The following is a 72,089-nucleotide window of genomic DNA, read 5'->3' on the forward strand; positions in this document are numbered from 1 at the left end:
TCTATTAACTAACCTGTACTATATCATAATAAAATAATTTTAAGATAATAGTTAGTTTAATATGTATTTTGCTGATTTATAAAATTTTTGTACATAATAATATATAGTCGTATAAGTTCTGTTTGTGCATAATATTCTATAGCCAGATTAAAATTTTATGTAAGTATAAATATATAATCATCAAAGCATACTATTCCTCCGTTTATTTGGTGTGTTTTACATTTGCTTTAGTTTATCTCTAGCAAATTATTGACATAACATAAAGCAAAAATAAATATTTAAATATAACATAAATATAAAAAAACAACAACAAGTACTAATAGTAGCAATGACATTATCCTAAACAACTACGAAATATATTTTTAGTGACTAAGATTACCTCAAAGTTAAAATTTTATTTTCCACAATATTAGATACTCTGACATAAAAAAAGAATTCTGGTAATTGAAAACTCAATCTCATTCTCTTAACATAATCACACTTATAACCAACTGAACATAGAAGAAAATTTACACAAAATTATGTATTTCATAAAAACCAATATATTGAATTTCGCGCGTAACGCGGGACTGCCCTAGTAATATATAAATACATGTTTTCTCATATGAGTTTATAATTAACATACGTAGTTGACAACAATTAAACTGTGATCAGAGCCGGTTCAGTACTGCTATGGGCTTTAAGGCAAATATTTTTTCTTTCTTTTGCCTTTTAAATTTTATATTTATTTAATTTTAAAATATTTTCAAAACTTAATAAGTAATATTTTTTAATATTTTTTTCTGAAAGTAAAACTATATACATATAAATTATTTTGGGTCATTTTCAATTTTATTTATTAAATTTTAATTTTTTGCAAACTATGTACTTCAATTTGAGGAGATGTAAACTTTTTTCTTGAATGATTTTCATTCCGGCTTTGTTTGTAATATGTAAGAGAGTAACATACAATTGACCATGATTGAAGATCAGTTTTGGCGGATATATGAGAATCTCTTTTAAATTTTGTTCTTGGCTCTTTTTTTCCATGCGTGGATTTGAACAAAAAAATATAAAATATGAACATAAATATTATAAACTGATAACTTAGTTTATTTTACAAAAAAATAACTTAGTTTAATTTTTCAATTAATTTTAAATATGAATAAAAGCATTATAAAATTATAATTTTGTTTTATATAAATATAGCTAAAATATGATGTTTCCATATACTTATGTATGTTTATAAAATATATATATATATATATATTTTATTATATATAAGTAAACCATGCATTTGATTTGTATTTAGTTATGTAACTAATTTTTAAAAAATACTTATATGTCTTCTCATCAAATAAGCTACATGCTACATGTAGAAACTAAAGCAGAGGAATAATTTTTTTAAATTTTATAAAACTTAAAAACTGCATTGAATATTATATGTGTTAGAAAAATTCAATATTTTTTTAATTCTTTTTGCATTTGGGACTATTTGATAACATGTTTATTACTCGTTTCATTTTTGACTCCAATCACTTACTCTCACCATTTAATTTATATTATATGTTTCCCTACATCATCAAATGGGTTTTATGACCACAATATACAAATTCCAGTTAATTATGTCTCCAATTCACTATAAAGACATGATGATTTCGAAATTCTTGTTCGATCTCTCTTATATTCCTTATAATGTTTTTTGCTATTTTTTAATTTGTAATGTTGGCATGTATGTTATGCCGCTTTGAATTTTGTTTAAGAATAAATCTTTTGTATATGTTTTCATGTAAGATGATTTTTGAAAAACCTTTAACATGATTTGTAATTTCACATCATTTTCACTGTGTGTTTGACTCGAATAGCATGTATAGGTTTAATAATTTGAGTCTGATTCATAAATCCTCTATAATTTGAGTATGTTTATATCTATTATGTCTTTTTCAATATATTTTTTTGGTTAAACCCCTGTTCGGTAAGATATTCATCATATTCTTTCTTCCTACTTTGATCACTCATCATTTCCTTTTAATTTTTATGCTAGTTCCCCCTTACATCAAATGAGTTTCTGGTCACCGATGTACAAACTCCAATTGGATCACTTTATTATGTTGTTGCAAAGAATACATTTTCGACTGACAGAAGAGTTTTATTACTAAAATCCTCATGATTTTTTTTTCTTTGTGATTTTGTAGTTGTTTACATATAATATTATATTGATTTAATCTTGAAGGTATTTGTAATAAAAAAAATTCAAGCACAAAAATGTAACAGTTTTGAAGACAAAATTATAAAACAGTAGGTCTTTTCTACCTCCAAGATGTATTAGCACATATATTTCATTCTGTGCTACTCCTCACAGGGAAATAGTGTTATAATACAATCCATACTAAATTGAAAATTTTTGCCATCCAATTTTTTTCAAAGTAAAAAAAACATAATTCCAGTTTACCTAAAACAGAGAGAAGAGTAAGAGATATAAGGAAAAGTATATATTTTATATTTGTATTACTGTAAAAAGAATTAGACGTAGTAAGCAATTAGGGATAATAGCTAAGATTTTATTAGATTAGAGTGTATACAATATTTCTACTAACTTCCAAATTTTATTTTGGTACTTGAGAAGGATAGTCACTCTGTGGGGATGTCCAACAAAGAAAAAGAAGACTGCATACATTTTAACCAAGAAAATCCTTTTAGCTTAGTTTTGAGAAATTTTTCTTCTCGTCCTCTTTCGTACTCCTAACCACTATCCCGTTTGTAGACAACATTATCACTCTCGACTCCAAACATCACACCCAAAACCACCCGAGAAAGTAAAATGTCTGTCAAAAGGACAAATGATAAGTTTTTTTTTTTTGGTAAAAAAAAAATGATAAGTTGTATAAAAAAGAGGATAAAAAGAGCTTTATCACCTCACAAAAATGATTTATTTGTTCATGGTTTGCGTCACGTCCTCATCCGTACTCTGGAATATATCACTGGAAAACTTGTTCATATATACCTGCATGTCCATCTAGTTTTTCATCCTTATCTTGACAGTTGACACTTTCAAAAACGATAATTAGAAATAGTATAAACTATAAAGTAAAGTAAAGCCTCTGGAGCTAACTTCAGCTTCCAGCTTGTCCCATCTTTTCCCATCCTAGAAGATGAATATACTGGCCTCTACGAAACCCCTACATGTGAACATAAATACACATGAGAAGGTACAGTCTTGGGTTTGTTTGTTTAATGTATATTTGTCTAATAACAAAGAGGGAAATAGAAAAGAATTGTACTCGTGACCAGAAAGCATATGTGCATATCTCGATATTTCATTCAGTTGAATAGCACTCTGAAACATCTTAAGAACAGATTTATAATCTTTACGCAAGCTATAGCAGTTCCCAACAGCACACCTGCCATTCGCTAAGACAGTCATTACATGAAAAAGATTTCCAAGCCAAAAGAACTTTCCAGTTACATGTTTTTAAATAATCTAGTGCTTAAAGTTGGTTCCTATTTAAGGTGGGTTGTTAAAAGTTGTGAGTGCTAAAATCTGTACTCAAATGTATGTGGTCGATTCTTTTCTCGAACAAAGCGTAAGAGTTAATGAAGATTCTAGGAAGAATACCATGATTCTGGAGATAGATGGTTATTTAAAATCAGCTCCTGGGACATATAGTTCAACCTCATGTCTTCTTGGTTCTTCAAATCAAAGAAACGAAATCAGTAAAAGGAAAATATTAAGACAGAAAACCTTGCAGGTTTATCTACATTCAAGCTCTGAGTGGTGGGTATCGCAACATGACAATGCATTGAGAGTTAACATCATGGGATAATGTTTATAATGATTACCATGGAACTTCAAAATACTGATAAAATAGCTCCACATAAAGAAAAGTGGAGTACCCATCTATTTCTTCCAAAGTATAAGGAAATTTTTGATGAGCATGAGTAAAGACAGAGCAGTTTAAAAAAGGTAAAGACAAAGTCAGCGTTAAAGCAGTCTTGTAGCTAAACCCATGCTTTTCTAACTCACGCCGAAAACGTATCTCATGTCTTTTTGTTTCAATGCAAATAAAACCAACAAATGCAATTAGGAAAAGGAGGTAATGAACTAATACGATCATTTTAAGCCGAATTGGACTTTCAATATAACACACAGAGATTGTTATATGGGCAATTCTTTCAAATTGACCTTTTTAAGTTTTTTGTCACAAAAATAGACTTCAAAAAATAAAATGACCAAAAAAGATTTTTTTATTTTGAAAATTTTAATATTTTTTTAGTTTTTAAAATTTGAAATCATACCCCCAAAACCGCACCCCTTAACTCTAAACCCTAAACCCTAAATCATAAACCCTAAACCCTAAATTCTAAATCATAAACCCAAAAACACACCCCTTAATAAAACATTTTGGTCATTTTGATCCTTGGGGTCTATATTTGTGATAAAAACTTTTTTAGGTCTATCCTAGGAAATTTTTCTTGTTATATTCTCAAATTAAAGAAAAATAAGGGATAAGTAGGCATACCTGTTCGTCGATAAGGAGCATCTCTAGTCCATAAAGGTTTCACCTTTTGCAATGTTTCTGGCTTCCTAGAAGTGGATCAAGAGCTCTGATTTTGCTTGATCCGGCTGGACCTGGTGAGGCGTCGCTGCAGTAAAAAGCTGAGATTTTCCGGTCGATTTCATGGCCATGGATGTAGCTATTTCAGAGTAGGTTTTGATTTTGTGTGGAGTTAAGGAGTAGAAGCAACGATTTATATAGGAGGAGGATGAATGGGAAGTGGAACGAAACAATCAAGAGGAGCTTAAAGACCTTCGTTGATTGATCAGTAATGTCTGAAGGTTACGTATTAGTTCAGAGAGGAACGGATGAGGGAGAAGAAGTGGAGCAGGTGGGGGGGGGGGGGGGGGGGGGAGATCGACTCATAGACTCGGACGAAAATAGAGGTTGGCAAGGTGGGCTTGTTATAGGCCGAATTAAAATATTAAGACAGCCTACGACAAAGAAACGAAACCCAGTTTTGATCAGTCAAAATAACAGTACTGACGTGGCGGTATAAAAGCTCTTGATTGGTTGATTTTTATAAATGACGTGGACACCCTAGCTAATGAGGATTAGCAACTTTAAGTATTGTAAGACTATATAATATTTATTGATCCTAGCTATCAGATTCGCCTCTTTCCAAAAATTCTAGAGGTAGTTGCTCATTACGTATGTGTGGAGCAGCGGCAAGAAGAAAGTACAGACTTTTCTTCATCTCAGTGCTCCGGTGAAGATGTGAAATGGCAAAGCAAGGACTTTCGCTACTTTCTTGAGAATAGGACTGCACGTGAACAAAGCAATAACCCACACTTTTAAGGGGGGTCATGGTATTGGAGCTGTTAAGTTCCATCCATATAACTTCAACCAGTTTGCTTTGTGGAGAATCCAAGGGAAGGCTTGACTAAGGAACATTCAAGTAACAACGTTGTGCATGAAATACACTTGATATCTTGGTCTAATTCTTGATGTCGAGTTTATCTCCACTTGAAATCAGTTCCGTCTCTACGAAAAATATATATTCTCATGCATTTACTTATATTTTACTGCAACTATAATAAAAAACCTACCAATCATATAATATAAAAGGCAAGCATTATAATATATAAACTTATGACCAATCGGAAAAACTAACATGTTGAATCTATATATACCTAAGCATATTATAATAATTCAGTAACTACAAGCTCGGCTTTGGACTTGAGTTTTGTAAGACCTCAAACAAGCTCTGTTTGATCTGTGTTTAATTGATACACGTCCGACTCACACATGCTCTATCTAACTGAGCAGTCCTGCATTACCTGACAAGGCATACTGGAGACGTCTCCATTCCCACTCTATCGCAAACTAGAACCTTCCTACTCCAAACAAAGGATAACTAAAAGAAAGTAGTGTATCGGACTGAGGCACCGGTCTAGGCTAAAATGACAATTTGGTTTTCAATGTGTGAGGCGATTGACTGTTAGTTTTTGGGCATGCTACCCTTTTTCGTCTGCTCTAGAAGATGAAGACAAATTATGTGAAGACCGGAAAAGAAAGGACATAAAATAAGAATAAATCACCAAAATCATAGTATATTCTATTTGTAGCGAGTAGCTGCATCTATGAAAGGAGAAGAATAAATTAAATGAAAAGAGTACTTTTACCTTATATTTAAAAAATGAAAGAATAAAATAGACGAAGATAATATTATTATTTTTATCCAGACATATTGTTTACATAGAGATTAATTAAAGAGAAAAAGACAAAAATAGCACTAAATCAAGTTTATGTTCCCAAACTAGCACTCAACGTCAAAAGTCACAAAAATAGCACTTAATGTTTTATCAAAAGTCACAAACTTAGGGTTTAGAGTTAAAGGGTGGGATTTAGGATTTAGGGTTTAGAGTTTAGGGTTTAGAGTTTAGGGTTTAGGGTTTAGATTTTAGGGTTTAGGGTTTAGAGTTTAGGGTTTAAGGTTTAGAGTTTAGGGTTTAGGGTTTATGGTTTAGGGTTTAGGGTTTAGAGTTTAGGGTTTAGGGTTTAGAGTTTAGGGTTTAGGGTTTAGAGTTGAGAAATGAGGTTTTGGGGATAAGATTTCAAATTTTGAAAAATAAAAAAATTAAAATTTTCAAAGGATAAACTTAGAAATGTGCTATTTTGGTCATTTTAGTTTTTGAATGCTATTTTTGTGATATAAACTTAGAAAGGTGCTATTTTGGAGATTTGCCCTTAATTAAACATCTCAAATATTTATATCAAAGCGACTATCAAACTGCATTAAAATTTATCTTTCAATTGTTTCGATTAAATTTAATAGCTCAAGTTTTGACTCCCACAATTACAATATAGTGTGCAGATCATTCCACAATTTTTCAAACTACCATAAAATAGCAAAAATTTTAACAATATTAAAAATAATAGTTTTACACATACAAAATTTACCATTATATTTAGTTATAGAAACATAAGTGAACGAGTCTAAAGCTTTCACATATTAGATGAGCTAAAAGTTGGAACTTTTTCAAAATTAGATTCGGTAAAAGCGGAACACAATAAAATGAATTGCTTAAAATAGCTATTTTAGCTATATATATAGATATGTCTGTTGCCAAAACAAAAATACATCACTTTTCCTTTTAGAGTTTAAAACCATTATCAATTCACTTCTGTCATATACGATGAGGAAAACCCCTCAACCCTCGTTTACAGTTTTGACTATCTTCATCATTCTTGTGTTAGGTTTGAATTTATATTTTAAGTTTACTTTAACATATAACATATACTCGTTATAAAATAAACTGATATTGAATATATGATTTTGATATTTTTAAAATATCATCATGGCTACATTATGTAATAGACATCATAATTTATATAGTGTAGAAGTTGTTATTTCAAGTATCTCTTTTATGTAAATTTCATAACATACATAAGAACCGAGTTTGGAGTTTTTTGTATAAATATATATGGTCTTCATAATTTATGAAAAACTATAATATAGAAATGGTTCCACATATTTTCACTTTTTATCATCTATCTTTCAGTTGTTTTTTAAAAACATACAAATTTGGTAACATGTGTTTTTCATAACTATTAATGCCTTTTTAAGTAAATTTATATAATATATTACGTTATATTTGTACACTTTGTAGTAATATGTTACTTTTTCAAAATAAAAAAATAATTAAAAAACATATTTATATGTTACTCTCACTTTATTAGTAGTATTCAGAAATGATTCATAGTATATCTTCACCAAAGAAAAAAATATTCTATTGATTAAATCATATATATGCTCATTTGTTTCTTTACTTCAATATCTATTTTTCTATTGGTAATAATTATTAAAATAAAAAATTCAAAATCAGTCTTTTTATTTTCATAAAAAATGTATATTTGTGTTACAAAAATTATATTCTAGAAAAAGAGAAAATTAGTAATATTTTTTTCATTTTGACTAAAAAATCCGATATTCTATATTCAACAGGAATGATAGCAAATGCACAAGAAAAGAGAAAATATTGTGATGAACAACAACTCCCTGTAAACAAAAATGGGTTGTGTGTTGATTCTGAATGTCAAGCTAAGTGTCGTGAGAAACGCGGAGCTAAAGCGAAAAGTACATGTTTTGGGTCAAAAGACAGAAAACCTATGAATTGCATTTGCGCAATTCCGTGTTAACGTTCTGGTTAAGTATGGTGAATAAATATGATGCTCAAGCTCAGCTCAACCATGATATCTTTGAAGTATTTTTTTACATTTTTACTCTGTTATTCTCTTTAATAGAACAAACACTATAGTATTTTTTATTGGGAGCCTTATAATAAAGTATTGAAGGTGACATATAAATAAAGTATTGATATGTTTGAATCGAATTTATTGCATTATTTACAATAATGAATAACATAAATGTTAATCAAGACACAATGGTTAGTAAAATCAGTGAACTTTTGTCTTTTTATTGTATTTAGTTAATTTTTTTTTTGATAATCCAGGGTTCCCCGCTTCGCGGGTCATTCCCTGGGCCCGGTTAGGCAGCGGGCCAGCTTCACCCGGGAGGTTTTTCCCTGAGTCCGAAGGCCCAATACCCACTTTAGTGACAGGGATGAGCAGTTCGTCTCCGGCTGGCGTCGAACCCGGAAGCATGACAATTGGCCCCCAAGGCTCTAACCAGTAGAGCTGACTCATCCCGTCTTGTATTTAGTTAATTCCAGCCAATTGAACTTAAGATCATGTTTACTTATTTTTTTTCTATTAGGGGTAAATAATATTACTGTCCACAAAAAATAAGAATCTAAATGTGAAATTAATTTTCTGAGATTTAAAAAAATAGAACGATGACAAACCATTCTTTCAAATTTGACCCCAATTAAAACACCGTATGTTCCTCAAGGAAAGTAAGACAAACGATTTTTTTTTTTTTTTTTTCAAAAAACTAACTAACTGAATGTAAAAGTAAAACTACTCTTTGAGTTTAAAGATGAAGATTCCACAAAGAGGATTTACTCAATCAGGGTCTTCTTTTTCTTCTTTTAAAAATAAAACCATCGGCAAGAAAAAAGATTCACAACAAAATATGCCGTAAGATTGGGAATGAATCCTCCAAAAATATGTATACTTGTTATTCAAGGGAAAATCGCCAAATATGACCCATGGCTTGATTTTAAACACAAATGTATATCCCAACTTGAATCAAATGCAAAACTAACCGAAAAAGCTAGTGAAATTACAAGTAGCCTCTTATGACAAAAAAAAAAAAAAAACAAAATGTACTTTTATGAATATAACTCCTGGAAGTCTTCTGGAGGCTTTGTAAGTCTTCTGGGGAGAATACTTCCAGGAAGTCTTCTCGTATCGTAGATCTTAAAAATAATTTAAATTTTTTATTAAAAATATTTTGATAGGAAAAAATTGAAATCATGTAATTATAAACATTTGTAAATGATATAAATTAAGATATAGTAAATTGAAAAGTTTTCAACATAGATGAGTGAATGTAGTGAATCATAGTATTCTTTGGTTTATGGTTTGGTAACATATGTTGTAGTATTGTTTGTATTTTTAGGGTTAGATTTTGGAACCTTAACATTTTTTTGGAAAATTAAAATTCAACATATATGCGTTAATTTTCGTGAATATTACACACTTTCGAAGTTTATTTTAAGTTTAGTGAAGTATTTTTTTTTTCCTATTTAGTTAGTTATTTATGTTAAGGATATAAATTTCGGGTCTAGAAGACTTCCAATCCTGGCGAATAGTATATTTAGAGGTAGAAGACTTCATGTAAGTCGTCTAATAGAAGACTTCCGTGAAAGTCTTCTAAAACGAAAATATTTAACCTAAATGAAATTTTTCGTCTCCATATATAAATAAAAGATATATTAGGCTCCATATACACCGTTAATATCACTTGCACTATTCAATTTTTAATATCCCATACCTACTAATGCTATAGAATCCTAGACTATGATTTTATCCGTTGAAGAAAGAGAAAACTTAACGTCATTTGTTACCGATCAAATTTGATATCCCTAAAATTGTGAGACAAATCAAGATTTGCTCATATCTGAATCAAAAACATAGTCTACACAGATTATGTCTAGTGATTGTGATGACAATTACATACATGAAAATCAATCTCTTCTCTTCTTCTTCTCCATCTTCAAGTATCATCAATGTCTCCAACACCTTCTCTCCGCTGCAAAGACGAGAGTTTGAGTTCAAAACATGATCCTCTGCCATAAGCTTCCGACAAATCTACAACATCTTCGCCCGATGTGCTCCTCCGACATGTTCACTTGAAGACCAATTCGGATGTATTCTTGAGAGTTCGCAAACGTCACCGGATTTGGAGAGTTAAAATAGTTTTGCGAGTGCCACCTGTCAAATATTTTATGAACCCATCGTAAGTTTTGACAAAAATGTCAGATACGTTGTAAGTTTCCATTTATCTATTTCCTTAGTTACTAGGATAGTAATTCATTTTAGGCTGCGATATCTAATTAGTTAGATGTTAACATATATTCCCGTTATCGGTACATGAAAACATGAGATGTTAAATTTTAGTGTCACATGTACATGCTACTAATATAACATAGACTTTACCTTTTCTCTTAACGTTAACAAAAATTATATATACTCCACTGAATTCAGTATATTTGTATGATAATGTTAGTTGACGCTTAATTTTCTTAAAACATTAGCAAAAGTTATATACTATGAGAATTTGGAGTCTGAATTGCTTTATGTGTTAAATGTTTTAGGCGAAGCTAGTGTTTATCGTTGACGGTGAATACAACTCCACACTAGTTACACAATGTTTTGAGTGGCATGATGAGGTAGAAGAAGAGGTTTTTGACAAGATTGTATCTTTATCCGAAAACTCCTCTTTTTGGAAGTTTCGGGCAATATGTAATTGTGTGTTCGTTGAGAGTCTAGAAAGAACAAGAGATGTGGTTTCTTTTTGTTAGAAAGTCTATACGGATGTTTCTTGAGAGTTTACTTGTGTTACCAGTTTTAATTATGTGAAACTAAATTTTAATATCCTCTAAGTTTAGCTGAATACACTTTTGTTTATTTACCATCCTGCTTGTGTTGCATTATTTCTTATATTAAGCATTGATATCTTCTATTATCTCACTCTCTCGTTACTACTAAGGAGAGTCGATTTGTGTTAAATTATTAACATATAATGTGAATACTTAACCGTTAACAGTTATATACTTATACACTAAGAACTATATTAGACTATTTGTTACAATTACTAACTCACACAGTTCTCTCTCCTCTCTAGTGTCATCAACATATATATTAGCCACTAATATTCTAATTAACAGTTAAGAAATTTGTTAGCCACTAATGATAACCACTGAAATCATTTACTATTGATTTATTGAAACTAGTATTTTCATTACATGCTAACATTTAATAGTATCAAGTATTATAATTACTAGATCTTTTATCCGCGCTACGCGCGGATTATATCTTATTAATTTGTTTCTTATTATTTTTAGTTATAAATTAGTTTTTATAAAAAAAAGTTAATTTTTTAAAAACTAATTTCAAAATTTAGGTCTCTCCGATTATAGATTAGTGGGTTAAAAGAACAAAACTGAACTCATTTGTTGTTATGTTTTGTTATAGAAACTTGTGTAATCTAAAGAAAAAAAAATCTATATAATTATATTTATAGTTAACAATACTTTATAAATAGGTAAATTTTGTAGACTAAATTTCTAACTAATGTTCTAAAACTTTTATTAGGTTAAACATTTTTACTTTAATTATCTACTTTATTGTTGTGCATATAATTTTTGCATATTTTGACGTACTTTCAGCGTAAATGTAAGTATGGAACAATAGTTGCAAAAAGGTAAGATTCTTTTTCAATGGTTCTGTCTAGAAATTGGTACATTGAAGATTTTGTTTTTCATTTTGATCAAAAAAGAAAGATTTTGTTTTTCTTCCTTCAGTAGAATCGATGTACATATATTACTTGTTAGTTGTAAACTTGTAATGTAATTTACATGTGCCTTTGATCTTGTGAATCAATTACACATTAGGATTAACAAAAGTATTTTTTTTTAACACACCACATAAAGATTAATCTCTAGAACTAATCATAAACTCTATAAAAACTATGGTACGACACTGCCATGAATTAAAATTATCAACTTGACACAAATGAAGACAATACCAGACTGCTTTAGAATCATACAATCCCGAGATCCATCGCATGATAGAAGGTAAGAAAATATTGGTGACATGAACATAGCAGCAGCTTGAGTTTCGGAGCCCTGATTCAATCAGGTAGTCACCAAGCCTCCCTAAAAGTTAGAACCATATTGCATTGTCCAGAAGTCATTGGTTTGTCACAGAAAAGACCAAAAGTTAGGTGGTCTTCTTGACTAAAACATTACCAAACCCCAATAATGTAAAGCAAAAAGTAGCACTAATTTATTAAAAACAACTGCCTTGGAACAAAAAGGCAAAAGATTTTTACCCAAAAAAGGCAAAAGATTCATCAGAATCAGTCATGTTACCTTCTTCCCTCGAATGACAGCATTTGGCTCTCATTGGATTACCATGTACTTTGTGCTACCGCTGCACAATGCCATTGGAACATGCATATAAGACTGACCTAGGATCCTTCCAATACTGGTGCACAAACACCAAGTGGTTGTAGTATCATATTCTTTTGGAAGCTTGAGAGTTCTGTCATGGCTTACAAAAGGCATAAGTATGCATTCTTTGGTGTTAGCTTAACACAGAGGTGTTTAAACTCTGCAACCTGCACATACCTGAAACAAAGAAAAACAGAAGAGAGTGATCAATATTAGGAACAAATGAATGATAAGTATCTGTTTCTCTAGAGAAAGAAATAAAAAATATGTGCAACTCTTAAGAGATAAGGTGATGAAGGTAAGAATAAACTGATGGTAGCGTTAGAAAATCAAGTAATGAAAACAGCTCTGCATATAGCGTTCGAATATTGTCCACGTCCTTACAAATAACCCACCAATCAGCCTCCGCTTTTCTTCGTTAGCTTTTAGCTGGATAATGTCTGCCTTTGCTTTCTTCAGCCTCACAATTCTCTCTAGCTCTGCCTCTCTGCTTTCTTCTAGCTCTCAATTTCAAAGCATCAGTGACAATCAGAATAATATTCATTCATAAATAAACAAAATACCATACACTTAGCAATATTAATTTAAGTTTGAAAAAATTAATATTAGGATGCTGATTCTGCTAAATCACAATACTTTAGTATCTCATGGTTCTTCGCTTCCACGTAATATCCTATTAACAAAGTCGAATTCTATAAACAAAGATTCCCGATCCCAGTTTGGTGTACATTCTTGGAACATGTCTTCAACCCAACCCAGCAGCATTTCTTTCTTTTTTGTATTCACTGAATCTCTCTTTCCATGAGTTTTATCTTACATAAATGAATCTTTTTTGTACTTAATCCTTTTAACTGCAGAGAACCAAAAAAAGAACAAACAAAACTCACAAAGATTTTTTTAAAAATTGAAGTGAAAACTTTATTGGGGTTTAGGTGTATACTTATACAACTGGTGTCTCCGGCTTGAAACCGTTTATTAGAAACACAATCAGTGAGACTTGTAGAAGCATTTGCTGTTGGAACAAACCAATGGAGTCTGAATTCATGGGAAAAGACAGAAGCTGAAATCATGAAGACAATAACCAGCCAAAGAAACATTCTTTTAATTACATATTTTTTTTGATTTCCAAGTTTCTACAGAGAGGTAACAGTAATGGATGATGTTTTGTTTTGGAGTATAATAAGTTAGGGGTTTTATAAGAAAGTGATTTGAGTTGGTTACGGAAAGAGAGGGAGATAGTCAAGTTGATTATTAAGTGTTAGGGATTGATTAATATCTTTTCATACTCCATTGGTTTCTCACAAAAATATGAAAAGCTCAAGTTAGCAACATACCTTGTATGATCAACATGAAAGAGATCATACTGTTTCAACTGAGTAGTTGTTAAACCTTGCCCACCATGACTGCATAAAACAAAGATAAACCACTAAAATTAGATTCTGAACTTTTAGCTTAGAATATAAGAAGAGAGTACACTGTTTAACCATATAGTACCTTTTCTACAGGATAAACTTTCTTTGATACAAACGTTTCCGCAGCAGTTGGATCCAAATAGATGTAAATCGTTTGAGAGCTTCATCCACATGTCTGACGTTTGAGAGCTTCATCCACATGTCTGATGTAAATCGTTTGAAAGCTTCATCCACATGTCTGCGTTTACTCTTGCTTCCATGTTCCAGCTTTAAGGACTTGAGATATTGAAGTGACTGCACCAGAAAACAATATCAGCCATATGTTGTTTTCATATAGAGAGGCTGATGAAGCAAGTACTGGATCAGAATTCCTATGAGGTTAAAGGGTTCACCAAAACAGGGATCGCTCCTGCTTCAGTAATCATAAGAAATGTGACTTTATACGCTCGAGCTAAAGAAAATAAGCTGAATTATTCCAATCTTTACTATTTAAATTCCAAACATTGAGATATATAATATAGAAGTAATCATGTTCTTTTTTTTTGTACTGGAAACAAAATGGGAGTGAGACCAAGACCTCAGTGGTTCCCTCAAGCTGAGAAAGATAATTGTTTGTCTGCAACAGAGACATTAAGTATCATAACACTATCTACGGTTTTAGAATTTGTATAACCCCATGGGAAATACAATATCTGGACAACCTCTCCTAAGCTCGCGAAGGACACATTCTCCATAGAAGACGCCTTGTAAACCTGCTACTTAGCCTACATACATGGCCATGTTAGAATCTATGAATAAAATTTGGTAAAAGTTTTGAAAACAAAACTAAACATGTATGGAAATGGCAAGACTCTGGCTCTGAATTTACTGATTATATATAGCTTTTGTAAAACAGAGAAATCCATATCAGAACTATATAAACGTAATCATTTTCCTTGATGAGAGCTGACCTGCTTCCGAGCTCTTAACATGTTTGGTCACTGAGAGCTGTGCCAACTACTCTTACTATGAAAAGGAAGAGAATTGTTAGATTATAAGGTTCAATATTTAAGGGCATCGCCATTACCTGATTTGATTGAATTGTGGGTCAACTTACATCTGTGTATACTGTTGGTACAGCCTTCAAAAGGCAGAATAGAGTAAAAATATGGCATGTTAAAGACAAACTTAACTACCATATTACTGTTTGTTCCAGAACAAATCTGACTCATAGTATTAAGCATGTTTTGAGTCTTGACTCCACTGGACTCTGTAAATTTCAAGTCCATTAGAGAGCATGACAAAAATAAATGGGAATATGAATGGATTTTACCGTAATGGTCATTACTTGTCAAGAGGTTTAACGACACCATAATGATAGTCACAAAAGTCAGTCTAACGTAACTTACCTGCAGTGAGACACAACAACTAAAAAAATGGAAGTGCGAGGACTGAAATGATAATGAACGTGAACGCGAGCATGATGAAGTAACCACTGATATTCACACCTTCACCTTCTTCATCCTCACTCTTTCTAGAAAACCAGAGCGAAAAAGATTTCTGGTTAAAGACTTGCCAATCGCATACCAAATATAACGAAAGAAATGAAAACAATCTACAACTACAATGAAACACAGATGGCAATGACGTTAAAGATAAGAAACCCTTTTTTATCAGATCACATAGTCAATCAAATCCGGATTTGTAACCCGCAATCTTTCTTTCTGTATGTTTTTCAACAAAAAAAAATGGAAGAAGAGGAGAAATAGAATCTGATCAAGAAAGGATTGCTTACATGAGGAAGAGAGACGTGAGATAGATCACAATTGTAGATGTGAGAAACGGAAGCGTGAGTAGGTGAAGAGATATTTCAAGAGACATATATAAAGAGAAGGAAGGCAAAAATACAAAAGGGAGAAGAATAGCTTAGTTGTGTTAGTACGTTACTCTCCAAACGAAAATTTACAGAGAAATTCGTCTATGAAACGAAGGAGAAGGGTCGGGACTTTACGCTTTCATACCAAAGAGATTTAGTGACCATGGGCTGATATGGGTTTTTTTAAAGTATAAACAGCCCACTTAGAAGATGTCGCATGAAATATATAAATGTAGTATGATGTGTCAAGTGAAATCATCTGATTGGATGATTTTTTTAGCAGACGTGGACACTCTCTTTGCTCTTGTTATCCTCCTTTTAGTATAGTCTTGATCACATTGTACGATAGATACTAAGTTAATACTTACAGCCTATCGTATACCAGTCATGAATTTGTTATCTTTATCTGATCTTACAATATAACATTAGAAATATATGGTGACAAGATGAGGCTATATATTCGTTATTTTCTCTTAGGATCTTAGCTAATACTTACATACGAACATAGATAAGTACAGATTTGTTCCCCTTCTTTGATGTAACACTAATTATATAGTTACAATCTAACATTGGAAATATAGGGTCACTAGATGAGACTACTTTAGATTTGTGGTACCTTCTCTGATCTACACAATCTTACATTTGTCTTTCTATATTTTCAATAACCTAGACTCCAACATATTGCATACAACCTAACATTTCTAGTAACAAACAGTATAAATATTACGTTTATGTTATACGATTAAAACCTAAGTTAATATTCACAGTCTAACATTAGTGCATACAGATTTGGTTAAACGTTACTTTTATATGTTAACGTGTTCTTCTAATGTGGTGAGTAGACCATACTACTACATTCTAAATTTATAAATATTGCATTATATCTTTCTTCTTCTCATGAATCTAAACTCTATCATAATTATAACAAACTAACATATCAATTAAAGCATATAAATATCTCATTGTTGTTCAGTACAACATGCATCCCAACACCACTACATTTATGAACCTATAATATTTCTAACATAATTATTACAATCTAACTAATTGGTTAACAAACAAAAGTAATATCTCATTATATTTTAGCAAAACAACAGCGTGTGGTTTAAAATCTCCTATTAAAGAGCTATAAGTGAGCAGAGAGCTATATATCTAGCTCATATCCGAGAGATATCAACGCATGTGCTTTCTTAGACGACGTGGCGTGCCGTCAAGGGTAATTTTGGTAGAATGCATTAAAAGGACTACACTGACCAAGGATTTTTCGTGCATAAGAGTATTTATCTAATTTTGGTTTCGATTAGATATATTCACCTAATTGTCTCTAAATAAATTGTACACATTTTTTCTTTTCCTCTCAAATAGTTGCAACAAAAATGAAATGATTCTCACTAAAACTCTCAAACCTCTCTCGAATCGCTTTGAACTTGAAAACATCAAACTTTTATATGAATTTTTTATTTTTTTGTCTAATCTCACTAGTTTATCTTGTTTTTGCGGATTTTTTCATAGTTTTCATCTTCCATTCATTTAAAGGTAAATCTATAAAATTTGGATATCTATTTTTTTTGTTCTATAGAGGTAGATATATCTAATCTTCCACTCATTTTCTTTCTTTGAAACCATTTGAACGTTTTTGGATATGCATGTTTTTCAGATCTGGGTCAGACTCTGGATCCTTCTGGGAGGTCTTCTAAAATATTATGCGCCATGTCTTCTGACTTCATGGAAGACTTCATGAAAGTCTTCTCACGGGGTTTTCTTCCATGTCTCCTCTTTCATAACAGATCTGAGCATTTTGTTAAATCTCTATTTTTGATTTTTTTTCTTCCATTTGGTAACCTCTTGTTACTTAAAGCTCGTACACTTTCCAACATCTTTCTAATCTCTTTGAACTTAAATAAAAACAAACTTTTTTATCAATTTTTCATTTTTTTCTCATGTCTTTCTCACTAATTTATCTTGTTTTTGCATATTTTTTATCACATGATTCTGATTCTCATCTTCCACTCATTTAAAGGTAAATCTATACATTTTGTATATTTTATAAAGGTAAATCTATCTAATGTTCCACTCATTTTTTCTATTTTGAAGCCGTTAAAATGTTTTTTGGATATGCAGGTTTTTCAGATCTGGGTTTGGATATGCAGGTTTTTCAGATCGGGATCTGTCTTTGGAAGACTTCAAACTTCCAGGAAGACTTCAAACTTCCAGGAAGTCTTCTGGTGAATTATATTTTGGAAGACTTACGAGAAGACTTCCCAAAAGTCTATTCTGTGTGTTCTATATAGATAGATCTATCTAATTTCCACTCATTTTCTCTGTTTTAAAGCCATATGAACGTTTTTGGATATGCATGTTTTTCATATCTGAGTCAGATTTTGGAAGTCTTATGATCTGACAGAGTCTTCTAAAACATAATTCCCTAGAAGACTTTTTGGAAGTCATCTGACGGAGTCTTCTCCCATGTCAAGTGAAATCCAAGCTTATCTTTGTGGAGGAATAATCTCTAACTCCATGTGTAATAGTTTTATTTATGGCATGTTTTGTGATTTATGTGTTTACTCTTTTAGTTATGATTTTTTTTTTGTAAATTTGAAGAGATATTAATGAAATTTTTAGTAAATATGTTCATGTTTACGATATTATCTTGCCAAAAATACTTGAATTTATTGAAGTTATTGATACAACTTCAATAGCAAAACAAATAACACAAACATTTAATCAAATTTACTAAAACCAAGGGAGAAGACTTATAAGAAAACTTAGTCAAATTCACAAAATATCAAATATTACATAAGTTCAAACATATAACACTTTCACTAGAAGTGGGAAGTCTTCGGAATTCTTCCGGGAAGTCTTCGGAAGTCTTCCGGGAAGTCTTCGGAAGTCTTCCGGGAAGTCTTCTCAGAAGAGTTAAATTTTAAGCGGAAAAATAAAATATAAGCAGGAAATTAAAATTTAGGCGGAAAACTTAAAATTTAAGTGAAAATTGAAATTTTTAATCACATGAAAATTAGAAAGTATATCTTATGATCTAAGAAAACATATTAAACCATATAACTTGATAATCTTGAAGTTACTTAACACTTTTGAAAGTTTTAAAAAATATCTTAAAGTTAGTTAACAAGTTTACAAAAACTAATGTTGAAGACTTCCGTGAAAGTCTTCTCGAATTAGCTAGAAAAATTAATAAACATGAATGTTACGAACCTCATAACTAAAATCAATTTAGTTATGAATTTTATTCAGGAGCCCCAATATCGATTAATATACATGAATTAACAAGAAAATGTTAAAAACACTTTATAGTTTTAAGAAAATGAAAGTTTATTAAACATTGACTTAGAGATGTGTCTGCCAGAAGACTTCTAAGAAGTCTTCCATTTAAGTCATTTTTGCAATTGAAAATTTACAAAGGAAAACTTCCATAGAAGTCTACTCTACATCATATTTCTTAGGAAGTCTTCCTTTGTAAATATCTGCTTACTTTTGTTTTTGAAAAAATCTCGAAAATACTAGAGAAGACTTACCTTCTAGGGTAAACATGTTAGTTTTGCAATTGACCGAACTGTGTCAAAATTTAAATTTTTCTAGAAGACTTACATGGAAGTCTTCCACAAGAAAAATAAAACTTAGATATTACATTTAACTAGACGACTTACATGTAAGTCGTCTCAGATTACTTGTGCAATTGAAAAATAAAATTTAAATATTTAATTTTAATTAGACGACTTCCATGTAAGTCTTCCGTCAGAAGACTTACGCGGAAGTCTTCTGTGATAACCAAGCTTTGACCAGAATCTCGAAAACAAATTCTGGAAGACTTTCGGGTAAGTCGTCTTCCGGAAGACTTACATGGAAATCGTCTAATTAAAATTATATATTTAATTTTATTTTTCAATTGTAAAAGTAACCCGAGACGACTTTCACCGACCTCTTCCACCGAGAGTTTGGAAGATTTACAGGGAAGTCTTCCGGCGGAAGACTTTCGTGTAAGTCATATAGAGAAAGTCAAACTTCTGACACAATCTGGTCAATTGCAAAACTAACTTGTGTATTCTAGACCACTTACCAGGAAGTCTTCTCTGGTATTTTTGAGATTTTTTTGTTAACAAAAAAAGTTGGAAGACTTTTAGAGAAGTCGTCTCTAAGAACACACATAAAGTCAATTGCAAAACTAACCTCTGTATTGACCAGAAAACTTCCGTATATGTCTTCTACGACCAGAAGACTTACACGGAAGTCTTCTGACGAACAAATCTGGAAAAAAATCAGTTACATACTTTCAACCAGTGAGATAACTTGATTAGTTTCTCCTATCACACAGAACTTCACCAAGAAACAGACCCATTTGTTAATAACCAAGATTCATGAGTTTGAACCTTACAGTGTAAAATCAAAATCTTGGTTTTTTTGATGAATATAGAGAGAAATTCTGTCTTGCAGAACTTTCTTTAATCTCTAGCATAAGACCTTAGAAATTATCTTGTAACTGACATTACATAAGCTGATGGGCCTGAACTGAGACATCTCATTTGGCTTAAGTGTCTTTGGGATAAGACAAATATTTGTATCATTTAGTCCATTGGCCATCGTCCCATCAAAAATGAATTTATTAACCATAAGAGTTAAATCTTCCTTTAAAATATCCCAGAATTTGTGATAGAAGAGAGCTACCATCCCATCTGGTCCTGGGGCCTTCTCTGGATGCATCTCAAAGAGTGCTAATTTAACCTCCCCTTCTGTGACCGGGGCAGTAATATTGTCATTCATCGGCTCAGTAATAGTCGAGGATACCTCAGATAGCGCCTCCTCTATATCTTCTGGATTAGAGGACTCAAAGATTTGCCTAAAGTAGCTAGTAGCAATGGTCACCAACCCTTCCTCATCCTCAATGACATTTCCATTTGCATCAAGAAGCTGAGTGATTCTATTCCTTGCTCTCCTTTGCTTAATAAGTGCATGGAAGAACTTTGTGTTTCTATCTCCTTCCCTGAGCCAGAAAATTCGACTTTTTTGTTTCCAAAACATTTATTCTGCCTTAAGAGCATCAGATTGTTCCTTCAATGCTTCTACAATTTCCTCAGTTGTAGCATCATCATTCACATACAAACCTTCAACTTTTTCTTTAAGCTCTTCCACCAGTCTTGCTGAGTTCACATTGTGTTGTCTCCTTCACTCGCTCAAAGCTTTCCGGCAGCTAGATATATGTTTCATGATATTTGCATTAGGGGGAAGATCAGAAGATTTCCATCCTTCAAGAATGACTTGCCGTAGCTTCTCATTATCCAGCCACCTTTTATCAAACTTGAAGTTTTTAGATCTCCTCATTGGTTTTGTGAGGATGTCTACAAGAATCGGACGATGATCTGATCCCCATAACCTCATGTACTTTACAGTTGAATGAGGAAACTTCTCATGCCAATCCGCATTTCCTACTGCCCTATCTAGACGGCATCTAACAGTAATTCGTCCAGCTCTCTTTCCTACCCATGAGAGCATGTTCCAGTAAATGGAAACTCCAGCATACCACAGTCATTTAACATATGCTTGAAAGGTAAATAAGAGTTGTCAGAGTGTTGTCTTCCGCCTTCCTTTTCATTAGGTCTAGTAATTTCATTAAAATCTCATATCATGAACCAAAGTCAGTTTCTTGTTGTTGAGAAACGCGTAAGACGTTCCCACACTTGTTCTCTTCGTTCAAGTACACGATCCCCATAAACAAACGTCATAAATACTTTTATTCCATCAATGACTGCCTCAATGTCAATCATTATGTTATTCGAAAATAAAACATTAACTTGAAATTCATCCATATAAAAAAGAGTTAAACCTCCGCTGAGACCAAGTGGCTCAACGGTAAATAAATTATCAAATCCAAAGTCGGCCTGGATGTTTTGCAACAACAGCCTCCTATGCTTCTTCTCAGTAAGAAATACAAGTCCCAGGCGATGCTTCTTACACATCTCCGTAAGGCGTCGAACTATGAAGTCGTTCCCAATCCCTTGACAATTCCAACTGAGTGTCCTCATTAATAAAGGTGGGATGGGTTTTTGGACCCCATCGAACCATCATTTTTGGACGACCCAATTGTTATATATAGTAAATCAAAGGATGAAAAATTGTTAAGCAAGCTTCTTGTTTTTTCTTAAATGGAAAATGAAAAACTTAAAAAAAAACGGAAGACAGAACAAGACAGAAGAGCAAATGAAAACATTTTTCTAAAAATAGATTAGATTCAGCTGAAATATATCATGCATGATAGAGTGAAGATGCAACATATACCTTTTCATCTAGGCAAAGGAGGGTGATTCCCATAAATTCATTATTTTCTTGATGTTATGTGAATCCCAAAAGCAGATGAGGCGAACAACAAAAAAGTGAGGCCAAGTCAGAGAGCGTTGGAGGCTGAGTGGCTGACGGCTGTATGGGCAACAACAACAGGTAGACATTTTCCAAGATGGCTTCTGGATTTTCAAGTGAAGATAAACTGAGAGAGGGTGTTTGTGGGGCGTGATTCCCGTCATTAGCCTCTCCTACTTATATGGTTTGAGGTTTTTATCGATTTATCACATGCATGAAGCTTCGATTGTAAATGTAGGGGAGAGAGAGTTAGTGGGAATTAATGATTTCAATGTACACTGAAGATCCATTGTATATATTAAGAGTGAAACATTGAATGAAGAATAAGCAAGAGACGAAATTGAAGAAATAGGGGAGATCAAAAGTTGACAAAACGAAGTTTCTATTGTAATAATGGCGAAGACAGTGATGTTGGATCGTCTAAGATGGAGGCGACTTCAGATCTAATTGAGTGAAACCTTAAACTCATAGTTTGGATGTCTTTGGGTTGTAACGACTAACATCATTAATAAGTAGGCTTGCCAATGGGCTGGAAGAATTATTGAATTCGTTTATGGACCTATGGCGATGATATATATATTGGATAACCCAAACTAAAAGACAAATAAGATATCAAAAACACAGCACAAAATTAATTTATCTAAAGAATATTTATTGTTTCAGTGGAACCCACATAACTGACAATCATAATGTAATAGATGTTTTCTTCAGATCATAATAGTATAGTATGTGTTATGGAAAAAAATTTCAAAGATAATGTGAGTTATGAATCTAGTCGGGTTATGACCGCCACGTAACTGACAATCATAATGTAATAGATGTTTTCTGCAGATCTTGTGGTGAGATACTAACCACAGTGAACAAGTGAGTTTGTACTGACGTGTGAGAAAGGGATAGAATGTGTAAACGATGACTCGCCGACTATATTATATCCGGTAAGGAGGTTATAATGTAGTATATGTTTTTCGTTGTGTTCATTAGTATATACTTTAGTTTGTAATTTTTTTATGTATTAATCATTGTTTCAAATTTGTAAACATTTGTAATTTAAAATGAAATACAGTTACAAATTAATATATTTTTTCTTTCTGTATTATATTCTATTATGGAATATATATATAGTATAGAAACGTAAGACGGCATGTAATATATTTGTTGGTATTCCACATGTTACATTGTTACCAACGCCGCCGATTGATTGCACTATATTCTCCTCCACCACCGTCTCCAACCAGTGTCTCCTATCTTTTAGCACTTCTACAATCGCTAGTAGTTTCATCATCGCCACCTTCTTTTTTTTTAGAAATCTGGTTATTTGGCAAATTCATTCTTAATACTTTCTAATTCGCGAATCTGTTCGGTAATTCATATTTATATAGTATAATTTAATATTACGAAATATTATGTAGTATTTTCATATTTTAATTTTATTTAAAATATTACATTTTATATTTGAGTTTTTTTAGTGGTTAGGGTTTAGGGCTTAGTATATAGGAGATGAGGGTGAATTTGGGAGTAAAGCTTATAATTTAAGGCAAATTAGTTATTTTCATAATTTTTTTGATAATTTAATTAAATTTTACTATACTATATCGTGTTTTAATGATGAAAAAAAAATATATCATTTTTAAATTTATTTATATTTTGGTTTATATACAATTTTCTAATTTATTAATTTTGCATCATTTATTTTTTTAAACTCTAAAATCAGTTCCATACTATTTTGCATTCAATGTTTTACGATGTGGTTGTTGAGAAGATGGACTAAACTCTTAAGTAAATAGAATACACTCTTTATTGAAAACAACTTATATTTTTATCCACCTATTTTATTGCCTATAGTATGTATGTATGCAGTAACTAAGTGAGTGACGTTGCATCTTTGTATAATTTGATAAGAAACAATGTCCTTTCACTCTTAGCCACCATACCTCCAAACATCAACGTCATCACTTCATTCTCTATGTCGTTACTTACTTGGCAATTTAGAAAACTAACCTTTTAATTTTAATCCCAAATGATAAAACCATCTTAATTAACCTCATTTAATTCAACAACATAAACGAATAATCATAATTTCGTTAAGAAATTATTATAAAATCCAAAAGAAAATAAAAATTGATAAAAATAATTTTTTTATGGAGAAGTAGGAAATTTATTAACGTGAATCAATATAGTTAGAATACAATATTGAGTTAATCCAAGAAGGTGGATAATAATAGGAATTGATAAAGAGCTGGTCCCCTTTTTTATCTTTTTATTTTTGTAAATTAAATCGGTCTCTGTTTTGCAAGTAAACGACCAGCAAAATTGCTAGTTCTTCGAGCAAACACATGCGATGATGAAGTGAATTTTGTATTCTAAAGACAAATAACACATAGATAATTATGAACAATATCCCGTCTTTGATGTTGGATAATATTAATCAAAACCACTGAATTTCCTTCAGAATAATATTTGAAAACACTTGTTTCTTAATTTAAGTTTCAAGGTTAGTATTAATTTAACTAGAGTTTTTTTCCGCGCGTAGCGCGGATAATGCCTGTAAATATATATTATTTTGATGTTTAATTACAAAGAAAACTATTTTTTCTCATTTGTGTTTAAAAAAAACTTTATTCGTTATATCATTGAAAGTTGTTTTGTGTTTTGCAGTATATTGGGAATTAGTTTAACTTTTGATACTGTAAATTTTGTGTGTAGTTTATGTAACTAAAAAATATGATTTGCATACATAACTTTAGAAAATTGAATGTCTTTATTGTCACTAGGGGTTTATAACTTTATAACTTGTTTACAACATATTAGCCTATTAGCCTTATTTGGTTACAAAGTTTGTTGTGACAGTGATAGTGTTCCAAAGCATGGAACAAACTATAATACATATTGCTGTGAAGAGAAGTAACCGATTTCGAATATTATTCTTATAACTAATACATTTTTTTACCTTTTGGTTTGTTTATTTTAACTTTTAAAAAAACCTATTTCATTATTGTTGGTTTTTATCTTCCAACCAATTAATCTATTTACTCTTCACAACACGTCTTGCTTCTGTTACGAAAAGGAAAACACTTGCAAGTTAAATAGTCTATTATATATGTGAGGGTTGATTGGTCACTTTTCAACGAACACCAACACACGGGCCAAGTTTTTGTTTTTAAAATAGATTTGAAGCTGAAACCAGATAATTATTTGGGTGACAATTCAATATGGTTCGACCGGATCAAATCTAATTTAATAATCTGGTTAAATATTTTTTAAAGAAATTTAAAAGTAAGGATAGTAAATATGATATATAATTAAAATATAAATACGTATCATATATAAAACATTACATATAAACTATATAAACATAAAAAGTGATACTTTGATAAATACCCTATTTATTATTTAACTTTTGAAACTACATCTTTCTTTTTCTTTTTGAAATCTATTGTTTTTAATATGTGATAACTGGTAAGACATTTTAATCCTAATTTTAGTTACATTTAAAAACTATTAAGAGCTTAATTTTATATTTGAATTTATTATTTTAATGTTTGAAACTGATATGTGTGTGAGATAAATACATATTAGTATTTTAAAAACAATTGGATAAACTTTCTGAAGTATTATTAGGGTTTCTCTAACTTTTTCAGTTCAAAAGTCAATAATTTACACTACAACATTGTAATCAAATTTATATTCCTTATAAAAATATATTCCTTATTCATACAATCTTTTTAACATTTTCCACTAAGTCAATATTTATTATTTAATTTTGTTATAAGTTCAATCTAATATCATATTGGTTTTTATTTGATATTCATGCATCCTCTATAGTGATTGTTGTTGCTCAGATTGTTTAAGCTTTATTACTTGTTTAAATTTAAAGCAGACATTTGATTCTTTTCTTTTAAATATGTTTTTCTTTAGATCATTTCAATAAATACGTAAGATATATAGTTCAAAGACAAAACTGGAAAATAAAGGGAGAAGGAGATGTCAATAATTTGAAATCAAACAATATAATATCTACATGTAGCAATGCAGAAATGGAGAAATATGTTATGTGATTTTAGTGGAAAATGACCTCATTTTTAGTAGAACGTCAATTCGGTATTTGAGGAATAAAAAAAAAACAATAGCTCAACATCAATCCATAATATTTTTGATTTAACAAAGATTCTGAAACTCTGAACAGATGCTTCTTGATATTGTTAAACCTTCTTATTTTCATTTCAACTGCTTCTTGCTTCCTCCCTTCTGCTCCTTGGCAAACAACAAAAAATGTTCAATACAAAACTTATACACATTTTGGAGTTTTTCTTTAGTTGCCCTTTCTTATCCGAGTAGTTGTTCATTAGTGTATAATATCGAAGTGTGTTTTGTTTTGTGACACCAGCAAATGTTATCTAGCTAAATACGTTAATACCCAGAGCTTGCAAACAAATGTCAACCAAGATTGGGGTGGATTGAGATGAAATATGCTTTTATATAGGAATGGTGATAGAACCATAGATATTTTCTATTAAAAAAGACTTTGCGAGAAAGTAGATGAGTCTTCATTTGGCTATCTTAAGCATATATGCTTTGGGTTCCTTCTTAAGCTCCCTCTCTGTTGTTGAAACATGTGGCTCCTTTGCTGAACTCCCGACCGTGTCTTCCTCAGCTCCTGTTGTTTCCGTAAGTGGACGCCACAACTGCCAGTGGCCTGATCAGTTTCAGACAGCTTGTGGCGTTTTGAGCAGATGAAGGACACACATGTAGCTCCTGGCATATCGTCACCTAGGTTGTTGTCCCTGCCCTGTCCAAACGCATTATAAGATATTAGACTGTATGTTAAAAGGAAAAGTACATAGTATGAGAAAGAGTTTGTTAACATGTAATGCCAAAGTTGCAGTAGGGCTAAGCTAGTGGCGATCAAAGAAACATGTGTGTATAAAACTAACTAACCATGAATAGATGGATGATAATAACCAAAGCATCAACGACCTATTCCCAATCTTTCTTAAGATCCAAGATGTTGCTGATTTGATGCACCGCCTTATAAATAACAGAATATTAGATTAAAAAAACGATGTTGTTATGGAGATTATTGTAATGAAAAGTACTTACCTCATAAGCAACAGTTTTCTCAAGCAAGGAAGCATGATCATCCCAAGTGATTTGATGAAGCTTAAAGTAGCAGGACTATGACTAATGAATATCAACACAGAGGATGGACAAAAACTGCAACCCTCCAGGATGAGTATTTTAACATCTCAAAGAGAGTTTCATATGTAGACTTGAGACTCTCCAATCTCTGACCAAGCCCGCCCCTGCTGAGGCAGGCCGTCCCGGGTTCACCTTACACGTGTTGGGTACGTTTCCCAGGCATACCCGAGCCGTACCCGTCCACCCAACGAACCCGGTACGTGAGACGGCACCAAGTTGGCGTACCCGTGCAACCTAGCTTGAGAGTATGTCTCAGATTCCACTCAATGCGATAGGAAACAGTAGATAAAGCCTCATTATTTGTAGAATGAACCTCACCATCGTCACCTAAAGTGCAATCCATCTATTGTATTTGTAGAATATCAATCAAAATACAAAAACAAAAGATCTACTGGTGGATTCTCAACTGCAAGATATTTTCTAATGAGTTCTTGGACTTGCTCTCTGTTAAAATCATATTCTTAGGCTAAAGCAAGCATTTATTTCACACCGTCTTGAAGCTAGAGGCTATAGTTTCCCTATAATCATTTTGAGGGTAAGTAAGAACATGGAAGAAGCAATGTAAAGATAGTTACACTTGATTTAAAGAAAAGAATTTTTCTTTTGAATTAAATTTAACATTCAATTAAAAAAAAATGTAAAGATAGTTTTATTACCTCTTGAAAATCAATAAGAGTATAGTTTCTGAGACCATGATTATGAAAAATTAAAACGGCATCAGTTCAATTACCTTCCTCAGGTAACATAAAACCCACTGAGCTTGCACCAACTCCCTCTTTCAGCATATGTTTAGAAGTGTTAAGGCGATGAACAAAGATGGAACCTTGGAGAAGCGTTGACTGAAAATTGGTAAAAGCATGAAGAAGGGGATCAAGTTTATGAGTGTAACCAGCCTAAAATTGGAAGATATACGGGATGGAATATGATGCAACCTTTTCATCAAGGAGGAGCATGTCTACACCCATCAGGTCACCGATTTTCTTCATATTGCGCACTTCAACGTAGGAGACGCGTCACCACCATCTGAGAACACCCACGGCCTTCAAATCGGAAAGAACATAAGGGATCCCACCATTGTTGTAGGATATATTTGTAAAGGCGATGGTAATGAATCTGGTGAAGCAGTGAGATTTGGAGATGGTTGCATCACTATTTATTGTATAGAAAATTAGGGATTTGCAAAGGAGGTGGGAGAAGAATAATTAAATTCGACCTAACGGGAAAACTTCACCGAGCGAGTTAATGGTGGAACTTAATGAGATGGTGTCAGTGATGAAGAAGGCGTTACATATCGTTCTGGTTTCTATAGTGGAAAGAGAGGAATAGAGACGATGAGAACGGTCAAAGAAGGAAGAAGCTGGAATGGGCTTCGTAAGAGGTTTCGTTCACTTTGATATATTTGATTTGGTAGGCCCGTTGAAACAAATAATTGATATTATAGAGGAGAAGCCCAATAATACCCAAATCCGTGTGTAATGTAGCAAAAAGCAACCTCCCTATTGGAAGATTTTCCAAGCTGACGTGGACGTCCTCCCTGAGGCTCACATTCTTCTTTTATTACTTGTTTGATTATATATGAGAATTGAAAAGGTTTAATTATCAAACAAAATTTAACTAATGTATGAGATCAATTGTCTCTGATAATATGGTAGAGAATATTTTAAAGAGAGGACCGAGAGGCAAGCCCTGAAAATGTTGTAATCATTAATTATCTATATATATAAAGAAGAGTTTTCTTCACTCCTAGGCCATCAACAAAGGATGTCACGTCAGAAAGTCGAAGGCTGTCGTCGTGCCACGTGTCCATGCATTCAAAACACATCACTTTTTTAAATTAATATATCTCTTCGAATTTTCATACATACAAGAATTATGTAACTGACATTTTCATGTACATCAACAAGCGCTTATATGTATATAAAGAGATTCATCGCAGCCACTACATATCCTGACAATACTCTAAGATCTTTTTAAAACAACTTTTAGTTATGGTCAAGAGATAAAACAGACGAAAGGCTGAACTTGCAGGTAAATAGTAGAGTAACATAAGACGTCGTCATCCTTGCTCAGTCACGAGCGCATCTAACATTACCGACGCCGCCTGACATCGGGTTCGTTCTGCTTATGTATCTGTAAAACATCCAAAAGTTGTTTTTTTGGATCATTGAAAAGTATTCGTATTCAGAGATTATATGTTTGTTAGTACTGATTGTATATGATGTTTAGGCATATATATTAAACAAGTATGTTTACAGATACAAAATAGTACTCGATTTCTGTTACATATTGTAATAGTGGATTAGACTATAAAGGAAAAAATGTGCTTATAATATGTTTTAGATTTTAGTTTGAGGGAAAGAAAAATAATAATAATAAATAGATGTAGTATATTATACGAGGATTATTATGATTTTGTAACTAAAACAAATATATAGGAAAATTGCACATTTTGGATGCGACTGCAATTCATATTAACCGGGTTTAGCTTAGAGTGCAATATTATCCTCAAAAAAATATTTAGATAGAAATAATATTTATATTCACAAACTAGATAATTTATGTTTTATAAAAAAAAATTTAAATTTGTGTACATTAATTATTTTACTTAATTTTTTAAAAGTTATGTTTTGAACTTCGGAAATATTATTATCACTATTTTATAAATATATTCTTAATTTTAATATTTAAATATTAGATGTAATAATTTACAAGAAATGTCTTCTTTTACTATCAATTTGAGATGTTAATATATTCATATTTTAGATTTACATAACATTTTAGTACAAATATCGAAAAGTATATATAGTTATTCTATTAACTAACCTGTACTATATCGTAATAAAATAATTTTAAAATAATAGTTAGTTTAATATGTATTTTGCTGATTTATAAAAATTTTGTACATAATAATATATAGTCGTATAAGTTCCGTTTGTGCATAATATTCTATAGCCAGATTAAAATTTTATGTAAGTATAAATATATAATCATCAAAGCATACTATTCCTCCGTTTATTTGGTGTGTTTTACATTTGTTTTAGTTTATCTCTAGCAAATTACTGACATAACATAAAGCAAAAATAAATCTTTAAATATGACATAAATATAAAAAAACAACAACAAGTACTAATAGTAGCAATGACATTATCCTAAACAACTACGAAATATATTTTTAGTGACAAAGATACCTCAAAGTTAAAATTTTATTTTCCACAATATTAGACACTCTGACATAAAAAAAGAATTCCGGTAATTGAAAACTCAATCTCATTCTCTTAACATAATCACACTTACAACCAACTGAACATAGAAGAAAATTTACACAAAATTATGTATTTCATAAAAACCAATACCTTGAATTTCGCGCGTAACGCGGACCTGCCCTAGTAATATATAAATACATGTTTTCTCATATGAGGTTATAATTAACATACGTAGTTGACAACAATTAAACTGTGATCAGAACCGGTTCAGTACTGCTATGGGTTTTAAGGCAAATATTTTTTCTTTCTTTTGCCTTTTAAATTTTATATTTATTTAATTTTAAAATATTTTCAAAACTTAATAAGTAATATTTTTTAATATTTTTTTATGAAAGTAAAACTATATACATATAAATTATTTTGGGTCCTTTTCAATTTTATTTATTAAATTTTAATTTTTTGCAAACTATGTTCTTCAATTTGAGGAGATGTAAACCTTTTCTTGAATGATTTTCATTCCGGCTTTGTTTGTAATATGTAAGAGAGTAACATACAATTGACCATGATTGAAGACCAGTTTTGGCGGATATATGAGAATCTCTTTTAAATTTTGTTCTGGGCTCTTTTTCTCCTTGTGTGGATTTGAACAAAAAAATATAAAATATGAACAAAAATATTATAAACTGATAACTTAGTTTATTTTACAAAAAAATAACTTAGTTTAATTTTTCAATTAATTTTAAATATGAATAAAAGCATTATAAAATTATAATTTTGTTTTATATAAATATAGCTAAAATATGATGTTTCCATATACTTATGTATGTTTATAAAATATATATATTTTCTTATATATAAGTAAACCATGCATTTGATTTGTATTTAGTTATGTAACTAATTTAAAAAAAAATACTTATATGTCTTCTCATCAAATAAGCTACATGCTACATGTAGAAACTAAAGCAGAGGAATATTTTTTTAAAATTTTATAAAACTTAAAAACCGCATTGAATATTATATGTGTTAGAAAAATTCAATATTTTTTTAATTCTTTTTGCATTTGGGACTATTTGATAACATGTTTATTACTCGTTTCATTTGTGACTCCAATCACTTACTCTCACCATTTAATTTATATTATATGTTTCCCTACATCATCAAATGGGTTTTATGACCACAATGTACAAATTCCAGTTAATTATGTCTCCAATTCACTATAAAGACATGATGATTTCGAAATTCTTGTTCAATCTCTCTTATATTCCTTATAATGTTTTTTGCTATTTTTTAATTTGTGATGTTGGCATGTATGTTATGCCGCTTTGAATTTTGTTTAAGAATAAAACTTTTGTATATGTTTTCATGTAAGATGATTTTTGAAAAACCTTTAACATGATTTGTAATTTCACATCATTTTCACTGTGTGTTTGACTCGAATAGCATGTATAGGTTTAATAATTTGAGTCTGATTCATAAATCCTCTATAATTTGAGTATGTTTATATCTATTATGTCTTTTTCAATATATTGTTTTGGTTAAACCCCTCTTGGGTAAGATATTCATCATATTCTTTCTTCCTACTTTGATCACTCATCATTTCCTTTTAATTTTTATGCTAGTTCCCCCTTACATCAAATGAGTTTCTGGTCACCGATGTACAAACTCCAGTTGGATCACTTTATTATGTTGTTGCAAAGAATACATTTTCCAGTGACAGAAGAGTTTTATTACTAAAATCCTCATGATTTTTTCTTCTTTGTGATTTTGTAGTTGTTTACATATAATATTATATTGATTTAATCTTGAAGGTATTTGTAATAAAAAAAATTCAAGCACAAAAATGGTAACAGTTTTGAAGACAAAATTATAAAACAGTAGGTCTTTTCTACCTCCAAGATGTATAAGCACATATATTTCATTCTTTGCTACTCCTCACAGGGAAATAGTGTTATAATACAATCCATACTAAATTGAAAATTTTTGCCATCCAATTTTTTTCAAAGTTAAAAAAACATAATTCCAGTTTACCTAAAACAGAGAGAAGAGTAAGAGATATAAGGAAAAGTATATATTTTATATTTGTATTACTGTAAAAAGAATTAGACGTAGTAAGCAATTAGGGATAATAGCTAAGATTTTATTAGATTAGAGTGTATACAATATTTCTACTAACTTCCAAATTTTATTTTGGTACTTGAGAAGGATAGTCACTCTATGGGGATGTCCAACAAAGAAAAAGAAGACTGCATACATTTTAACCAAGAAAATCCTTTTAGCTTAGTTTTGAGAAATTTTTCTTCTCGTCCTCTTTCGTACTCCTAACCACTCTCCCGTTTGTAGACAACATTATCACTCTCGACTCAAAACATCACACCCAAAACCACCCGAGAAAGTAAAATGTCTGTCAAAAGGACAAATGATAAGTTTTTTTTTTTTGGTAAAAGACAAATGATAAGTTGTATAAAAAAGAGGATAAAAAGAGCTTTATCACCTCACAAAAATGAATTATTTGTTCATGGTTTGCGTCACGTCCTCATCCATGCTCTGGAATATATAACTGGAAAACTTGTTCATATATACCTGCATGTCCATCTAGTTTTTCATCCTTATCTTGACAGTTGACACTTTCAAAAACGATAATTAGAAATAGTATAAACTATAAAGTAAAGTAAAGCCTCTGGAGCTAACTTCAGCTTCCAGCTTGTCCCATCTTTTCCCATCCTAGAAGATGAATATACTGGCCTCTACGAAACCCCTACATGTGAACATAAATACACATGAGAAGGTACAGTCTTGGGTTTGATTGTTTAATGTATATTTGTCTAATAACAAAGAGGGAAATAGAAAAGAATTGTACTCGTGACCAGAAAGCATATGTGCATATCTCGATATTTCATTCAGTTGAATAGCACTCTGAAACATATTAAGAACAGATTTATAATCTTTACGCAAGCTATAGCAGTTCCCAACAGCACACCTGCCATTCGCTAAGACAGTCATTACATGAAAAAGATTTCCAAGCCAAAAGAACTTTCCAGTTACATGTTTTTAAATAATCTAGTGCTTAAAGTTGGTTCCTATTTAAGGTGGGTTTTTAAAAGTTGTGAGTGCTAAAATCTGTACTCAAATGTATGTGGTCGATTCTTTTCTCGAACAAGCGTAAGAGTTAATGAAGATTCTAGGAAGAATACCATGATTCTGGAGATAGACGGTTATTTAAAATCAGCTCCTCGGACATATAGTTCAACCTCATGTCTTCTTGGTTCTTCAAATCAAAGAAACGAAATCAGTAAAAGGAAAATATTAAGACAGAAAACCTTGCAGGTTTATCTACATTCAAGCTCTGAGTGGTGGGTATCGCAACATGACAATGTATTGAGAGTTAACATCATGGGATAATGTTTATAATGATTACCATGGAACTTCAAAATACTGATTAAATAGCTCCACATAAAGAAAAGTGGAGTACCCATCTATTTCTTCCGAAGTATAAGGAAATTTTTTGGTGAGCATGAGTAAAGACAGAGCAGTTTAAAAAAGGTAAAGACAAAGTCAGCGTTAAAGCAGTCTTGTAGCTAAACCCATGCTTTTCTAACTCACGCCGAAAACGTATCTCATGTCTTTTTGTTTCAATGCAAATAAAACCAACAAATGCAATTAGGAAAAGGAGGTAATGAACTAATACGATCATTTTAAGCCGAATTGGACTTTCAATATAACACACAGAGATTGTTATATGGGCAATTCTTTCAAATTGACCTTTTTAATTTTGTTGTCACAGAAATAGACCTCAAAAAATAAAATGACCAAAATAGATTTTTTTATTTTGAAAATATTAATATTTTTTTAGTTTTTAAAATTTGAAATTATACCCCCAAAACCGCACCCCTTAACTCTAAACCCTAAACCCTAAATCATAAACCCTAAACCCTAAATTCTAAATCATTAACCCAAAAACACACCTAGAGATGGCAATTGGGTTGTACCGACCCGCCTTGTCCCGCCCCGCCGCGGTACACGGTCAATGCGGGTCTTGGCGGTACAGGTCCGCGCAGGATGCGGTCTCTAGATGTGCTGCCCAATCTCAACCCGCGACTTGCATAAGCATTGGCGGTACAGGCCCGCGGGATTCCGATCTTCATCAACACATTTTGGTCATTTTTATCCTTGGGGTCTATATTTGTGATAAAAACTTTTTTTGGTCAATCCTAGGGAATTTCTCTTGTTATATTCTCAAATTAAAGAAAAATAAGGGATAAGTAGGCATACCTGTTCGTCGATAAGGAGCATCTCTAGTCCATAAAGGTTTCACCTTTTGCAATGTTTCTGGCTTCCTAGAAGTGGATCAAGAGCTCTGATTTCGCTTGATCCGGCTGGACCTGGTGAGGCGTCGCTGTAGTAAAAAGCTGAGATTTTCCGGTCGATTTCATGGCCATGGATGTAGCTATTTCAGAGTAGGTTTTGATTTTGTGTGGAGTTAAGGAGTAGAAGCAACGATTTATATAGGAGGAGGATGAATGGGAAGTGGAACGAAACAATCAAGAGGAGCTTAAAGACCTTCATTGATTGATCAGTAAGTGGAGCAGGTGTGGGGGCGGGGGGAGGGAGAGATCGACTCATAGACTCGGACGAAAATAGAGGTTGGCAAGGTGGACTTGTTATAGGCCGAATTAAAATATTAAGACAGCCTACGACAAAGAAACGAAACCCAGTTTTGATCAGTCAAAACAACAGTACTAACGTGGCGGTATAAAAGCTCTTGATTGGTTGATTTTTATAAATGACGTGGACACCCTAGCTAATGAGGATTAGCAACTTTAAGTATTGTAAGACTATATAATATTTATTGATCCTATCAGATTCGCCTCTTTCCAAAAATTCTAGAGGTAGTTGCTCATTACGTATGTGTGGAGCAGCGGCAAGAAGAAAGTACAGACTTTTCTTCATCTCAGTGCTCCGGTGAAGATGTGAAATGGCAAAGCAAGGACTTTCGCTACTTTCTTGAGAATAGGACTGCACGTGAACAAAGCAATAACCCACACTTTTAAGGGGGGTCATGGTATTGGAGCTGTTAAGTTCCATCCATATAACTTCAACCTGTTTGCTTTGTGGAGAATCCAAGGGAAGGCTTGACTAAGGAACATTCAAGTAACAACGTTGTGCATGAAATACACTTGATATCTTGGTCTAATTCTTGATGTCGAGTTTATCTCCACTTGAAATCAGTTCCGTCTCTACGAAAAATATATATTCTCATGCATTTACTTATATTTTACTGCAACTATAATAAAAAACCTACCAATCATATAATATAAAAGGCAAGCATCATAATATATAAACTTATGACCAATCGGAAAAACTAACATGTTGAATCTATATATACCTAAGCATATTATAATAATTCAGTAACTACAAGCTCGGCTTTGGACTTGAGTTTTGTAAGACCTCAAACAAGCTCTGTTTGATCTGTGTTTAATTGATACGCGTCCGACTCACACATGCTCTATCTAACTGAGCAGTCCTGCATTACCTGACAAGGCATACTGGAGACGTCTCCATTCCCACTCTATCGCAAACTAGAACCTTCCTACTCCAAACAAAGAATAACTAAAAGAAAGTAGTGTATCGGACTGAGGCACCGGTCTAGGCTAAAATGACAATTTGGTTTTCAATGTGTGAGGCGATTGACTGTTAGTTTTGGGCATGCTACCCTTTTTCGTCTGCTCTAGAAGATGAAGACAAATTATGTGAAGACCGGAAAAGAAAGGACATAAAATAAGAATAAATCACCAAAATCATAGTATATTCTATTTGTAGCGAGTAGCTGCATCTATGAAAGGAGAAGAATAAATTAAATGAAAAGAGTACTTTTACCTTATATTTAAAAAATGAAAGAATAAAATAGACGAAGATAATATTATTATTTTTATCCAGACATATTGTTTACATAGAGATTAATTAAACATCTCAAATATTTATATCAAAGTGACTATCAAACCGCATTAAAATTTATCTTTCAATTGTTTCGATTAAATTTAATAGCTCAAGTTTTGACTCCCACAATTACAATATAGTGTGCAGATCATTCCACAATTTTTCAAACTACCATAAAATAGCAAAATTTTTGACAATATTAAAAATAATAGTTTTACGCATACAAAATTTACCATTAAATTTAGTTATAGAAACATAATTTACCATTAAATTTATTTATAGAAACATAAGTGAACGAGTCTAAAGCTTTCACAGATTAGATGAGCAAAAAGTTGGAACTTTTTCAAAATTAGATTTGGTAAAAGCGGAACACAATAAAATGAATTGCTTAAATTAGCTATTTTAGCTATATATATAGATATGTCTGTTGCCAAAACAAAAATACATCACTTTTCCTTTTAGAGTTTAAAACCATTATCAATTCACTTCTGTCATATACGATGAGGAAAACCCTTCAACCCTCGTTTACAGTTTTAACTATCTTCATCATTCTTGTGTTAGGTTTGAATTTATATTTTAAGTTTACTTTAACATATAACATATACTCGTTATAAAATAAACTGATATTGAATATATGATTTTGATATTTTTAAAATATCATTATGGCTATATTGTGTAATAGACATCATAATTTATATAGTGTAGAAGTTGTTATTTCAAGTATCTCTTTTATGTAAATTTCATAACATACATAAGAACCGAGTTTGGAGTTTTTTGTATAAATATATATGGTCTTCATAATTTATGAAACACTATAATATAGAAATGGTTCCACATATTTTCACTTTTTATCATCTATCTTTCAGTTGTTTTTTAAAAACATACAAATTTGGTAACATGAGTTTTTCATAACTATTAATGCCTTTTTAAGTAAATTTATATAATATATTACATTATATTTGTACATTTTGTAGTAATATGTTACTTTTTCAAAATAAAAAATAATTAAAAACATATTTATATGTTACTCTCACTTTATTAGTAATATTCAGAAATGATTCATAGTATATCTTCACCAAAGAAAAAAATATTCTGTTGATTAAATCATATATATGCTCATTTTTTCCTTACTTCAATATCTATTTTTCTATTGGTAATAATTATTAAAATAAAAAATTCAAAATCAGTCTTTTTATTTTCATAAAAAATGTATATTTGTGTTACAAAAATTATATTCCAGAAAAAGAGAAAATTAGTAATATTTTTTTCATTTTGCTAAAAAATCCGATATTCTATATTCAACAGGAATGATAGCAAATGCACAAGAAAAGAGAAAATATTGTGATGAACAACAACTCCCTGTAAACAAAAATGGGTTGTGTGTTGATTCTGAATGTCAAGCTAAGTGTCATGAGAAACGCGGAGCTAAAGCGAAGAGTACATGTTTTGGGTCAAAAGACAGAAAACCTATGAATTGCATTTGCGCAATTCTGTGTTAACGTTCTGGTTAAGTATGGTGAATAAATATGATGCTCAAGCTCAGCTCAACCATGATATCTTTGAAGTATTTTTTACATTTTTACTCTGTTATTCTCTTTAATAGAACAAACACTATAGTATTTTTTTATTGGGAGCCTTATAATAAAGTATTGAAGGTGACATATAAATAAAGTATTGATATGTTTGAATCGGATTTGTTGCATTATTTACAATAATGAATAACATAAATGTTAATCAAGACACAATGGTTAGTAAAATCAGTGAACTTTTGTCTTTTTATTGTATTTAGTTAATTCCGGCCAATTGAACTTAAGATCATGTTTACTTATTTTTTTCTATTAGGGGTAAATAATATTACTGTCCACAAAAAATAAGAATCTAAATGTGAAATTAATTTTCTGAGATTTAAAAAAATAGAACGATGAAAAACCATTCTTTCAAATTTGACCCCAATTAAAACACCGTATGTTCCTCAAGGAAAGTAAGACAAACGAATTTTTATTTTTTTTGCAAAAAACTAACTAACTGAATGTAAAAGTAAAACTACTCTTTGAGTTTAAAGATGAAGATTGTGGGAACTGAAATTCGCATTGTTGATTTCCGTTTAAATAAGGAAAGTAGGAGAATCCTAATTTCCCAGAGGTCCTGGATATCTGCTAATACCACACGCCCAGCAATTAGAACACGAAACGAGAACAGTAATAAAATAAGAAATCGAAAAAGAGAGCAAGATAGTTCTTATTCCGAATCTGCGTTTGAGAGTTTACAACAAGGTAAGTGTCTGGGCTACGAGAGCTGTCGGCGAGATTCCTAGTTCTAAAACCCTAAGACGACAAAAACCTAATTGAGTCGCAGCTCGAATAACAAAAACGGAAAATTGCCTAAAATCGCTCTAAGTGCTAAGTTTGCTGTCAAAAAAATCCTCCCTCCATGCCTCTCGCCTAGGACCCCTTATATACTGGCTCCAAGGTCGGTTTACGCTTTTCCTCTTGTGCCCTTAAGCCGCTATAGCATAAAAATGGAGATATTCCATTTTGTCCGATCTTCGTAATTATCTTCAAAATTTCGTATTTATCCGCGGAAACTTGACATTTATCTTTCCTTGTGAACCAAGCGTAAACCGACATGCGGTTTACGGGCTGTTAGTTAAGAAATCATAAGTTGGGCCTCGAGTCATGTCTTAGGTCACTTTGGGCCGTCTTTCGACTCGAAACGTTTATTATGGCTTCTTTCGATAAAGAATGAACTTTCCGCGTTTTTTACGGTAAAGTTTGATTGATAACTTAGAAATGGCCGAGAATGTGAGATGGGTTCGCTACGGTATTCGGGAGATAGCATCGAAGGGTAGACGAGAATGCATGGACTGATGTCGTATCGACGTTTCGGAAGAGCTCGGTCGCTACGTAGCGACCTAACTTTGGTTCGAGCTCGGTCGCTACGTAGCGACCGAGCGGAATGGGCATTTGGTTGCTACGTAGCGACTGAGCTTTGGCTCGAACTCGGTCGCTACGTAGTGACCGAGCGGAGCACGTGTTTGGTCGCTGCGTAACGATCCTTCTCGAGCTCTTGTCCGATGATTCGCGTTTCTTCCGCAAAGGTTTTCGTAAAGAAGAATCTATTTCGAAAACGTATTTGTCGAAGAAGTTTTCTACGTTTTTTCTTCTTCGGGGATTTGGACGTTAACTTCATCGTAACCGTTTTTGACCCCAACAGTTAGCCCCCCAGCTCGTTGGGAACGTGGATTTCTAGCGAGGTCCCAATGCGTGGTATGGCGAGTTTGGACGAGATTGGTGTATTTGGGTGAAGTTCGTGTCCAAAAATCTGTAAGTAAATAGTAATTTTCTCATGCCTATAAGAATGAAGGTAATTTCTTCACAATCTTCACACTTACTCATTCTCATAGAGAGGTTTTTCTTGAAAACTTCTTTCTCTTTCTCTCTGTCATTTCCTTCTTGATTTTAAAGAAAAAGAAAAAAAAAACACGAGATGTCGAGTAAGAAGAGGAGTTCGAAGAAAGGGTCTTTGCCCGCGAATGTTTCTGAAGAGTTTCGAGTGCCGAAGATGGAATTCGTTCCTCATTCGGTAGACCCCGCCGAGAACGAGGCATGGTGGGTGGCGTGTTACGGTTTGATCACGCCTCCCATAGAAAAATCGTTTCCGGTCATGAACCATCGCCCGGTGGAGGCAGGTGCGCCGAGTAGGAGCACTAGCAGATTCCTCGAGGTCATGCGGTCATTCTACCATATTTCGGACGCAGTGGAATTCAGGGTTCCTTGTCAAGGAGAGTGCGCTAGTAGTCCCCCGGAGGGCTTCTTTACTTGTTACGAGGCATTCGTAGTGCATTGCCGTTTATGGTTTCCGATCCCCGAGATCATCGTCCGTGTGTTGGGTCATTTCGGGGTGGCGATAAGCCAACTGAATCCTCTTGGCATCCAGCACCTCATAGGGATCCTGGTCCTTAGCTACGAGCATGGTCTTTCTCTCACCGTTGATCACTTCGAAGCGCTTCTTCGATTACAGATCATTAGGGAAACGGACACGTACAGGCTGGTTCCTCGGAACTTCATGTCAGTGGTAAAGGGGTTCACTTCTAACTTCAACTCGTGGAGGAAGTTTTTCTTCTTCGTTCGTGTAGACGCAGCGTCCGTTGAGGAGAGTTGTATCCCACTGTTTCGGAGGTTGCCGAACGATCGTCCCTCTATCAACCCTCTTGCTCCTTACGCCGAAGAGAGTTCGTAAGGCGTTGAGGTTTGTGCATCCTGGTCCTGCTTTGGGCGGAGAAACAAGGAGTGATTCCGAACCTGAAGACCAAGGTTCTAACGCCGGTCCCAACGCCGCTCCCACTATTGTGACGGGGCCGAATTCTTCAAAGGGGAAAGATATTGATCTCGGCGACCTGGAGTTTTCGGTGGACGATTGCATGCTTCCAGGATGGGATCCGAACCTTGCTTTCGGCGATGAAAGTGGTACGAGCGAAGTCCCTATTCCGGACTTCGATGATTTCTTCGCTGGTCTTCCGTCGGGCTATGACGCTCCTCAGGCCACGAGCGAGTCAGGGAGGCCGAAATTTGTTGCGGAAGGATCTCGCATCATTAACGGGGTATAAATTTTAAGAATTCTGACGATCGTTATTATTATTTTTTGCTTATAACGTGTCAATCGGTTTTACAGGGTTTGAACTTCCTTGGATCGCCCATTGAGGCGAGCCATAGAGAGGGCATGATCTATCACTTTAAAGCGGAGAAGGCGGAAAAGGATCTTGCTCGCATGCGAGACGAGATGTTGGCGCGAGACGCTCAACTCGCTCGTGATCATGCCAGGGCTGTTCGCAGGGCAGAACGGAAGGGCAAGAGGGAAATTGTCGAGGTGATGAGGACTCGCGCTTCTCAATTCCAGGTTGAGTACGGGAATCTTAAGGGTGCTTTCAACTCGCTGGGTGACTTCCGTGAGTGTCACGGCACCGTCGGGAGCCTTTGGAAGACGCAGGAAGATGACTACGTTTTCGAGAGGGAGATGGAGTTAATGAAGGGTGGCATGATGGATCATGCTCACGCTGAGGCGACCATTCCTCCGATCGACGGGAAGATCCAGGGATTCTGGGATCCCATCCCAGTTTCCCCTAATACCGTAGAAACTACGACTGATTTTGCCGGTGACGATGAGGAAGTGAACTTTCCCGCGGATGCATTCGGAGCTTCCTTGTCCGGGAGTTTTAACTTTGACCTGTGAGTGTTTTGACGGGAAGGAGTTTTTCCCTTTATCTAGTATTTAGCGGCCGAGTGTGGCCTTTGTTCATATATGTCTGGCCGAGTGTGGCCTTCGAACTTTGTACGGGCCTTTTTTTGGCCGCTTTTATCGGGACCGGCTGTTGGTGGCCTTGAACCCCTACCGCTATGCGGTTTATATAATGGATGTCTGTTTGGGTTACTTTGTTTAGAGTGGGTTTGAAGTGAACATGAGTTGTCGTCTCACATTTATCTTCGTTGAGGCGTTCAATCTGTTAGTTCGTTCGAGACTTGAGTTTTCGTAAAAATTATTTACGATTTTTCGGGAACGTTGAGATATGAACGAAGAGACATGTTTTAGGAATCTTGTATTGTTTAGATATCATGTCTTTGAGATGTTTGAGACCAATGCGATGGGTTTAGGGCAAGACCTAGGTTTACTCTCGGTTTTAAGGTTTGTGTGGTGACTAGCCGGCTATCGGTTTTTCTGTTGCTATTTCTACCTGATTCGTACCGATTTAAAGTCCGCGATAGGTTCTCGGCTTATACGACTTATATGGTACGAATCGAGCATCTTTCCAGAGACAATTTTTAAGCCAACTGGAAGTGCTAGACCAAAATTTCGGATTTTTTTTGTAGCGCACTTTCGTCCTTGTGTTGGACGTTTGAAGATCAAAAGAGTGATATGGTTGCGTTTGTTTAAGACGGCTGATGTGTTCGTCGGGGCCAATCGACGAACGGAGTGTAAGATTTGTAGTGGTCGCATTCGGACAATTTGTTCGTATCATCTCGATTTTTAACTTGGCGACGTCTCGCAGTTATTTCGAAGACTATACGTATATTGCTGAAGTGAGATTGTTTTGCGATTTTGTCTTAAAAAGAGCGATGCATATTTCGTAAAAAATTTCAAAATCTTGATAGAATTCGATTACAATAACACATATTTTCCTATGTGGGAGTATACGAGTATACGCACCCACTCCCCCCCCCCTTTTGGAGAGGGGGATAGCTGAACTCGTCGTTCAACGAGCTGCCTACGTACCCCTTTCGAGGATCAAGCCATCTCGTAGTTCTGTTTTATGCCGCGAGCTTTTTTACTCGGCGGTTGTCGCCGTGCTGACCGCCTTGATCGAGATGATCGTGGCAGGGTCAATGTTCTCTTCCGGATGTTCCGGTTGAATTGTAGTGTCGGCTTCGGCCTCATGTTGAGTTTCGACACCCGAAGCGTCTGCGTCGGCAGACGATGTGAAATCGTCTTTTCTCGAAAAGTTATTGGTCGAAGATTTATCGATCTTCGTGCGTTTGCGATTTGCCGTTGCAGAGGTTGTCATCAGTCTTAACTTGTGTTCTGCGAGAAAGCACAGTCGCGACTGTTTGGGGTCGGGAATTTGACGCCCAGGTGGTACGTCGATGGAACGGCTTGCATAGCGTTGAGCCACGGGGTTCCCATGATCACGTTGTAGATGGCAGGATGATCGACTACCGCGAACTCTACGATTTTTGTGACCTCCTTGGCCATGACAGGTAGCTGAATTGATCCGAGGGTCATCGATACTTCGCCAGAAAAGCCTGTGAGCGGTTTCGGAGTTGGAGTTACTTCTATGAGTTCGATGCTCATCCGATTGAGAGTGTCACGGAAGATTACATTGACCGTGCTCCCCGTGTCAATGAGTACTCTTCCGACTTCCAGATCTCATATGACGAGGTCTATGACGAGCGGATCGCAGTGAGGCTGATCAATCCCGCTGGCTTCCTCCTTTGTGAAGGTGATTGAGCAGTTCTGATCATCTTTGGTAGGAGACCATGTAGGCCAGTTTGCGCTCGACTCCGCCTTCCGCTGGTAAGCCTTGATGGTGGAGACCGTATCGTTGCAGAATTGCGATCCTCCGATGATCATGTTGAGTCTACGACGATTGTTATCGTTCCCTTTGTCGTCTGGCCTCCTGCCGCGTTTATCCCCAGATTGGTTTCTTTGGGGAGATCTCTCCGCGGGAAGATTTCTGTCTGGCTTCGGGTGGCGCTCGGTCTCGAGGATGAGATCTTTCACGCTGGTCACTTCCGAGAGTTCTCCGGCTAGTAGCTTCGCGGCCAGCCTCGCTCCCAAGACCTTGCAGTTAGTCGTGGAGTGTCCTCGGGATTGGTGGAACTCGCAGAAGGTGTTTTCGTCATATCCTTGGTATTACCCGTGGTTCGGCCCTGGTCTGAGCCGATCGTGTAATTATGTGCTCCTTGGATTTCTTCCCCCTCGTGATGGACAAACTTGTCGTTACGAGGGTTCTTCTTCCTTGTTTTCGGGTCTACGTCTTTCGAGGACGATCTCGCCGACTTATGCTTCTGCGATAAGATTTTTGTTTCTTCCTCGATCATGATGTAGTCTGTCGCCTTGTGGAGGGCGTCTTGGATCGTCCGCGATTTTTTGAGGGATATCCATTTTCTGAATTTCGACTTGTACCAGAGCGCCTTTCTGAGCGCGTCGATGGCCACCTTGTCGCTTATCCCGCTGACCCTGGACATCACCAACTTGAACCGGCTGATGAACTCGCGGAGGGGTTCCTCTTCCCTCTAGGACAGACTCCAGAGATCGACATCGGAAGTTTCTCTATCTATGAACATAGAGCATTGCTCGAGAAATTCCGATGCGAGCTGTCTGAAACTCCCGATAGAGTTTTGTTTAAGGCGCGCGAACCATTCGAGGGCTGCTCCTTCTAGATTATCGACGAACAGGCGGTAGTAACCGGCGTCTCTCTCGCCGTCCTTCAGCCTCGCTCTTCCCATCGTGATGTGGAAAGCCTGAAGGTGCGCACTCGGATCGGTCGTACCATCATACTTTGGTACTTTGATTTTTCCTGGATCGGATACCCTCGTATCTGAGATGCGAGCGGTGAAAGGGGTCTTCCGAGCCCCTTCCAGCAGTCTGTTGATCTCGGGGGCCGCGCTCGTAGCGTGATGGATTTGAGATTTTACGGCTCTTACTTCTGCCGCAGTCTTGGTGATATAGTCGCGAAGATCGCGTATATCCGACATCTCGTCAGCAGGTTTCCGCGCTTGTCGGCATTTACTGCGAGTGAGCTCGGTTTGTTTTTCAGCCAGCTCTTCCTGTTCGTTCCAATAGAGGATTTCCTCCTCTTCTGTCACTGGTTTGTCGAACGGAGAGCTTTCCCGAGTGAATCGGCTTCTGGTCCTTCTTGGATGTCTGTCGGCGTCCTCATCAGTATTGTTGGAGACATCGCTAGGATCCAGGTCGACTTGCTCGACTCCGTTGTCCTCTGAAGCCTTCGCGGGAGGCGCAGGGCTTTCGGAGTTTCCCCTTTCGACGGGAGACTTCTCGCTAGGGTTTTGACCCGAAGGTCATTCCTGGGCGGCTCCAGGCCTATTGAGTGGGGTTGCAAAGTCGAGTCTTTTCCCGCGAACTTTAGTGGTTCCACGGGGGCGGATTGCTCGAGTCCTTGCCGTTAAAGTTTCAACTTGTTTGGTCAAGGTGCTCACGAGCTTATCCTGTTCTTTTGACCTTTTTTCGTAGGTGGCAAACTTCTTTTTAAACTCCTCGAGCGCCGCGGCGTTGGCTGGTGCGTTGGCCGCGGATACGTCCGCTGCGGGAGTATGGAGATCAGTGCCGCTGCCTCTGTTAAGAGGAGTCTGCACGTTATCCGTGTCGTCAGTTGACATGTCTGGTTGAACTTGATGTGGTTGAGAGTTAGATTGATCCGTACCCCCCCCCTCCTTCTAGCACCAAACTGTGGGAACCGAAATTCGCACTGTCGATTTCCGTTTAAATAAGGAAAGTAGGAGAACCCTAATTTCCCAGAGGTCCCGGATATCTGCTAATACCACACGCCAAACAATCAGAACACGAAACGAGAACAGTAATAAAATAAGAAATCGAAAAAGAGAGCAAGATAGTTCTTATTCCGAACCTGCGTTTGAGCGTTTACAACAAGGTAAGTGCCTGGGCTACGAGAGTTGTCGGCGAGATTCCTAGTTCTAAAACCCTAAGACGGCAAAAACCTAATTGAGTCGCAGCTCGAATAACAAAAACAGAAAATTGCCTAAAATCGCTCTAAGTGCTAAGTTTGCTGTCAAAAAAATCCTCCCTCCATGCCTCTCGCCTAGGACCCCTTATATACTGGCTCCAAGGTCGGTTTGCGCTTTTCCTCTTCTGCCCTTAAGCCGCCATAGCATAAAAATGGAGATATTCCATTTTGTCTGATCTTCGTAATTATCTTCAAAATTTCGTATTTATCCGCGGAAACTTGACATTTATCTTCCCTTGTGAACCAAGCGACCGACATGCGGTTTACGGGCTGTTGGTTAAGAAATCGTAAGTTGGGCCTCGAGTCATGTCTTAGGTCCGTTTGGGCCGTCTTTCGACTCGAAGCGTTTATTAAGGCTTCTTTCGATAAAGAATGAACTTTCCGCGGTTTTTACGGTAAAATTTGATTGATAACTTAGAAATGGTGGGGAATGTGAGATGGGTTCGCTACGGTATTCGGGAGATAGCATCAAAGGGTAGACGAGAATGCATGGACTGATGTCGTATCGATGTTTCGGAAGAGCTCGGTCGCTACGTAGCGACCGAACTTTGGTTTGAGCTCGGTCGCGACCGAGCGAACGCTCGAGCTCGGTCGGTACGTAGCGACCGAGTGAACGCTCGAGCTCGGTCGGTACGTAGCGACCGAGTGAACGCTCGAGCTCGGTCGCTACGTTGCGACCGAGCGGAATGGGCGTTTGGTCGCTACGTAGTGACTGAGCTTTGGCTCGAACTCGGTCGCTACGTAGTGACCGAGCGGAGCACGTGTTTGGTCGCTGCGTAACGATCCTTCTCGAGCTCTTGTCTGATGATTCGCGTTTCTTCCGCAAAGGTTTTCGTAAAGAAGAATCTATTTCGAAAAAGTATTTGTCGAAGAAGTTTTTTACGTTTTTTCTTCTTCGGGGATTTGGACGTTAACTTTGTCGTAACCGTTTTTGACCCCAACAAAGATTCCACAAAGAGGATTTACTCAATCAGGGTCTTCTTTTTCTTCTTTTAAGAATAAAACCATCGGCAAGAAAATAGATTCACAACAAAATATGCCGTAAGATTGGGAATGAATCCTCCAAAAATATGTATACTTTTTATTCAAGGGAAAATCACCAAATATGACCCATGGCTTGATTTTAAACACAAAGTATATCCCAACTTGAATCAAATGTAAAACTAACCGAAAAGGCTAGTGAAATTACAAGTAGCCTCTTATGACCAAACAAAAAAAACAAAATGTACTTTTATGAATATTACTCCTGGAAGTCTTCTGGAGGCTTTGTAAGTCTTATGGGGAGAAGACTTCCTGGAAGTCTTCTCGTATCGTAGATCTTAAAAATAATTTAAATTTTTTATTAAAAATATTTTGATAGGAAAAAATTGAAATCATGTAATTATACACATTTGTAAATGATATAAATTAAGATATAGTAAATTGAAAAGTTTTCAACATAGATGAGTAAATGTAGTGAATCATAGTATTCTTTGGTTTATGGTTTGGTAACATATGTTGTAGTATTTTTTGTATTTTTAGGGTTAAATTTTGGAACCTTAACATTTTTTTGGAAAATTAAAATTCGACGTATATGGGTTAATTTTCGTGAATATTACACACTTTCAAAGTTTATTTTAAGTTTAGTGAATTTTTTTTTTTTTTTTTTTTTAGTTAGTTATTTATGTTAAGGATATAAATTTAGGGTCTAGAAGACTTCCAGTTCTGGCGAATAGTATATTTAGAAGTAGAAGACTTCATGTAAGTCGGCTAATAGAAGACTTCCGTGAAAGTCTTGTAAATCGAAAATATTTAACGTAAATAAAATTTTTTGTCTCCATATATAAATAAAAGAGATATTAGGCTCCATATACACCGTTTAAGCTATAATTAGCGAAATATCACTTGCACTATTCAATTTTTAATACCCCAGTAATGTCAATATACCTACTAATGCTATAGAATCCTAGACTATGATTTTATCCGTTGAAGAAAGAGAAAACTTAATGTCATTTGTTACCGATCAAATTGATATCCCTAAAATTGTGAGACAAATCAAGATTTGCTCATATCTGAATCAAAAACATAGTCAACACAGATTATGTCTAGTGATTGTGATGACAATTACATACATGAAAATCAATCTCTTGTCTTCTTCTTCTCCATCTTCAAGTATCATCAATGTCTCCAACACCTTCTCTCCGCCGCAAAGACGAGAGTTTGAGTTCAAAACATGATCCTCTGCCATAAGCTTCCGACAAATCTACAACATCTTCGCCCGATGTGCTCCTTCGAAATGTTCACTTGAAGACCGATCCGGATGTATTCTTGAGAGTTCGCAAACGTCACCGGATTTGGAGAGTTAAAATAGTTTTACTAACATAGATAAGTACAGATTTGTTCCCCTTCTTTGATGTAACACTAATTATATAGTTACAATCTAACATTGGAAATATAGGGTCACTAGATGAGACTACTTTAGATTTGTGGTACCTTCTCTGATCTACACAATCTTACATTTGTCTTTCTATATTTTCAATAACCTAGACTCCAACATATTGCATACAACCTAACATTTCTAGTAACAAACAATATAAATATTACGTTTATGTTATACGATTAAAACCTAAGTTAATATTCACAGTCTAACATTAGTGCATACAGATTTGGTTAAACGTTACTTTTAAATGTTAACGTGTTCTTCTAATGTGGTGAGTAGACCATACTACTACATTCTAGATTTATAAATATTGCATTATATCTTTCTTCTTCTCATGAATCTAAACTCTATCATAATTATAACAAACTAACATATCAATTAACAAAGCATATAAATATCTCATTGTTGTTCAGTACAACATGCATCCCAACACCACTACATTTATGAACCTATAATATTTCTAACATAATTATTACAATCTAACTAATTGGTTAACAAACAAAAGAAATATCTCATTATATTTTAGCAAAACAACAGCGTGTGGTTTAAAATCTCCTATTAAAGAGCTATAGGTGAGCAGAGAGCTATATATCTAGCTCATATCCGAGAGATATCAACGCATGTGCTTTCTTAGACGACGTGGCGTACCGTCAAGGGTAGTTTCTGTAGAATGCATTAAAAGGACTACACTGACCGAGGATTTTTCGTACATAAGGGTATTTATCTAATTTTGGTTTCTATTAGGTATATTCACCCAATTATCTCTAAACAAAATGTACACATTTTTTCTTTTTCTCTCAAACGGTTGCAACAAAAATGTAATGATTCTCACAAAAACTCTCCAACCTCTCTCTAATATCTTTGAAATTGAAAACATCAAACTTTTATATGAATTTTTTATTTTTTTGTCTAATCTCACTAGTTTATCTTGTTTTTGCAGATTTTTTCATGGTTCTCATCTTCCACTCATTTAAAGGTAAATCTATAAAATTTGGATATCTATTTTTTTTTGTTCTATAGAGGTAGATATATCTAATCTTCCACTCATTTTCTCTCTTTGAAGCCATTTGAACATTTTTGGATATGCAGGGTTTTCAGATCTGGGTCGGACTCTGGATCCTTCTGGGAAGTCTTCTAAAATATTATGCGCATAGTCTTCTGACTTCATGGGAGACTTCATGAAAGTCTTCTGACGGGGTTTTCTTCCATGTCTCCTCTTTCACAACAGATCTGAGCATTTTTTAAAATCTCTATTTTTGATTTTTTTTTTCCATTTGGTAACCTCTTGTTACTTAAAGCTCGTACACTTTCCAACCTCTTTCTAATATCTTTGAACTTAAATAAAAACAAACTTTTTTATCAATTTTTCATTTTTTCTCATGTCTTTCTCACTAATTTATCTTGTTTTTGCACATTTTTTTATCACATGATTCTCATTCTCATCTTCCACTCATTTAAAGGTAAATCTATACATTTTGTATATAAATCTATCTAATGTTCCACTCATTTTCTCTATTTTGATGCCATTAAAATGTTTTTGGAAATGAAGGTTTTTCAGATCTGGGTTTGGATATGCAGGTTTTTCAGATCGGGATCTGTCTTTGGAAAACTTCGAACTTCCAGAAAGTCTTCTGGAGAATTATATTTTGGAACACTTTCGAGAAGACTTCCCAAAAGTCTATTTTGTGTGTTCTATATAGATAGATCTATCTAATTTTCACTAATTTTCTCTGTTTTAAAGCCATATGAACGTTTTCAGATATGCATGTTTTTCAAATATGAGTCAGATTTTGGAAGTCTTATGATCTGACAGAGTCTTCTAAAACATAATACCCTAGAAGACTTTTTGGAAGTCATCTGACGGAGTCTTCTCCCATGTCAAGTGAAATCCAAGCTTATCTTTGTGGAGGAATAATCTCTAACTCCATGTGTAATAGTTTTATTTATGGCATGTTTTGGGTTTTATGTGTTTACTCTTTTAGTTGTGATTTTTTTTTTGTAAATTTGAAGAGATATTAATGAAATTTTTAGTAAATATGTTCATGTTTACGATATTATCTTGCCAACAATACTTGAATTTATTGAAGTTATTGATACAACTTCAATAGCAAAACAAATAACACAAACATTTAATCAAATTTACTAAAACCAAGGGAGAAGACTTCTAAGAAAACTTAGTCAAATTCACAAAATATCAAATATTACATAAGTTCAAACATATAACACTTTCACTAGAAGTGGGAAGTCTTCGGAATTCTTCTAGGAAGTCTTCGGAAGTCTTCCGGGAATTTTTCTCAGAAGAGTTAAATTTTAAGCGGGAAAATAAAATATAAGCAGGAAATTAAAATTTAGGCGGAAAACTTAAAATTTAAGTGAAAATTGAAATTTTTAATCACATGAAAATTAGAAAGTATATCTTATGATCTAAGAAAACATATTAAACCATATAACTTGATAATCTTGAAGTTACTTAACACTTTTGAAAGTTTTAAAAAATATCTTAAAGTTAGTTAACAAGTTTACAAAAACTAATGTTGAAGACTTCCGTGAAAGTCTTCTCGAATTAGCTAGAAAAAATAATAAACATGAATGTTGCGAACCTCATAACTAAAATCAATTAAGTTATGAATTTCATTCAGGAACCCCAATATCGATTAATATACATGAATTAACAAGAAAATGTTAAAAACACTTTATAGTTTTACGAAAATGAAAGTTTATTAAACATTGACTTAGAGATGTGTCTGCCAGAAGACTTCCAAGATGTCTTCCATTTAAGTCATTTTGGCAATTGAAAATTTACAAAGGAAGACTTCCATAGAAGTCTACTCTACAACATATTTCTTTGGAAGTCTTCCTTTGTAAATATCTGCTTACTTTTGTTTTTGAAAAAATCTCGAAAACACTAGAGAAGACTTACCTTCTAGGGTAAACATGTTAGTTTTGCAATTGACCGAACTGTGTCAGAAATTTAAATTTTTCTAGAAGACTTACATGGAAGTCTTCCACAAGAAAAATAAAACTTTGATATTACATTTAACTAGATGCCTAACATGTAAGTCGTCTCAGATTACTTGTGCAATTAAAAAATAAAATTTAAATAATTAATTTTAATTAGACGACTTCCATGTAAGTCTTCCGTCAGAAGACTTACACGGAAGTCTTCTGTGATAATCAAACTTTGACCAGAATCTCGAAAAAAATTCTGGAAGACTTTCGGGTAAGTCGTCTTCCGGAAGACTTACATGGAAATCATCTAATTAAAATTATATATTTAATTTTATTTTTCAATTGTAAAAGTAACCCGAAACGACTTTCACCGACCTCTTCCACCGAGAGTTTGGAAGATTTACAGGGAAGTCTTCCGGCGGAAGACTTTCGTGCAAGTCATCTCGAGAAAGTCAAACTTCTGACACAATGCGGTCAATTGCAAAACTAACTTGTGTATTCTAGACCACTTACCAGGAAGTCTTCTCTGGTATTTTTGAGATTTTTCTGTTAACAAAAAAAATTGGAAGACTTTCAGAGAAGTCGTCTCTAAAAACACACATAAAGTCAATTGCAAAACTAACCTCTGTATTGACCAGAAAACTTCCGTATATGTCTTCTACGACCAGAAGACTTACACGGAAGTCTTCTGACGAACAAATCAGGAAAAAAATCAGTTACATACTTTCAACCAGTGAGATAACTTGATTAGCTTCTCCTATCACATAGAACTTCACCAAGAAACATACCCATTTGTTAATAACCAAGATTCATGAGTTTGAACCTTACAGTGTAGAATCAAAATCTTGGTTTTTTTGATGAATATAGAGAGAAATTCTATCTGGCAGAACTTTCTTTAATCTCTAGCATAAGACCTTAGAAATTATCTTGTAACTGACATTACATAAGCTGATGGGCCTGAACTGAGACATCTCATTTGGCTTAAGTGTCTTTGGGATAAGAAAAATATTTGTAACATTTAGTCCATTGGCCATCGTCCCATCAAAAATGAATTTATTAACCATAAGAGTTAAATCTTCCTTTAAAATATCCCAGAATTTCTGATAGAAGAGAGCTACCATCCCATCTAGTCCTGGGGCCTTCTCTGGATGCATCGCAAAGAGTGCTAATTTAACCTCCCATTCTGTGACCGGGGCAGTAAGATTGTCATTCATAGGCTCAGTAATAGTCGAGGATATCTCAGATAGCGCCTCCTCTATATCTTCTGGATTAGAGGACTCAAAGATTTGCCTAAAGTAGCTAGTAGCAATGGTCACCAACCCTTCCTCATCCTCATTGACATTTCCATTTGCATCAAGAAGCTGAGTGATTCTATTCCTTGCTCTCCTTTGCTTAATAAGTGCATGGAAGAATTTTGTGTTTCTATCTCCTTGCCTGAACCAGAAAATTTGACTTTTTTGTTTCCAAAACATTTCTTCTGCCTTAAGAGCATCAGATAGTTCCTTCAATGCTTCTACAATTTCCTCAGTTGTAGCATCATCATTCGCATACAAACCTTCAACTTTTTCTTTAAGCTCTTCCACCAGTCTTGCTGAGTTCACATTGTGTTGTCTCCTTCACTCGCTCAAAGCTTTCCGGCAGCTAGATATATGTTTCATGATATTTGCATTAGGGGGAAGATCAGAAGATTTTCATCCTTCAAGAATGACTTGCCGTAGCTTCATTATCCAGCCACCTTTTATCAAACTTGAAGTTTTTAGATCTCCTCATTGGTTTTGTGAGGATGTCTACAAGATTCGGCCGATGATCTGATCCCCATAACCTCATGTACTTTACAGTTGAATGAGGAAACTTCTCATGCCAATCCGCATTTCCTACTGCCCTATCTAGACGGCATCTAACAGTAATTCGTCCAGCTCTCTTTCCTACCCATGAGAGCATGTTCCAGTAAATGGAAACTCCAGCATACCACAATCATTTAACATATGCTTGAAAGGTAAATAAGAGTTGTCAGAGTGTTGTCTTCCGCCTTCCTTTTCATTAGGTCCAGTAATTTCATTAAAATCTCATATCATGAACCAAAGTCAATTTCTTGTTGTTGAGAAACGCGTAAGACGTTCCCACACTTGTTCTCTTCGTTCAAGTACATGATCCCCATAAACTTTAAAAAAAAACGGAAGACAGAAGAAGACAGAAGAGCAAATGAAAACATTTTTCTAAAAATAAATTAGATTCAGATGAAATATATCATGCATGATAGAGTGAAGATACAACATATACCTTTTCATCTAGGCAAAGGAGGGTGATTCCCATAAATTCATTATTTTCTTGATGTTATGTGAATCCCAAAAGCAGATGAGGCGAACAACAAAGAAGTGAGGCCAAGTCAGAGAGTATTGGTGGCTGAGTGGCTGACGGCTGTATGGGCAACAACAACAGGTAGACATTTTCCAAGATGGTTTCTGGATTTTCAAGTGAAGATAAACTGAGAGAGGGTGTTTGTGGGGCGTGATTCCAGTCATTAGCCTCTCCTATTTATATGGTTTGAGGTTTTTATCGATTTATCACATGCATGAAGCTTCGATTGTAAATGTAGGGGAGAGAGAGTTAGTGGGAATTAATTATTTCAATGTACACTGAAGATCCATTGTATATATTAAGAGTGAAACATTGAATGAAGAATAAGCAAGAAACGAAATTGAAGAAATAGGGAGATCAAAAGTTGACAAAACGAAGTTTCTATTGTAACAATGGCGAAGACAGTGATGTTGGTTCGTCTAAGATGGATGCGACTTCAGATTTAATTGAGTGGAACCTTAAACTCATAGTTTGGATGTCTTTGGGTTGAAACGACAACATCATTAATAAGTAGGCTTGCCAATGGGATGGAAGAATTATTGAATTCGTTTATGGACCTATGGTGATGATATATATATTAGATAACCCAAACTAAAAGACAAATAAGATATCGAAAACACAACACAAAATTAATTTATCTAAGGAATATTTATTGTTTCAGTTGAACCCACATAACTGACAATCATAATGTAATAGATGTTTTCTGCATATCATAATAGTATAGTATGTGTTATGGAAAAAAATTTCAAAGATAATGTGAGTTATGAATCTAGTCGGGTTATGACCGCCACGTAACTGGCAATCATAATGTAATAGATGTTTTCTGCAGATCTTGTGGTGAGATGCTAACCACAGTGAACAAGTGAGTTTGTACTGGCGTGTGAGAAAGGGATAGAATGTGTAAACGATGACTTGCCGACTATACTATATCCGGTAAAGAGGTTATAATGTAGTATATGTTTTTCGTTGTGTTCATTAGTATATACTTTAGTTTGTAATTTTTTTATGTATTAATCATTGTTTCAAATTTGTAAACATTTGTAGTTTAAAATGAAATACAGTTACAAATTAATATATTTTTTCTTTCTGTATTATATTCTATTATAGAATATATATAGTATAGAAGCGTAAGACGACATGTAATATATTTGTTGGTATTCCACATATTACATTGTTACCACCGCCGCCGATTGATTGCACTATATTCTCCTCCACCACCGTCTCCAACCAGTGTCTCCTAACTTTCAGCACTTCTACAATCGCTAGTAGTTTCATCATCGCCACCTTCTTTTCTTTTAGAAATCTGGTTATTTGGCAAATTCATTATTAATACTTTCTAATTCGCGAATATGTTCTGTAATTCATATTATATAGTATAATTTAATATTACGAAATATTATGTAGTATTTTCATATTTTAATTTTATTTAAAATATAACATTTTATATTTGAGTTTTTTTTAGTGGTTAGGGTTTAGGGCTTAGTATATAGGAGATGAGGGTGAATTTGGGAGTAAAGCTTATAATTTAAGGCAAAATAGTTATTTTCATAATTTTTTGATAATTTAATTAAATTTTACTATACTATATCATGTTTTAATGATGACAAAAAAATATATCATTTTTAAATTTATTTATATTTTGGTTTATATACAATTTTCTAATTTATTAATTTTGCATCATTTATTTTTTTAAACTCTAAAATCAGTTCCATACTATTTTGCATTCAATGTTTCACGATGTGGTTGTTGAGAAGATGGACTAAACTCTTAAGTAAATAGAATACACTCTTTATTGAAAACAACTTCTATTTTTATCCACCTATTTTATTGTCTATAGTATGTATGTATGCAGTAACTAAGTGAGTGACGTTGCATCTTTGTATAATTTGATAAGAAACAATGTCCTTTCACTCTTAGCCACCATACCTCCAAACATCAACGTCATCACTTCATTCTCTCTGTCGCTACTTACTTGGCAATTTAGAAAACTAACCTTTTAATTTTAATCCCAAATGATAAAACCATCTTAATTAACCTCATTTAATTCAACTACATAAACGAATAATCATAATTTCGTTAAGAAATTATTATAAAATCCAAAAGAAAATAAAAATTGATAAAAATAATTTTTTTATGGAGAAGTAGGAAATTTATTAACGTGAATCAATATAGTTAGAATACAATATTGAGTTAATCCAAGAAGGTGGATAATAATAGGAATTGATAAAGAGCCGGTCCCCTTTTTATCTTTTTATTTTTGTAAATTAAATCGGTCTCTGTTTTGCAAGTAAACGACCAGCAAAATTGCTAGTTCTTCGAGCAAACACATGCGATGATGAAGTGAATTTTGTATTCTAAAGACAAATAACACATAGATAATTATGAACAATATCCCGTCTTTGATGTTGGATAATATTAATCAAAACCACTGAATTTCCTTCAGAATAATATTTGAAAACACTTGTTTCTTTTAAGTTTTAAGGTTAGTATTAATTTAACTAGGTTTTTTTCCGCGCGTAGCGCGGATAATGCCTGTAAATATATAATATTTTGATGTTTAATTACAAAAGAAACTATTTTTTCTCATTTGTGTTTAAAAAAAAACTTTATTCGTTATATCATTGAAAGTTGTTTTGAGTTTTGCAGTATATTGGTAATTAGTTTAACTTTTGATACTGTAAATTTTGTGTGCAGTTTATGTAACCAAAAAATATGATTTGCATACATAACTTTGGAAAGTTGAATGTCTTTATTGTCACTAGGGGTTTATAACTTTATAACTTGTTTACAACATATTAGCCTATTAGCCTTATTTGGTTACAAAGTTTGTTGTGACAGTGATAGTGTTCCAAAGCATGGAACAAACTATAATACATATTGTTGTGAAGAGAAGTAACCGATGTCGAATATTATTTTTATAACAAATACATTTTTTTACCTTTTGGTTTGTTTATTTTAACTTTAAAAAAAACTTATTTCATTATTGTTGGTTTTTATCTTCCAACCAATTAATCTATTTACTCTTCACAACACGTCTTGCTTCAATTACGAAAAGGAAAACACTTGCAAGTTAAATAGTCTATTATATATGTGAGGGTGGATTAGTCACTTTTCAACGAACACCAACACACCGGCCAAGTTTTTGTTTTTAAAATAGATTTGAAGCTGAAACCAGATAATTATTTGGGTGACAATTCAATATGGTTCGACCGGATCAAATCTAATTTAATAATCTGGTTAAATATTTTATAAAGAAATTTAAAAGTAAAGATAGTAAATATGATATATAATTAAAATATAAATACATATCATATATAAAACATTACATATAAACTATATAAACATAAAAAGTGATACTTTGATAAATACCCTATTTATTATTTAACTTTTGAAACTACATCTTTCTTTTTCTTTTTGAAATCTACTGTTTTTAATATGTGATAACTGGTAAGACATTTTAATCTTAATTTTAGTTACATTTAAAAACTATTAAGAGCTTAATTTTATATTTGAATTTATTATTTTAATGTTTGAAACTGATATGTGTGTGAGATAAATACATATTAGTATTTTAAAAACAATTGGATAAACTTTCTGAAGTATTATTAGGGTTTCTCTAACTTTTTCAGTTCAAAAGTCAATAATTTACACTACAACATTGTAATCAAATTTATATTCCTTATAAAAATATATTCCTTATTCATACAATCTTTTTAACGTTTTCCACTAAGTCAATATTTATTATTTCATTTTGTTATAAGTTCAATCTAATATCATATTGGTTTTTATTTGATATTCATGCATCCTCTATAATGATTGTTGTTGCTCAGATAGTTTAAGCTTTATTACTTGTTTAAATTTAAAGCAAACATTTGATTCTTTTCTTTTAAATATGTTTTTCTTTAGATCATTTCAATAAATATGTAAGATATATAGTTCAAATCACATAACATATTTCTCCATTTTTGCAGTTCAAATAAAAACGAAGATAAAACATCATATTGGTTTTTATTTGATATTCATGCATCCTCTATAATGATTGTTGTTGCTCAGATAGTTTAAGCTTTATTACTTGTTTAAATTTAAAGCAAACATTTGATTCTTTTCTTTTAAATGTGTTTTTCTTTAGATCATTTCAATAAATATGTAAGATATATAGTTCAAAGACAAAACTGGAAAATAAAGGGAGAAGGAGATGTCAATAATTTGAAATCAAACAATATAATATCTACATGTAGCAATGCAAAAAAGGAGAAATATGTTATGTGATTTTAGTGGAAAATGACCTCATTTTTAGTAGAATGTCAATTCGGTATTTGAGGAATAAAAAAAAACAATAGCTCAACATCCATCCATAATGTTTTTGATTTAACAAAGATTCTGAAACTCTGAACAGATGCTTCATGATATTGTTAAACCTTCTTATTTTCATTTCAACTGCTTCTTGCTTCCTCCCTTCTGCTCCTTGGCAAACAACAAAAAAGTGTTCAATACAAAACTTATACACATTTTGGAGTTTTTCTTTAGCTGCCCTTTCTTATCCGAGTAGTTGTTCATTAGTGTATAATATCGAAGTGTGTTTTGTTTTGTGACACCAGCAAATGTTATCTAAATACATTAATACCCAGAGCTTGCAAACAAATGTCAACCAAGATTGGGGTGGATTAAGATGAAATATGCTTTTATATAGGAATGGTGATAGAACCATAGATATTTTCTATTAAAAAAGACTAAATGAAAACAAAGCTTTGCGAGAAAGTAGATGAGTCTTCATTTGGCTCTCTTAAGCATATATGCTTTGGGTTCCTTCTTAAGCTCCCTCTCTGTTGTTGTTACATGTGGCTCCTTTGCTGAGCTCCCGACCGTGTGTTCCTCAGCTCCTGTTGTTTCAGTAAGTGGACGCCACAACTGCCGGTGGCCTGATCAGTTTCAGACAGCTTGTGGCGTTTTGAGCAGATGCATGACACACATGTAGCTCCTGGCATATCGTCACCTAGGTTGTTGTCCCTGCCCTGTCCAAACGCATTATAAGATATTAGACTGTATGTTAAAAGGAAAAGTACATAGTATGAGAAAGAGTTTGTTAACATGTAATGCCAAAGTTGCAGTAGGGCTAAGCTAGTGGCGATCAAAGAAACATGTGTGTATAAAACTAACTAACCATGCATGAATAGATGGATGATAATAACCAAAGCATCAACGACCTATTCCCAATCTTTCTTAAGATCCAAGATGTTGCTGATTTGATGCACCGCCTTATAAATAACAGAATGTTAGATTAAAAAAAAGATGTTGTTATGGAGATTATTGTAATGAAAAGTACTTACCTCATAAGCAACAGTTTTCTCAAGCAAGGAAGCATGATCATCCCAAGTGATTTGATGAAGCTTAAAGTAGCAGGACTATGACTAATGAAGATCAACACAGAGGATGGACAAAAACTGCAACCCTCCAGGATGAGTATTTTAACATCTCAAAGAGAGTTTCATATGTAGACTTGAGACTCTCCAATCTCTGACCAAGCCCGCCCCCGCTGAGTCAGGCCGTCTCGGGTTCACCTTACACGTGTTGGGTACGTTTCCCAGGCGTACCCGAGCCGTACCCGTTGATGTTAGGAGTTTTCAAGGCTCCTAAGACAAATGTTGTAGTATAAATGATTGTCGAACCAGTTCTGAGAGATATGAAAGCACCGAGAATGCAAGTAATCACTTAATCTAAGTGCAACCAATGGTTTTTAAAAAGGGTTTTTAAACTATAACTAACTAAAAGGAATAACTAAATGATACTTTCTTAACTATGGGAAAAGAGAACTCATGGATATAGGGATTAGACCTCGGGTGATCAAGTTTCGAACTAAGGATGGCAAACGATCAATCAAACTATCAACCTTAAGCTTAGACGCAATCCTAAACAAACTCTATGTCTAGATGAATGTTCATTTACTAACACAATCCAAGCATCAAATGTCTTTGGTTGAATAATATGAAAGTAATCATAACTAGCAAGTCCAATGGCTATCTTAGCACCTCTAACAACAAATGTCTTTGGCAAAGTATGCTAAAAGCTAGGAAGAGTTGTCTCGGGCATTTCCTCGAACACCTTTCGGGTGAGAAATGCCTAAGGATCAACAACTGAGTGGCCAACTCAGAAGATGCATTAGGTTCACTCTGCTAGCAAGGAAATATGAATGATCTACACTAAAACATCCTAGCTCTAACCTAATCACCCTTAATCTCCCTAACCCATGAATTCAAAGGGGGATTACTCACTAATCTCCATGATTCCTCTTAAACCCATGTTGGATTTCAGATTAATCATGTAGAGAAACACAAAAAAAATAGATATAAGAACACAGAATTTCAATAACAAAACTGATCAATTGATTCAAGAGATGACTTTCCAAAGGTTTTTGGTGGTTTTTCTTAAGAACAAAGATGATCTGCCTCCTGGTGGCTTACAGAGTATTAAAACATAGGTTTAGAAAATAAAAACGTGCATCATGAAATGACCAAAAGGCCCTTGAGAAATCATAAGTTCGAGCAGAAATAAGACGCGGAGCGACCTCCGCTCGTCGCTCCGAGTAGTCGCTCCATGCTTCGGGAGCGACCTCGCTGTGTCGCTGCGAGAGGTCGCTCCGGACTCGTTCTCGCGTTTCCGAGTGATGAAAACGCGAGCGACCTCCGCTCGTCGCTCCGAGTAGTCGCTCCATGCTTCGGGAGCGACCTCGCTGTGTCGCTGCGAGAGGTCGCTCCGGACATGAAAACGCGAGCGACCTCCGCTCGTCGCTCCGAGTAGTCGCTCCATGCTTCGGGAGCGACCTCGCTGTGTCGCTGCGAGAGGTCGCTCCGGACTCGTTCTCGCATCTCCGGGTGATCAAAACGCGAGCGACTCTTCCCTGTCGCTCTGGTAAGGTCGCTCTGATAGGGAGATCAGAGCGACTTGACGGTGTCGCTCCGGACTGGTCGCTCCGGTAAGGTGCTCGCCCAATGATCACTTTAAACACTTCTTTTGGACTCCAATTGCACCCAAATGTCTCCAAGAACTCCATGTGGTACTCCAATACCTGATAAGGACTCATGTATGCAAAATGCAACCTAAACATGGCTAAATCCTAATCTATATGATCAAAATGCACATGGGTGAATGGATAAAACATTAGAAATATGCAAGATATCAACTCCCCCAAACTTGTTCTTTACTTGTCCACAAGTGAACTTTCTAGAACTCATAGGGAGAGAGGTTTGAAGGTGGGAGCTCATAGCCAAAAGAAACACAACTAGCAAACACGATTAGCACACTCTCTTATTACACTCTAGCTTCTCTAGGCCTATCTCAACTCCTTTTGTCCCTACACTCGTCATCAAGCATCCACACATTCAAATCAACCAACTCTCACATTCATTAAGCACAAAACATCTAGTGAATTCTTGCAAATGGTCAGTCGGTCCAAGTCATTTGGGTAAGGGAAGGCTTTTATTCAAGTGATTCAAAAGGTTCGAAACATAAAATCTTTACGGTGGTTTACTCTCGAAACAAGTAGCCTTGACATTGCACATAATATATCTAAGAAAGGGACCAACTCATGCATACAATGCTCAATCTCCATTGTTCTACCCTTTTCCCAAACATACAATTACACAATTTTTCCCAAATGTCAAGCCCAACTCACATCTCTCACCAAAAGATCTCAAGAACACCTTGCACGACAAAACTCTTTTCTTTGAAATCTCATAAGGATTTTTCTCAACTTCAAAACAAAACTTAGCTCTAAACAGTTTTGCTAGCCCCCTTTCTTTTTTTTTTTTTTTTTTTTTTTCGGGGGCCAAGACTTTTCATAAACTGAGCTAGAAGTTTCTCTACTTATCCCATAAAGACTAGCCAATTAAGCACAAGAGTTCACTCTTTTCCTTCCATTTTCTCAAACTCCCAAATCAAACTTTACAACACTCACCCCCATCTATGGCTAGACAATGATGTGCCTAATCTAGCAAGAATGAAGATCAAGCATTGTCGTTCCCGATACTCTCAACATTATGCACATGTAAGACTTTCCTAAGAAGGCCTCACTCATCAAACAATGAAAGCTTAAAAGGAGGGAAAGGTTTTTGGGAGTGGTCTACCACTAGAGTTTGTCAAAAAAGATTGGCATAAAAGATGTGACAACTCAAGTGTGTATAGCCATGACTCAGTACACAAGGGACCCTAAGCAAGAAGCATTAAGTTCGTTTAGTTCAAATAGGGTTGTAGTTGGCTTCAAAGAGTAGGTTTCAGCAATCAACAAGTTTCAAGAAGAGTTTTCAAGGCACGAAACATACAAGTCTTTTCGAGAGGTGCATAGCTTTTCAGGTGAAACGTAGTGTTCTTTATAAGGCATTTAAAATCATTGCTCCCAGTGCAAGTGAATGCAACCTATATGCCCTAGACTCTCCTAGAAATGCAAAATGATGCAAACTAAATGAATTTGTTTTTTTTTTTTATATGCAAATAGGTATGCAATGCATGACTCATGAAACAACATCAAAGCAAACATGATCAAATGCTTGGTACCTCCCCCAAACTTGAGTTACACAGTCTCTGTGTTGTCAAGTAAAGAGAGAGATACCGAAATGAAAACTAATATGCAAAAAGGGAATGGTATATACAAGGGAGAGAAAGAAGTACCTCCTATGGATAGTAGGTGGGGGCTGATGCCCCAGCATCGTCGTCGTCAGGTGGGAAGGTGGTGTAGTAACCACCGGATGCTGAACCGGAGCCTCCATACCATGGTTGGCTCTCAACCTCGTCAATCTCGACCTCACTATCAGAAGAAGCGAGGGAGGGGACTTGTTACCGGAAGTGGAAGGTTGAGTGGGTGGGTTCCTCCTCTTACGCTGAAGCTGCGCAGCAGTGAGGGGGAAGCCAAGAGCATCAGGCGGAGGTGGAGGCTGGGGGTTTGAGGTGTTCGCGAAAGCGAAGTCTGCTGAGCTACATCCAGCTATTCCTCCCCTGGTTAAGACATCAGCTACTTTCTTCATGAATTTGGCTGAGGTCTTTGCCTGCTTCTTTACTGTCTTGCTTAGCGCCTTGCACTTATCCTTCAGCTTTTCTATCGTTCTGTCCTGAGCCTTGTTCCACCTCTGAAGGCGACTAATGTGGTCATGAGCATCACGAAGAGCTCCAGGGGGAAGAACTCCGTCATGTGGCTTGAAGTAGTAGCGCGGAGGTCCATAGATATGCTCAGAAGGGTCTGCAACAGGCGAGTCATGTCGCGTAGGAACACTTCTTCTCCTTGATGGAGCAGCATTAACTGGATCGAGAGGCCCGTGTTCTCCAAGAAAGTACTCCTGGGGTATGTTGAAGCTAATAGCTCCAGGTATCTCTAAACTCGTCAGGTTCCGGTTTGGAAGAACCACTTCGACTGGCTTGCCCTGCAAATAGTAGTGGTAGACGTAGTCCTTCCCATACATCCCACTAAAATAGGTAGCAATCCTCAAGTAGGTGCCATCAATGAACTTCGGTCCCACTGCGTCCTTTCCCAAGGGAACATTCAGAAATTGGAGCAGTGGTGTGATCATTCCACCTATCCCCATCTTTGGGCGCGAATCAGTGGTGTACCACGCCCAGTCTCTGTAGTGCTGGAGACGACCCACAAAGAAACTGACCATCCCGAAGGTAGCATAGATGTCGGTGCTGGGAAGGGGTAAAACTCCAGGTTGGGCGTAGGGACGGATAGCCGGACAGAGCAGTCGCATGTCTTCCTCAGTAACCGTACCAGCTTGCTTCCGTGGGTAGAATGCATGGACTAGCATCCTGTGGAGGTAACGTACGGACGGGTGTCGGATGTGTGAATTCTTGTCAGCCCCGGTAGTGTGTTTGTTTCCAGTGATCAACTTCCAAAGCTCCGTGGGAAGGTTCTCACACTTGGGTAGGGAGTGGTCTTCTAGGTCTTGGAACCCCATGACTCTCCCAATGTCCTTGAAGTTCATGTTGTATTCTCGTCCATTGACCTTGAAACTGATTTTGCCCCATCCTTGCCTCACATGCGCGGTGTCGTGGTAAGTGACCGCAAGAGAAGATAAGAACTGACAAGTGACATCCTTGTAGAAAGGATATGCCATGGTGAGGAGTTTTGGCATCTTCAAATGTCCTAGCATCTCTTCAATGTCAGATTCAAGACCCAACTCCTTCAGCAGATCAAGGTCGGCGAACCTGGTTGGAGTCCAAGTGACCTCATTCTTCAAGTGATCATACAGCTCCTCCACAGATGGAGTTTTCGCCCTATCTCGATCAACCGCAACCCCTTTGCCTTTGGACATCTTGGCTTTCTTCGTAGGTGCCTGCTCATCAGCACTCTCAGTTTCACTTTCCTCATGGATGGGAACTGCTACACTTTTCCCTGCCCTCTTCTCCTGTTCTTTCGATTTCCTTGCAGCCAAAGTCTGCTGTCGAACAGTCTTCTGCGTCCCTGAGCCAGTTGGCTCGCAGGGCAAAGCTTTTCCTCTTAGTGCAAACTCTTGTCTTTCAGCTTCTTGCCTCTCAGCTTCCAACTTTCCCTTTGTCTTCTTAACCATTTTCACCTGAAAAATTAAAAACTTGAAAAGGGATAAGTAGATGGAAGTAAAGAGGGCAAGACTTTGCAAGTGAAAATTTGCAAAAGTGAACTTAACAAATGAATTATCAATTTAAACTCAAGTTCAACACAATGCAACGATTTTCACTCTTGTAACACCTTAACGCATCTAGTTCACTCACAGACACACCCAAGTAAGGTCAAATTCGAAAACCCCCAAATCCATGAACCCTAACTTTGCCAAAGTGCAAATTAAACTCAATTTCACCGTTTATTCGACAACCCAACTTGATAGATAAGCTTTCCCTAGTCTATTTCACCACAATCTAGCAAGAAAATGACCAAATTTCGATTTTTAAATCCTAGGGTTCATGGACCTACGAATTTGAATTTTAAAACTCAATACCTTGCTTTGGATGAAAAGAAATGGTGAATGGGTGGTGAGGAATAGGCTACAGGGGCGAAAGCTTGGATTTAGAAACAAGAACTAGTCGATTTGGGTGAGAATTGAGAAAGTTTTGGGATTTTTGGTGTGGGTGAGTTTGAGATAGTTTGAGAGTTTGTGAGAGGAGGGGAGAGTGATAGAGATGGATTCGCGGGGGTTGGGGGTAGGTTTAGGGTCGTCCGGTTCGGTCTAGGGTGGTTAGGGTCGGTTTACTTGAAGTAAACCGGGGTTTAGAGTCAGAAAACTTACCTGGACCGGTTCGGGAGCGACGTGAGGGTGTCGCTGCGAGAGGTCGCTCCCGAGTCCTTCTCTCGCGTCGTGATTCGACAAAAACGCGAGCGACTCTGGAGTGTCGCTCTCGAAACCTCGCTCTGGAGCTGGAGCGACTTCGAGGTGTCGCTCTAGGACGTCGCTCCAAGCCAGTTTTTGGGCTCCGTGACGACGAAAACGCGAGCGACTTCGAGGTGTCGCTCCCGTAACGTCGCTCTCAGCTGGAGCGACTTTGAAGTGTCGCTGTGAGAGGTCGCTCCCACGCACGATTTTTGCTCGAACCTGCATCGATCAAGCACCTGCACACGACTTCTCTCTCTTTTTTTTTTTTTTCAATAAGATGAAAATAAAAATACCAATGCAATATATACAAGGATACGCATGGGACTTCCTCCCAAGTGAGCTTGTTTTAAGTCTCTAGCTTGACTTTGCCTCTTTTTGGATTAGGCCGGGGTAGGGTCAGACAGTGGAGTTGAAACCCCATCTTCCTCTGGTGCAGTAGCCATGTAGAGCTTAACCCTTTGCCCATTGACTGTGAAGTCTCTTCCATCAGTACTCCACAAAACTATTGCTCCATATGGCCTAACCTCTTTGACTTTGAAAGGACCTGACCACCTTGACTTAAGCTTTCCTGGAAATAGCTTCAGCCTAGAGTTGTAGAGAAGAACTTGATCTCCTTCTTTAAACTCTCTCTTCAGGATATTCTTGTCATGGAAAGCTTTAGTCTTCTCCTTGTAGATCCTTGAGTTCTCAAAAGCATCCATTCTTATCTCATCAAGCTCATGTAGCTGAAAAATCCTTTTCTCCTTGGCACTCTTGATGTCAAAGTTCAGCAACTTTATTGCCCATAGTGCCTTGTACTCAAGCTCCACTGGCAGATGGCAAGCTTTCCCATACACTAGGTTGAAAGGTGTGGTGCCCAGTGGTGTCTTGTACGCTGTCCTATAAGCCCAAAGTGCATCATCGAGCTTATTGGACCAATCCTTCCTTGTGATCCCCACAATCTTCTCCAAGATAGACTTGATCTCCCTGTTAGAAATCTCAACTTGGCCACTTGTTTGGGGGTGATAAGGGGTTGCCACCTTGTGCTTCACACCATTCTTCTTGAGAAGTCCCTCAAGCAGTTTGTTAATGAAGTGGGAACCTCCGTCACTGATCACAACTCTTGGGACTCCAAACCTTGGAAAGATGTTGCTCTTGAACATCTTGGTTACAACTCTAGCATCATTGGTGGGGCTTGCAATAGCTTCCACCCATTTGGAGACATAATCGACAGCCACAAGGATGTATTTGTTTCCAAAAGATGATGGAAATGGTCCCATGAAGTCAATACCCCACACATCAAACACTTCAACTTCAAGGATTGGATTCTGAGGCATCTCATTCCTCTTTGTGATGTTTCCTCTTCTTTGGCAAGAATCACACTTTGAGACAAAGTCTTGTGTATCCTTGAACATATGTGGCCACCAGAATCCAGCTTGTAATACTTTCGCAACTGTCTTGAAGGTGGCAAAGTGGCCTCCATAAGATGATCCATGACACTGTGTAAGGATCCCATCAATCTCCTCATTTGCAACCACTCTTCTATAAAGCTGATCCTTGCAGAGAATGTAGAGATAGGGTTCATCCCAGTAGTATCTCTTCACATCCTTGTAGAACTTCTTCTTGGCATAGCCCACAAGATTCAAAGGTTCTCTTCCTGTGGCTAGGTAGTTCACCAAATCAGCATACCAAGGTTCCTTCTCTTCTGTTGCCTTGACTTCTTCCAGCTTCCTACCAGTCTCACAAACTGCTATCACTGCTTCAATAGCCATGATCTGCTCCTCAGGAAGTCCTTCGTCAATAGGAATACCAGACTCTACCCTCAACCTGGACAAATGATCAGCTACACCATTCTCAACTCCGGGCTTGTCTTTAATCTCCATATCAAACTCTTGAAGCAAAAGGATCCACCTCAAAAGCCTGGGTTTTGCATCCTTCTTGGCCAAAAGGTGTCTCAAGGCAGCATGATCTGTGTAGACAATGACTTTAGACCCAACCAAGTAGCTCCTGAACTTCTCAAAGGCAAAAACAATTGCCAGCATCTCCTTCTCTGTTGTGGCATACCGTATCTGAGCATCATTGAGGGTTTGGCTGGCATAGTAGATCACATGGGTTTTGCCATCTTTCTTCTGCCCCAAAACAGCTCCCACAGCATAGTCACTAGCGTCACACATGATCTCAAAAGGGAGATCCCAATCAGGTGGCTGGACAATTGGAGCACTAATGAGTTCACCTTTCAGCTTCTTGAAAGCTTGTAGACATTCCACATCAAAACTGAAGGTGGCTTCCTTGCACAGCAGCCTGGTCAAAGGTCTAGTGATCATGGAGAAGTCCTTGATGAACCTCCTGTAGAACCCAGCATGACCAAGAAAACTCCGGATGTCTTTCACTGTCTTTGGTGGGGGCAAACCAACCATAACATCGATCTTGGCTTTATCCACTTCAATCCCTTCTCTGAAATCTTGTGTCCCAGCACAATCCCTTCCTTGACCATGAAGTGACACTTCTCCCAATTCAGCACAAGGTTGGTGTCTTCACATCTCTGTAGGACCCTGCACAAGTTTGACAAACAAGCAGAAAACGAAGATCCGTAGACAGAGAAATCATCCATAAATACCTCCACAACATCCTCAATCAGATCAGAGAAAATTGACATCATACACCTTTGAAAGGTGGCTGGAGCATTACATAGACCAAATGGCATCCTTCGATATGCAAAGGTACCATAGGGACATGTGAATGTCGTTTTCTCTTGATCATTGGGGTGTATGGGGATTTGGAAAAATCCTGAGTACCCATCAAGAAAGCAGTAGAATGGGTGATTTGCAAGTCTCTCAAGCATCTGATCAATAAATGGTAATGGGAAATGATCCTTTCTAGATGCGGAGTTTAGTTTTCGGTAATCAATGCACATTCTATGACCTGTGATGGTTCTTGTTGGTATCAATTCATCCTTGTCATTTTTAATCACAGTGATACCACCTTTCTTTGGTACAACATGCACAGGTGATACCCATTTAGAATCTGAGATAGGGTAAATAACACCAGCATCTAAGAGTTTAAGAATCTCTTTCTTTACAACATCCTTCAGGTTAGGGTTTAACCTTCTTTGATGCTCGATAGAAGTCATTGATTCATCCTCAAGATGTATCCTATGCATGCACAAAGAGGGTGATATTCCCTTGATGTCATCCAGTGAGTAACCTATTGCCTTTCTAAATCTTTTAAGCGTTTTCAAAAGTTCAGATAGCTCAGTTTCAGTAAGTTCACTACTCACAATGACAGGATAAGTTTCATTAGGACCAAGGAATGCATACCTTACACCATGGGGTAGAGGTTTAAGCTCCACTTTAGGTGCCTTAAGCTCACTCCAGTCATTCTGCTGGGTGTCATCTTGCTGAGTGGCTGAGACTTCTTGGTGAACCATCTGTGGAAACTCCTCGTACTGATCCTTACTGACAAACCCCTGGTGTGAATCCAGCATCATCCCGTAGGCAGTACTCTCCAGGTTCTCAATCACCACAGCCTCTCTCTCTACAGTCAAAGCATGCTGTAGAGGGTCCTCTAGTGACAACTCTTCAAGGAGTTCATCAGCAAGGGCGTCCATCTCTTCAATGTAGAACACTTGCCCTTGAACTGTTGGCCTCCTCATTACCTCTTTGATGTCAAAATGGAGAATGTGCCCTTTACCCAGATGGAGATCAATCTTGCCTTCTTTCACATTAACAATAGCTCCTGCTGTTGCTAAGAAAGGCCTTCCAAGGATTAAAGGGTCTTGAGCTTCTTCACCCATTTCAAGCACCACAAAGTCTGTAGGGATCTCATAATTTCCAACCATCACTGGGAGGTCCTCTAAGATACCCACAGGGTACTTCACTGAACGATCAGCCAATACCAGAGAAAGTCTACACTTCTTGTACTGAGTGAAGCCGAGCTTCTTAGCAACAGATAGGGGCATCAAGCTGACACTAGCTCCCAAATCGCAGAGACATCTATCAAATACCATAGGTCCAAGAGCACAAGGTAATGTGAAGCATCCTGGATCTTCTAGCTTCTTTGGAATGACAAGCCTCTGAATGATAGCACTGCACTCATGAGTGAGAATCACCATGCCCTCCATCTCTTTCTTCTTTGCAGCTACAGCATCTTTCAGGAACTTGCTGTATTGAGGAATCAGCATGAAAGCATCAATAATGGGCATTGTGATCTGGACTTCACTCATTTGCTTTTCAAATAGAGCTTGGTACTTCTCTAGCAGCTGCCTCTTGAATCGACCTGGGAATGGGAGCTTGGGCTCATAGGCAGGAGGAACAAAAGAACTTTCACTGGCAGGAGTGACAACTTCACCATCCTTAACTGTTTTCTTCTCTTCTCCAACCTTTCCTTTTCCTTTGGCTTCCACTATCTTCTCTAAGATCTCGTCATTGATCTTCTCATCAACAATCACCACTTCATCATCTATGTTGATGGCAACCCCCTCACTTTGTTTCTCAGCATCCTTGGTGAGAGTTCTCTGAGGTAACTCCTTACCACTCCTGAGAGTGATAGCTTTCATGGTTTCCTTTGGGTTTTGCTCAGATTTTCCAGGTAGAGAACCTTGTTGGCGATTTTGTTGAGTGTTCATGGCAGCAAACTGGTTCTCCAAAGCTCTGAACTTGTTGTTGAGCTCATTGTAGCTCCCATCAATCTTTGAGTGAAGGTTCTTCAACTCATAGCCAACATGCTTCTCACTTCTTGTTTGAGACTCCAGGATTTGTTTCAGTAGAGCTTCAGTGGTGTTGACCTGAGGAGTTGAGGTAGAGGGATTAGATTGCTGTTGGGAAGAATGGTTGCCCTTGTTGTTGAAACCAGGAGGAGGGTTTTGCTGAGGTTGATAGCTGCCTTGCTGATTATTCCGAGGCTGATAACCACTCTGTTGGTTGTTGGAATAGGATTTCTGTTGGTAGTTGTTGTACTGAAAGTTGGGCTCTTTCTTGTACCAGCTACCATTGTTGTTGATGAAACACAGCTCTTCCTGACCTTCCAAACCCTCAACTTCATGGACAACAACTGGTGTCTCTTGGCTTGGGTTGCCAACAAAGTGCAGCTGCTCTTGGGTAGCTTTGTCAGCAATGAGGATGTCTATCTTATCTTGTAGAGCCTTCAACTCCTTCCTCGTCTGCTTATCATCTGTTCTACTACCTCTGTCGTGGTCTCCACTGTAGACTGCATCACTTTTAACCATGTTGTCAACCAGCTCCTCTGCATCCTCCTCAGTTCTCCCCAAGAAGAACCCATTGCTAGCTGTATCCAGTCTGGCCCTGTACTTAGGAAGAGCACCACGGTAGAATGTGCTCAGCAAACTCTCCTTAGAGAAACCATGGTGTGGGCATTGAGCTTGGTAGCCCTTGAATCTCTCCCAGGCTTCACTGAATCCTTCCAAGCCCTTCTGTTGAAAGCTGGAAATCTCATTTCTCAGCTTAGCAGTTCTTGAAGTAGAGAAGAACTTCTCCAAGAATGCTCTCTTGCAATCATCCCAAGTGGTGATAGAGTCGCTGGGTAGAGACTTCTCCCACTGACGTGCCTTATCCCCCAAAGAGAAAGGGAATAGCTTGAGCTTTAAGGCATCTTCGGACACACCATTGGTTTTTGACAACCCACAGTAGCTGTCGAACCTGTCCAAGTGATCAAATGGATCCTCTAGAGCCAAGCCATGATACTTGTTGTTCTCGATCACGTTGAGGAGTCCTGATTTGATCTCAAAGTTGTTGGCTGCCACAGCGGGTGCTCGGATTCCCAATCTATGACCATGAATGTTGGGGCGATCGTAAGTGCCAATGGGTCGAGCTGCTCGCTGTTGGTTAGCTGGAGCATTGTTATTAGCGCCATTGACGCCTGCATCATGCTGATGAACGTCTCCCATATCAGTGTTCAGTCTTTGCAGTTGAGCCTGTTGCTCTTCTTCTCTTTTCTTTCTAGCACACTCTCTCTCTAAAGCTCTGATGTCTGCAGCTCGTGGAACTAGGTTTGATGGACCGTTGCTCCGCAAGTTCATACACCTGTAGAATAAGAGGAGGTGAAAAAGAGTCAGTAACAAAAGAAAATAAAAATGACTTAGTCTCAAGCAATTGACTAAATCTCAATGTTTAAATCTACTCAGAATTTGGCAACGGCGCCAATTTGATGTTAGGAGTTTTCAAGGCTCCTAAGACAAATGTTGTAGTATAAATGATTGTCGAACCAGTTCTGAGAGATATGAAAGCACCGAGAATGCAAGTAATCACTTAATCTAAGTGCAACCAATGGTTTTTAAAAGGGTTTTTAAACTATAACTAACTAAAAGGAATAACTAAATGATACTTTCTTAACTATGGGAAAAGAGAACTCATGGATATAGGGATTAGACCTCGGGTGATCAAGTTTCGAACTAAGGATGGCAAACGATCAATCAAACTATCAACCTTAAGCTTAGACACAATCCTAAACAAACTCTATGTCTAGATGAATGTTCATTTACTAACACAATCCAAGCATCAAATGTCTTTGGTTGAATAATATGAAAGTAATCATAACTAGCAAGTCCAATGGCTATCTTAGCACCTCTAACAACAAATGTCTTTGGCAAAGTATGCTAAAAGCTAGGAAGAGTTGTCTCGGGCATTTCCTCGAACACCTTTCGGGTGAGAAATGCCTAAGGATCAACAACTGAGTGGCCAACTCAGAAGATGCATTAGGTTCACTCTGCTAGCAAGGAAATATGAATGATCTACACTAAAACATCCTAGCTCTAACCTAATCACCCTTAATCTCCCTAACCCATGAATTCAAAGGGGGATTACTCACTAATCTCCATGATTCCTCTTAAACCCATGTTGGATTTCAGATTAATCATGTAGAGAAACACAAAAAAAATAGATATAAGAACACAAAATTTCAATAACAAAACTGATCAATTGATTCAAGAGATGACTTTCCAAAGGTTTTTGGTGGTTTTTCTTAAGAACCAAAGATGATCTGCCTCCTGGTGGCTTACAGAGTATTAAAACATAGGTTTAGAAAATAAAAACGTGCATCATGAAATGACCAAAAGGCCCTTGAGAAATCATAAGTTCGAGCAGAAATAAGACGCGGAGCGACCTCCGCTCGTCGCTCCGAGTAGTCGCTCCATGCTTCGGGAGCGACCTCGCTGTGTCGCTGCGAGAGGTCGCTCCGGACTCGTTCTCGCGTTTCCGAGTGA

General features: G+C 35.7%; 1 protein-coding gene, 1 long non-coding RNA gene and 1 other non-coding gene across 25 annotated transcripts; 1 reads left to right on the top strand and 2 right to left on the bottom strand.

The window, feature by feature from the left end:
* Positions 1 to 11,970: 11,970 nt before the first annotated feature.
* LOC125585510 lies at positions 11,971 to 22,760 on the bottom strand. Of its 16 annotated transcripts, none has more exons than XR_007322455.1 (6): positions 22,175 to 22,759; positions 14,114 to 15,544; positions 13,954 to 14,022; positions 13,560 to 13,654; positions 13,015 to 13,470; positions 11,971 to 12,796 (listed from the first exon to the last, which is right to left on the bottom strand). It is a non-coding gene; the product is annotated as an uncharacterized LOC125585510 (long non-coding RNA). The 16 variants fall into 16 exon arrangements; XR_007322461.1 differs by lacking the exon at positions 22,175 to 22,759 and adding an exon at positions 15,806 to 17,000 and having other exon boundaries at positions 11,971 to 12,322; positions 12,539 to 13,116; positions 13,560 to 13,679; XR_007322462.1 differs by lacking the exon at positions 22,175 to 22,759 and adding an exon at positions 15,806 to 16,237 and having other exon boundaries at positions 13,015 to 13,116.
* A 3,880-nt stretch (positions 22,761 to 26,640) lies between these two features.
* On the bottom strand, positions 26,641 to 28,985 carry LOC106399201. 8 transcript variants are annotated; one of them, XR_001279951.3, is made up of 5 exons: positions 28,381 to 28,974; positions 28,179 to 28,287; positions 27,350 to 27,775; positions 27,188 to 27,277; positions 26,641 to 27,038 (listed from the first exon to the last, which is right to left on the bottom strand). XR_001279951.3 is itself a non-coding variant. In XM_013839675.3 (3 exons), the coding sequence occupies exons 1-3, from the start codon at positions 27,388 to 27,390 to the stop codon at positions 26,805 to 26,807; spliced, it is 360 nt and encodes a 119-aa protein (XP_013695129.2). In that variant the 5' UTR covers positions 27,391 to 28,980; the 3' UTR covers positions 26,641 to 26,804. The 8 variants fall into 8 exon arrangements, 1 of the variants encoding a protein (XP_013695129.2); XR_001279950.3 differs by having other exon boundaries at positions 27,350 to 27,791; XR_007322472.1 differs by having other exon boundaries at positions 26,641 to 27,033; positions 27,350 to 28,287; positions 28,381 to 28,985.
* A 41,242-nt stretch (positions 28,986 to 70,227) lies between these two features.
* On the top strand, positions 70,228 to 70,334 carry LOC125586623. Its single transcript, XR_007323160.1, has one exon. It is a non-coding gene; the product is annotated as a small nucleolar RNA R71 (small nucleolar RNA).
* The last annotated feature ends 1,755 nt before the right edge of the window (positions 70,335 to 72,089 follow it).

This window comes from Brassica napus, chromosome C4 (assembly GCF_020379485.1).
Source record: "Brassica napus cultivar Da-Ae chromosome C4, Da-Ae, whole genome shotgun sequence".
Lineage (NCBI taxonomy): Eukaryota > Viridiplantae > Streptophyta > Magnoliopsida > Brassicales > Brassicaceae > Brassica > Brassica napus.

Coding starts and splice junctions, on each gene's coding strand:
- LOC106399201 (XM_013839675.3), bottom strand. CDS start 27,390: ATGATCATGCTTCCTTGCTTGAGAAAACTGTTGCTTATGAG. Junction 27,278..27,349: donor AGAAAACTGTTGCTTATGAG/GTAAGTACTTTT, acceptor GTTATTTATAAG/GCGGTGCATCAAATCAGCAA. Junction 27,034..27,187: donor TTATCATCCATCTATTCATG/GTTAGTTAGTTT, acceptor TGGACAGGGCAG/GGACAACAACCTAGGTGACG.